Below are 72,089 nucleotides of genomic sequence, written 5' to 3' on the forward strand. Positions count from 1 at the left end.
TACAGTGCGGTCGTTGCAGCAATGCGAAAACGAAGCGACTTATCTGACGTCATGCCATGAGCATTGGCCTTCTGGCAAAGTGAGAAACATTTCCGAAATGGCCGCCGATGTGAAAATGTATCGTGCAAGGCAAAATGGCAGTATTCAAAACCGGCGTCGAGGCAACTGTTGTGCACCACAGGTTATAGATGGCAGCGGTGAACGACGGTTGCGCAAATGTGTATACGCGAATAGACGTACAACTGTTCAGCAGATGACGTCCACATGAACCAAGCAGCTACCAACACGGTCTCCTCAACGACCGTTCAGCGAATGTCGCTGGATATGGGTCTCCACAGCAGCCGCCTGCTTCATCCCCGTATGCTAACCACTGTTCATCGGCGACGAAGGCTGCAATTTGTAGTTTAAATCTGCAACTGAACGTCCACTTACTGGAGATAGGTAGTCGTTTCAGATGAATCACTCATTGTTCTCCATCAGACAAATGACCGTTGGCCTGCATGGCATGAAACATCTGGAAGCAAAATCCCTGCAGCAAGAACGGAGGGTTATGATATGGGGAATGTTTCCCTGGTGAACTCGTCATTCTGGAAGGCACAGTGGATCAACAAAAGAATGCATCTATCAATGGGGATCATGTTCACCATTACATGTAGATTAGATTTCCTCAGCACGAAGCTCTTCCAGCAGCAGTTTCCTCGCCAAAACAGCAACTGGACACCCACTGAGAAGCGACAGGTGGCCTTTTGAAATGAATCACGTTTTATGCTCCATCGGACATACGGAAAACTTCCTTCAACGATCGTTGGAGGGGTCCAGGCCACAGAAGGAAGCATTGGGGTCTGGAGAATATTTTCGTGGATTTCCCTGTGATAATGGAAAGCACAATGGAGCGACACAAGAATGTATCGATTCTTATTGTCCATGTCTACCATAAAATGCAGTGTGTCTCATTCTCGGGAAGATGGCATCTACCAGCAAGTCAATGCAAGGTATGACGCAGCTCGCAATGTATGTGTGTGCCTCGAGGAGCAGCAAGATTGGTTTACCACACTCTTCTGGCACGAAGCTCCCCGGATTTAAACCCAATAGACAAACTATAGAATCACCTCAACAGGGTTGTTCGCACGATGTATCCACAATCTAGAAACCCAGCGCAGTTGGGCATAGTACAAGAGTCGACATGGCTGACATCCCTGTTGGTACCTTCCAGAACCTCACTGACTCTTCCTGCAAGTCTAGCGCTTCAAAGGGTCGTAATTCAGGTTTTTGACAGGTGGTCACACTAATGGACACTGTAATTGTAGGACATTATTAAAACTATTACGAAATACAGTATCCTCAAAGCAATAAATTTAGTCTCTCTGTTAAGTATTGGACACATATTTTTGTTGCTCCTTTTCTCGTCTTGTCCGAAACGCTTCTGTGTACACTCCATGACACACACAGTGGTTACTGCTACCACAAGCCACACCACAAGTTGGGAAACGGGGCCAAATTTTTAGTAGTTTACTGTCGAATTGAGATTTTCACACACAAATGTTTTATTCATATCTTAGAGAAACTAGCAGTACGACAATAAACAGCCTTTTAAACACGCTGCTAACAGCAATCAAGTAATTTACAGCAATGCAACAGTTTAAAAATTTCTTTTAAAATCGGCAGTCAAGTCATTTATAGCAATACAACAGTTTAAAATTAAAAAAAAAAAGCTAACAGTACGACAATAACAGCCCTTCAAAACACGCCGTTAACGGCAATCAAGTAATTTATATCAATACCACAATTTAATTTTTTTTCAAAAAACACACAAGCTAGCAGTACGGCAATGACAGCCTTTCAAAACACGCCGCTAACGGCAATCAAGTAACTTATAGCAATACAACAGTTAAAAAAATTTAAAAAACATTAGTAAACAGACTACTAAAGTAAATACACAACTTCGTTGATAAGATACGGTGAGGCAGTGAAGCTACCAACACCGACATTAAAAAAAAATCAAAGGTCTCAGCAAACACACGATTAATGGTAATTAAGGAATGGAGGAATTTAAATGTTTTAAAAAAAAGTGTCCTGGAATAATATTAGAACATAACAGATATGACGGACCCGTGTATGCCGGCCACAAACCACCCACTCAGGGATGCTCAGGCTACGCAGAATATTGACCAATTTAAATACGCCCGTAAACACAATTGCCACTCTCAGGCTAGTCACTGTACCGACTTTTAGCCAGTGAAAACTTGTAATAAGATGGCTTAACTTGCTGACAGAATTAGAGCTAACCTCGTGCAAGGAAACATTACACCAAACAGTCCTGAATGAGCGACCACATGATCATCCAACAAGAAGCATGAATTTACTCATAACACACGACAGAATAGGGAAACAAACTGCCAAAACTACACCTCCCATCGGGCAGTAACGAGAGGAGGAGGGAAGATCACTGTCTTCAATTACATCGGTCCCGGGGACAGGAAAACCGATCGCCGGAGGCCACAAGGCAGAAGAGACACTGGTTACGCAAACTTATTACTTAACGATTAAACCTTCCACTAACTTAACTTGCAATTATGCTCGAACAGGCAGTACACGATCTCCGATGGCAAGGATCCACACATCCGACCGCGCACGCATCTCCAGTGTACCCAACACGCCACGGTCACGCGACAACACGCTCTGTCACCGGAGTTCACGTCTTCTCTGCAACGTTGACTGGTAGTGACCGCTCCTTCATGTTAGGTGTCTTCTTTTTAAACTCCATTGTTGAAACGGAGGACTTAAAGAAGCTTGTTAACGTCCCACCAAGGTGAAATGAACAGCAACTACTCGTGGGGCGATTCTGTATGCAACCAATCCGCGGGGAGCTCTTGCGTCAACTCGAACCGCTCGTTACACACAACCGACATACATCACGTGGTGACTCGGTACAACCGACCACGCCTGGTCCGCGCTGGCGAGCCACACTGCCCTCCCGTGTCCACCACACCAGACTCTCTCCGCGCACCCCCCCTCCCCCCCCCCCCCCCTACTCCGCGCCACCACACGAAGTTACCACCGGTCAAACATCCCACTTCCTCCATAGCAGTTTCCCGGAAGCAAAACGCAGATATCGATAGCAGAGGGAAAAAGACAAGCAAGCAGCCACTTAATGACAGACAACATATCAAACAAACATGTCAGGGGAAGAAAAGGAAAATCAGTGCAATCTAAAAACACAAGGTGTAGCACGAGTCGATACACGGCTCACTCCACTCATGGTTACACTCCAGATAAATGCTTTCATAAAAGACTTCCTGATACCTAAATTTATACTAGATGTTAAAAAATACCTCGTTTTCAGAAATGTTTATCTTGTTATACACAGATTGCATTTTATACCCTCTCTCCTTCTGCCATCATCAGTTAATTTGCTGCTCATATGTTACCTTTAGTGCTTCATTTCATAATCTAATTCACTGAGGATCGTCTGGTTTAATGCGACTACATTCTATCATCCTTGTTTTACTTTCTGTATTTACCGAAACCTTTTATCAAGACAATATCAGTTCCACTCGACTGCTCTTGCGACGTCCTTTGCCGTCTGTGACAGAATAAAACATCGTCGACAAAACTCAAACTTTATTTCTTCTCCCTGGACTTCAATTCAGCTTCCATACCTCTCCTTGGTTTCTCTCACAGCTGGCTCAATGTACAGGTAGAATAACATAGGGAAAAGGCTATAACCCTTGTGAGGCTCTTCCTATTTTAAAGTGTATTTACATTTCCTAAATTTTACATTTACTGGCATTTACTGGAACTCACTCATCATCAGATGTCGGTTAGCTACCTCAAACAGGGCCGCAGAAAGAAACAGTAGAGTGTAGCAAGCTCCTTCCCACGGTGGGAGTAGTAATAACTGGACTGTATGATGGGGTAGTGAATCACGAGGGTGGATAGAGGAACACAGACCTTGAGAAGGGATCTCGCTCGGCAGTCAACACCTAAGCCCTAGGGGAAACGAGTGTTCTAAGGAGAAACGCCAATTGTTCTTCACCAAAGATCAATGATTTACGTCCACCTTTGGCGTAACTGGTACTAGAAGGTGGCTTCGGGTCATCAGAGTTTCACTCGAATAATAATACTGCGCAATAAAACAGTGAACACAGTAGACAAATGAATTTCAACTTACCGAAGATGTACAAAAGGCCATGAAGTCTTACAATCTAAGGAAGAGATTTCGGCTGCGCACCAGTCTCGCTCGTCAGCGATGGGACACACTCAGAGCTTGTACTTATGCGATAGTGAGTTTTTCCACGGTCTCCTGTTTTATTAACTTCTTAAGTGGAATCATTTCATTCTATTCCTGAACCACGTGGCTGCTACGGTCGCAGGTTCGAATCATGCCTCGGGCATGGATGTGTGTGATTTTCTTATGTTAGTTAGGTTTAAGTAGTTCTAAGTGTAGGGGACTGATGAGCTAGATGTTAAGTCCCATAGTACTTTGAGCCATTTGAACCATCTGAATCATTTCGCCTACTAACCAGTCACTACTTTAAGATGTTTGCAAATAAACTCATCGTAACGGCATCCCGGGTCTTATTTATCTACATGTGCCACCAACAGTGGTCAAGGGGCCAAGTCTAGCTTTAGCGGTCGCCCGGAGTAGACGTGCCGTACTTCGACCTGCGGAGCGTGTGATCTCTTGTTTGTTTACGTTGCGACTTAGCCTGCTTGCGGGCTTCCCCACTAAGATCACGGTGAATAAGTCCAGGAAATGGACATTACCTTTCAACTTTTCGCCGGAATTTGTACGATTAAAAGCCTTAAATGTGGAACGTTTTCTCCTCGAGGAGGCGAAGATCCCACCATCGGAACTTCTGAGTATCCATCTCTCGATTCTCAGCAGCATCGTTTACATTAAAAAGATCAATGATGCTGCGTGCGAGCGCGTTTTGAATGCGACCAAACAAGGACTCCGTTTCGTCACGATAATGGTAAGGTCGGCGTGGTCAAAGTCAAACGCGCGGGATTAGGCATTAGAACTATTCGCGTGTTCGAACTACAATTCGAGGTACCTGCAGAGGACATAATAGCTGTTTTCCGGCCATACGGTGCAGTTTATTATCATAAGGCAGAACGCTGTATCCATTGCCGCTCATACATTGTTCTTAACGGGGTGGGTCGGAACACATCTGCACAGCCATATTCCGTCTTATCTGACCATCAGCGGACGTAGGGCCGTAATCATGTACGACGGACAGCCGTGTACTTGTTCGGGGTGTGGAAAAGAAGCCACATCAGTTCTGAATGTCTGCAGCTACCTACTGCAGGAGTGGTATTTCCCTCATCGTCTACGTTTCTTCCGATCGCATACGCGACGCCGCTAAGTCGCCGCCTGCCGCCCGGCCGTTCTCGGATTCATGTGAACAGCTGATGGATCGTGTTACGCCGGCCGCTGTGGCCGAGCGGTTCTAGGAGCTTCAGTCCGGAGCCACGCTGCTCCTAGGGTCGCCGGTTCGAATCCTGCCTCGGGCATGGCTGTTTGTGATGTCTTTAGGCTAGTTAGGTTTAAGTAGTTCTAAGTCTAGGGGGCTGATGACCTCAGATGTTAAGTCCCACAGTGGTCAGAGCTATTTGGAACATTTTGATAGTGTTAAGCTCCTTCCCGAACCGGTTGTGCACCAGGTGACTGACGATGTGACTTCAGCTATGTCCTCAGTACCGGTTATTGCTCCGGCTGCGCCTGTGACGGACACTGATGTCGAACGTGACTCCTTGGTCAACTTTCTGACTGTCCCGACGGCGGCCTTTCTGCCTGACCGGAACGACTCCCTCCCGTCTTCGGACACGAAAGGAAGACATGTCATCGGAATGGGACTCTTCATCCTGTCCAAATGGTCCACTACTTATTGAGGAAATCGACGTTTCAGCTTCTGAGACCGTGGACGAGGGCGTCGTCAGTGTGTTTGTGGAACGGTGGCCCTCAATGGCTCTCACATCGATGGAACGGAATGTTCCTGCTTCTGAAGCCTCTGCCGAAGAAGGAACGATAACAGCCGATCTGTCAATCTCGGCAGCCGTTGAACATATGGATACCACGGCAACAGAGTCACCGCGGGCATGGAGCGAGGATTTTGAAGAAACATTACTTTTAATAATCAACAGCGATCCTATCGCCGTGGACGTTCCGCGCACCCTCACGCTTGAGCAGGGAGTTGCGTTAAAGGAACTTTTCTCAACCGAGGATGTCGCTATAGCTCTATCTTCAGGGGTGTACTGTGCAAATCACCAGGCATCGACGGACTCCCTACTGAATTTTATCGTAGGTTTTGTGGTCTAATGTCAATACGATGGACGGAGATGTGCAATGAACGGATCACACCTTCACCTGCGATTCCGCCATGTTTTGTCGAGGGCACTATACTTCCCGTTCGTAAACAGACACCTGGAATTACTACAGGTCAATACTGATTACAAGATTTTTGCGCGGTTACTGGCGGCGAGCTGCAGATCCCCCTTACAACGTCTCCTCTCCATTGTGCAAACTACGCCAGCGCTCGCAGTGAACGTCCAACAGCAACCGTCGTGACGTGATAGCGCTGGCAGAGGCTTGGTGCGACGATTGTTGCCGTAGATTATGTGAGCGCATTTGACAGATTGCGCCATGTCTTCCTATACTCTGTCTCAGAACGGATGGGCTTCCCTGCCCGGTCTATCAGTGTCCTTCGGCAACTCTTCAGCAGCGCACCTTCGTTTTCCCAGGTCAGTGGGCGTGTGGCGGGTCCGATATCAATTCAACGGTCGGTCCGACAAGGCTGCCCCTGTCCATGTTCCCTTATGCAGCGGTGCTGGAGCCGCTCATAAGCCTGCTGACGACGCAGTTGTCTGGACTCTCCTTACGTGATTACACCTGCCGATGTAGTGCATACGCGGATGATATCCTACAGCTGGTTCGTTCTAGGGAGGAGGTCGCACGGATCCTCGACACCACCAAGGCTCGTGAGAGAGCGGCTGGAAGTGTGTCTATTGGTCGCGGGATAGCCTCGGAAGATCTGGCGCCCCTGTCCTGTGTCTAACATCTTTGCTATCTTGGGATCACCTTTACATCGTCAACGCACCGTACTTCAGTCAAGTTTTGATAATTACTCTCGTGATGATCAGTCACAAGTTCCTTACGCCGCCTCCACCCGTTGCAGAGTGTTGCATACCTGAATGTTTACGTAGCATCCAGATTGGTTTATATTGCGCAGATTCTACCGCTGACGATTACGGTGGGACGTTGTATTCTGGCGCCATTCTGATATTTTCTGACGGCCGGCTCCATCTTCAAAGTAAGCTGCGACACACTCACTCGTCCCCCCACGTGCAGGAGGGCTTGGCCTTACAAACGTCTGCTATCGTGCTGCAGCACTTTACATGGTGACGACGCACAAACAATGGTACACTGTCGAGGCCTGCATTTCGCACCATTTACTCGCAGTCCTTGTTCCTCTCTCCGCCGGTGCCGGTCGGTAACATTTGGACAGCGTTCGCACACAACGACTTTCATTGCGGAACTCAGTTATGCTCTCACCGAACTCCAAAGAGAGCGCCTGCCGTGGGCGAAGGATTTCTACGTCCTTTTCTTGCTTGGTGACTACAAAATGGTTCAAATGGCTCTGAGCACTATGGGACTCAACTGCTGAGGTCATTAGTCCCCTAGAACTTAGAACTAGTTAAACCTAACTAACCTAAGGACATCACACACATCCATGCCCGACGCAGGATTCGAACCTGCGACCGTAGCAGTCTTGCGGTTCCAGACTGCAGCGCCTTTAACCGCACGGCCACTTCGGCCGGCTTGGTGACTACACCTACATCTACATGATTACTCTGCTATTCATAGTAAAATGCCTGGCAAAGCGCTCAATGAGCCACCTTCAAGCAGTCTTTCTACCATTCCACTCTCGAAGGGCGCGCGGGATAACGAGCACTTAAATTTTTCTGTGCGAGACCTGATTTCTCTTATTTTATCGTGACGATCATTTCTCTCTATGTAGGTGGGCGCCAACAGAACGTTTTCACAATGCGAAGGAGAAAAATGGTGATTGAAATTTCATGAGAAGATCCCGTCGCAACGAAAAACGCCTTTGTTTTAATGATTGCCACTCCAATTCACATATCATATCTGTGGCAATATCCCCCCTATTTCGCGATAATACAAAACAAACTGCCCGTCTCTGTAGTTTTTCGATGTCATCCGTCAGTCCCACTTGATGCGGATCCCACACCGCACAACAATACTTCAGAATAGGGCGGACAAGCGTGGTGTAAGCAGTCGTACCTGTAACTTCGTAACACGCAAGATGCCATTGTTGCCGTGGACTGCGACTTAGCGGCACATTCATCACAGCTTCTTTCCATCGCACATCAGATCGACTTGGTATTATGCGACCTGTGGGAAGTATCCAAGTAATCAGCGGCTCCATGCGATAGGACTGGTGGACTCTCCACTATGCGATATCTGTCGTAATGTCGACGATGTTCGTTCACCTGTGTAGCCGTTGCGGATGTCTGGTTGTTGGGGCGAAAAATGGTCACGCGTTTCCTACCGCACGTTATTGACCCCGAGTCCTTTCTTTACCCAGCGGTGGAACATTTTCCATCAACGAAGACTCGGACAGTTCTATGGATAAAGGGCTGGATTTTGGCATATCTGTATGGAGATGCTCCTCACTCGCGCCTTCATTTTTTGCAGCACTTGCAGACTGCACTTGCAGCGGTTAATCGCAGTTCCCGTTATCGCGCGTGTTTTGCCAATTATCTTAACAGCGGTTTTACAACGCCTCTACTGAGTTGGCATGTTCCTGGCGTGGCAGGTGCCCGCCCGATTCGGAATGAAACATGACGCGACTACACCTCGGACTCGGCCCGCCCGTCATCCTGTATCACCATGCGTGATTTCCAAAAATCCGGAGGGGTAGAATAGATTTAATTTGTTTTTCTATTGTAACCTCCCCACAAAAAAATTAAAAATAAATAAATATTATTTGATGAATGATTCTGATTTTAGTGTAACCTCCCTACAGAAATTCATTCACATTTAACCTCCACACAAAATTTGTTTCTCATTTAATCTACACACAAAATTCTTTTCTCATTTAATGTAAGCTCGAAACTGAAAAATTCCTAAACCTCGTAATAAAAATAAAAATAAATTCAGTAGCCTGGTAAATTTTGAACGACAGCAGTGCTGCGTCATGGCCCTGTAAGATCATTCTGAATAAAAAGCAAAAATTCTTACCTCAATAAAGTCGCCAACTATCTTCTCTTACAACAGCTTTTTCCGGCACAGCTCTGTGCAATGCTGGCCTAGAGATTTGTCATTTATGAAAGGAAGCAACTGATTTTTCTTTTGCAACAATGGGAATGATCATGGATTGGAGAAATTAGTAAATTCTTTAAATTGAAATGAATGCTTGTTACAAATTACTTTATATGACAAAGATTATTATTAGGACATTTTTTAAAAGATTTACATGAGAGTTCACATAACATTACTAGATATGCGCGAGGCTGCTTTTACCTTATACTATAACGCTGAGGCTCCGCCATCGCTGCACCACGACTGGCCCAGCCAACACGATAGTACCAGACTGCTCGCTAGCAACAACTTACTGCTACACAGTTCCTACTGCTACAACACTGCTCTTTGGTCTCAGATTCTCTTATAGCTTACATATCGCAGGCAGCGCATACCTCTTACACTATGTATGTATGTGCACAAAAAATAAAATAGATAAGTAAAATTAATACGAGCAGTGTGAGGGTGCAGTACGGTGGCGGGAAGGGGGAGGCATCATGGACATATCTCAGGATTCAACCTCTGCCTACCCTTTCTCCTCCAACCTCTAGCTGACTGTAACCCTGATATATGAAGAAAAAACAGAAAAGGAAGGGGTAGCGTCTTTGATTGGTAATCAAAACGCCCTTGGTCCCGAGTACGAAACTCACCACCGCTTAAATTTTGATTAATAATCAGCATTGGCGCCCATAGACATCTGGTATAGAAAGTTACCCTCATTCTGCCAGCGGCCTTGTCAAAGAGAGCGGAGGATCTGACAGAAGATGAAAAGGTCCTGTAGCCACCTTTCATTAGTCCGGTAGCCCATTTCCACTAGCATTTCTCTTTCTTTTCCTTGATTCTCTTTCCTCATATCTCTCATAGTGGTGTGATTGAATTAATGTGGTTGTGTGTGACGTTGCTAGACGGTGGCGTAGTCTGGTGCAAAAAGTCTGCGATAGTCATACAGATTCAGCAACAGTTGTACAGAATAGCCAACTCTCGTAGTGGTCAAGTAGGCAAAGAGGTTTGCGCTACTTGTGAGAAATCCACCTGCGTTATGTTGGTGGCGGAAATGGCATCTTTGTGTTTTCCGGGCCACGAGGAGCGTGGAAGAGGCTGGAGAAGAAAGCGGGAGGCAGTCTGCCGCCGGTACAGGAAGCGTCCACAGCTGTGCTCCAGTCGAAGAAGGGTTATACTGACCGTGTGGCGCGTCGTTACTTGGCGAGAGGAGAGCTGTTAGCTTTTGGTCCCACTTTTCAGCTCTGAAAGATTGCTTTGCATTGTCGCAGCAAGGAATGAAAAACTTTGGCAGATTTTTCTTTTAGGAAATTTCTATAGCAGACTTGGATCTGCCGGAAGAGCGCCACACGAAGGTGGCGATAAGAAGTGAGCACTCGCTCCTGTATGAATGTCTATTTGCCTTCAGCTGTGCCTGTATAAGCTCTTATTTTCCTAAATATCAATAGCTTTGCCTTCTCGTAAATTTTTCTTGCTTTATGTATCTTTCGTCCGTGGGGAGCCAACCACGTGTATGAACATTAGAGTTTGTTGGGCTACCGTCATCACTAACTGTCCGATCTCATGTTTGTTTTAAAGAATGTTAACTGTTCATGATTTTGTGATGTGATATTGTTGCAACTTGGCCACGATACCTAGAAATTGCGTCTCCACAAACCACGTGGTCACGTGGGTTCAAATATCTCTGAGCACTATGGGACTTAACATCTATGGTCATCAGTCCCCTAGAACTTAGAACTAATTAAACCTAACTAACCTAAGGACAGCACACAACACCCAGCCATCACGAGGCAGAGAAAATCCCTGACCCCGCCGGGAATCGAACCCGGGAACCCGAGCGTGGGAAGCGAGAACGCTACCGCACGACCACGAGATGCGGGCGTGGTCACGTGGGTGTACTGCGCAACGTGTACCGTTTCACGAGTTATTGCGATCAGTTATCAGGCAACAGCAGTTGTATGAATGATTCACACCCATTATTTCAGGTATAGATTATAACGGTGAATGTATCGATGCTTTTCCTTAATGTTTTAGGAATTAATGTTTTCAGGAATTGTGTACATGTCTTAGGAATAAATGATTTTATCTACAATGTTCTCTTGTGTTCCGAGGTTACATTTTTGCACCTAAGCCACTCACCTCGTAGCTTTCCCGTTAGCACACGCAACGCGTTGTCTTACACACAGGTTCAGTGATTAGTTTCCCCTTTTATTTTAAAACAAATACTTTACATTGAGTCTTATTTTCAGGTGTGTTGCTGGGAGCTGATCTTATGCACAGTGTTGATGCATTTTCTATTTTATTTTAAATGTTTGATTTTCGTCAACAGTGCATGGGCAATACTATTAATTACGTCGCATCCCCCACGAGCGATATCACTACGTATACATTTTTATGAGTTTTTCGACTGTGATCAAATTAATTTATTTTCCGACTCGGCCTAACCTTTGATTAGTTGTATGGATATGTAACGCCCCACCCGTCACTTATCTGGTTTTGGCGTGTGTTCACCCCAGGTAATTGACTAACAGGTCAACAGAGAGTGCAAAACTGCCACAATGTCAGATAACACAAAGAAAGTAATAAGGCCCTGTGACTCCTGATTGAACTGTGGTGGCAGTGTTGACATTAATTGATTCAGAATTGATCCCTTTTAATTAAAAAGGGGTGCACATTGATGTTATATTCAGCTATTGAAAACCAGATGCAAATGTTGAACATAAAATTAATTAAGAAAGTGACTTGGGATTTCAACTATTTGATGGAAAACAGATGCAGTCGATTAGCACAGATTTATTTTAACTCACGACCTTCAATCATCACATTACATGGCTCTCCTAACAGGCAGTGGTAATGAATTGCGTTTGCGTGGAGTAAAGTGCGATAAATCCAAAGTAATTCCTATCGACTGACCCAGGCATAATGCGAAGTGCGAGAAGAATTCTACAATACATGGCCCATGAAACCCTCGTGGAAACTTTGCCGACGTGATCCAACAAATTAATCAGTGGTCGGAGCGGGCGCAATATCACCGAATTCAGCGTGGCGGCGCGTCATCGTTATGCGGACATCGGCCAACCTCGTGGTGCTGCAAGGCTGCACTCGTCTATTCACTTCTAGCTATCTTGCTCAGTACATAGCTGAACGAAAACTTTCTATCTCCAAGCTCAATCGTTCTGTTTGCTGAATCCTAAACTGCAGAGATGCTCACTCTCTCTCAGGCAACCTGAGTAAAGAATGCCACATCTGCAATCTAGGCAAGCTGGGAACAGAAGGCCACTACCGAGACTTCTCCCAATCCACTCTTTGCCTCGGTTTCCCCTCCAGAAAAATCACTTACGCCAATTGCAGCGCAACTCGCGTTAACTATGAATTGCTTCCCAGTGCTGACCAATGCCTGCTCTGGGAAGTGAACAAATTCCCACAAAACTTCTCTTCCTCTCAACTTCTGCTATTTATCTCCTCTCAGGCCACCCATCAAGCTTAGCATCTGCACAAAACACCAATTTTTTCGGAATTCTGACTCCCAGGAGAGTACTTAAAATTACTTGGTCCTATGTTCCCATCGGAGGCTGGCGTATTTCATTCTGTCGCTCTTCACCTGATTTACTTCAGACTCTGCAGACCGTGAATTCAGCGTGAAGTTGCTATAGTCACGAACACGCATATTTTGGCCTCTGGTGACTGCTCCACCTTAGCTTTGAGCAACTTACTCGCATGTTTCACAGAAAACGGGACGACAGACATTTATCAACAGGCGTACAAGTTCTCCGTCTGCTTCCTGGTACACCAGCGCGGGGTCAACCACCGACTCACTCATCTTAAGGCAGCTGGAGGCCACACCCCGTTACCGCTTTCTCAGAGCTTGAGCTGCCCTAAGCTGCCTATTGTCGCTTCCCTTCGCCACTCCACAGCCGGCCACGGTCAACTCGAATACTTCCCTGGGATAAACTAGCCTCCAGTAAATTGACGCATTTCCACAAAGTTTTCATGTCGTGTGAGTTACTTTAAAACCATCACCCGACATTAATTATTCCAATACGTCCACACTATACCCTCTACAAGATGCATTGTGCCTTGTCAGTCATTTTTGTTCAGCCATACTGTTTGCTCAATGTGAGTTAGGTGATCTTTAATGACTACATGTAAGGGGCATAGTTCTTGCCATCTTACAGTTAGAGTCGGTGGCGACCCTAATCTTAAAGTTAACCTGTAGAAACAGGTTAGTTACACATGGCGACCCTGCACTCTCTTGTCCTTGGAGTGGGAAACTGACCGCAAAGGCTGAAGAATCAGCTATGATCAATAGCATGAGGATCCAGACGGCAATGGAAACCACTGCATTGAAGACACGTAAAGTGTATCCACAGAACTGGTAAGGCCTGGGATTGGTAAGCAGGTGTCATGGGCCGCTGGAGTGGAATGCTGACCCCACTTGAGGATACAAAAATTTATTTTCACCACGTTAATTAAAACAGAGGACTGGTATCAACACAATGTTTAATTAGTATTTACAAATGGCGTTAATCTACACTGATTATTCAGTTACACAAAAGCATTGAGAATAATTTAAAAAAAAGTTTAAAAGAAAAACAGCCTTATGGCCCCAACTTTAAATTAATAAAAAAATTACTTTACACAAATATAACTTTAATGTAACTACAGATCTGAGCTCACTAGTCAATTACCAGCCATTTTGAGTATGAAAAATAACAGTCTGTAAAAGGTATTAGGTTTCAAAAAATACTCAAAGAACAAGATCTCATAAATACGTGAATCAACTATTACGGAAAACATTCGGCAATATGATGTTATGATAGCCTGAAAGATCTACACAGCAATCAGTACATTCTCGACATTTGGAGTTCACATCGGCTGTGAATCTGAATTCCGTGCTCGAGAGCTCAAGTGACAACAATAGTCAGGAGGGCCTTCGCACACCAGTAACAGCTTCTAGAAAACACAAACCCATTATTAACACACAGTTCACTAAAATACTAAAACCAACAGCCGAGCACTGGGTAGCGCCAAATGTAGGAAGAGATGTTAAGTGTTATAATGTGGCAACCGCAGTTACTATTAAAGCAATAGTTCCTTACAAAATTTCCCATGATGCGAAATTTCACTTGATAAATCTATAAAGCACAACTATTTCAAGGCGATAATGACCAGACAATCCGCACACAATCTTGAAGCCCAAAGCACCGTTTGATGGCGCAAACTTGTTACTGTTATAGTCGTCAACCAAAAGGAAGAAGGCAATTCCAGTTTAAATTGGCGGCTGAACTTTTGTGCAGAGAATAAACTTTGATTCATAAAATTAACCCCTTAACATACTAACAATAATAATAAAAAATGGAATCGCTGAAAATCGGCCACATTTGTAATGCAACAGAATCAGGCCACAGCGCAGTTACATGGACTTTCAATACCAAGTATTACAGACCCACGTACAATTGGTTTAAGGAATGACTACAGAAAACCAAAGTGGCTACACGGAGCAATGACATTCATAAGTTCCATCACGAAATGGCTCATCATTTAAAGTTAGTTCAGGAGTTCGCCATTAACATGCACTTCCGTTCCCTCCTCAGGATTCGATACAGACACGACTCTTAAACAGAGCCTGTGTTGACCAGTGACTGCTTCCGCACTCCAGTTCCGCTCGCCACCGGACCCAGGGGCCGGGATGTCAACACCGTGCCTCATCGCAGTACACCAAGCGCCGACTGACTACTCGCGATGCTCCGTGCGCTGTCTTCCCTCTGTCACTGCCCCGATCGAGTCTCACCTCGTGAGCCGCGGCAGTCCTAGATAGAGGGCGCTAGCCAACCAGGACGCCGAAAAGCGCGTAACTTCGACAGGGAGCTATCGTGCCCAGAGCATCGCAGGACATCACGGCTCAAGAACATGTATACTGTAATTGGAAAAGTGTCATGATGATCTCTCCATTTTCAAAAGAATCCGGAATACTCTCCCATTCGTATAATGGGAAGGTGACCATGAAAAAAAAATTGAATGTCCAATGAAAGGATAACGTTCTACGAGTCGTTGAGTGGGATGTCAGAAGCTTTAACGTTGTAGGGAAGCTAGAATATCTGAAAATGGAAGGCTCAATGTAATCATAGCTGGGGTCAGTGAAATGAAAAAGAAAGATTTCTGGTCAGATGAGAGTAGGGTAATATCAACAGCAGCAGGGAATGGTATAACCGGAGTAAGATTCGTTATGAATAGGAAGTAGAGCAGAGAGGGTGTTACTGTGAACAGTTTAGTGATAGGGTTGTCCTCATCAGAATCGACAGTAAATCAACACCGAGAATGATAGCTCAGATATATATTCCGGCGTCGCAAACTGAGGATGAAGAAGAAGGGAAGTATATGAAGATATTGTAAGTATGATACAGTACAGAAAGGGAGATGAGATCTAATAGTCATGGGGGGATGGTATGCAGTTGTGGGAGAATGAGTAGAACAAAAGGAAGGGTTGCAGCAGAATATGATCTTGGGACAAGGAATGAGAGAGGAGAAATACTAATTGAGTTCTGTAATAAATTTCAGCAAGTAGTACTGAATACTCTGTTCAAGAATTACAAGAGGAGGAGCGATTCTTGGAAAAGGCCGGGTGATTCGGAAAGATTTCAATTAAATTACGTCATAATCAGGCAGAGATTCCGAAATCCGATACTGGATTGTAAGGCGTACCCAGGAGCAAATACTGACTCAGATCACAATATAGCAGTGATGAAGAGTAGGCTAAAGTTTACGAGATTAGTCAGGAAAAATCAATACACAGAGAAGTGGGATACGGAAGAACTAGGGAATGACGAGATACGCTTGAAGTTCTCCAAGGCTATAGATACAGCAATAAGGAATAGCGCAGTGGGCAGTACAGTTCAAGAGGAGTGGACGTCTCTAAAAAGGGAAATTTCAGGAGTTGGAAAGGAAAACATAGGTACAAAGAAACTAATTTTGAAAAAAATACTTCAGTTGATCGATGAAAGAAGAAAGTACAAAAATGTTCAGGAAAATTCAGGAGTGCAGAAATACAGGTGGCTGAGGAACTAAATAAATAGGAGATGCCGGGAAGCTAAGAAATTATGGCCGCACGAAAAATGTGAAGAAATCGAAAAGAAATGGTTGCCGGAAGGACTGACTCAGCATATAGGAAAGTCAAAACAACATCCGGTGAAATTGAAAGCAAGAGTGGTAACATTAAGAGTGAAACGGAAATTCCACTGTTAAATGCAGAGGAGATACCGGATAGGTGGAAAGTGTACATTGAAGCTCTCTAAGAGGCGAACGGTTAGTCTAATGCGATAGGAGAAGAAACAGGAATCTATTTAGAAGAGATAGGGGATCCACCTTTAAAATCAGAATTTCAGATAGCTTTTGAGGATTTATGATCAAATAAGGCAGAAGGGATAGATAACATCCCATCAGAGTTTCTAAAATTATTGAGGAAGTGACAACAAAACGATTATTCGTGGTGGTGTCCGGCGACATGTCAATTGTCTTTAGGAAAAATGTCATTCACATAATGTCGATGACTGTAAGGGCTGAAAGTGCGCGAATTATCGTACAATAAACTTAACAGCTCATGCATTCAAGTTGCTTACAAAAATGATATGCAGAAGAATGGAAAAGAAAATTGGGCCTGTGTTAGATGACGACCAGCTTGGCTTTAGGGAAGGTAAGGGCACCAGAAAGACAATTCTGACGGTGCGGTTGATAATGGAAGCAAGGCTAAAGAAAACACAAGACACGTTCATAGGATTTGTTGACCTGGAAAAAAAAACGTTCGACAATGTAAAATGGTGCAAAATGTTCGAAATTCTGAGGAAAATAGTGGTAATTTGTAGGGAGAGACGGGTAATATAAAATATGTACAAGAACCAAGAGGGATAATAAGAGTAGACGACCAAGAACGAACTGCTCGGATTAAAAACGGTGTAATACAGGAATGTAGTCTTTCGCACCTACTGTTCAATCTGTACAACGAAGAAACAATGATGGAAATAAAAGGAAGGTTCAGGAACAGAATTAAAATTCAGTGTGGAAGGATATCAGTGATACGATTCGCTGATGTCTTTGCTATCCAGAGTGAAAGTGAAGAAGAATTACATGATCTGCTGAACAGAATGAACAGTCTAATGAGTATAGAATATGGACTGAAAGTAAATCGAAGAAAGATGAAAGTAATGAGAAGTAGTAGAAATGAGAACAGCGAGAAACTTAACATCAGGATAGGTGGTCACGAAGAAGTTAAGGAACTCTGCAACCTAGGCAGCAAAATAACCAATAATGGATGGAGCAAGAAGGACATCAAAAGCGGACTAGGACTGGCAAGAAGGGCATTCCTGGCCAAGAGAAGTCTACTAGTATCAAATTTCTGCAGATGTACGTTTGGAGCACAGCATTGTACGGCAGTGAAACATGGACTGTGGGAAAACTGGAACAGAGGAGAATCGAAGCATCTGAGATGTGGAGCATCTGAGATGTGGTGTTGAAAATTAGGTGGAGTGATAAGGTAAGGAATGAGGAGGTTCTGTGCAGAATCGGAGAGGAAAGGAATATGTGGGAAACACTGATAAGAAGAAGGGACAGGATGATAAGACATCATTTAAGGCATCAGGGAATGACGTCCATGGTACTAGAGGGAGCTGTAGAGGGCAAAACTGTAGAGGAAGAGAGATTGGAATACATGCAGCAAATATTTCAGGACTTAGGTTGCATTCTGAGATGAAGAGGTTGGCACACGTGAGGTATTCATGGCGGGCCGCATCAGACCCGTCAAAAGACTGTTGACAACTCCCCCCCTCCCCCTAAAAAAACCCTTTGAACAAGGAAGTTACGAGGCTGTAACGTGCGAACGAGAGGATAAAGTCGCCAAATACTTCATATTTACACTGTAACTAAGCAAAGAGGTTGCAAATAATATTACAGATAGCCTGCTTTCAGCTTTTGAAGAATCCAGAGCGTTACAACAGCTGCTTCAAGGAATAATATTTATGGGGGCTGCACAGAAAATTTGTAGGTCGATATCCTACGCGCCGATTCACTAAGGTAATCCTTTAAACGGTTATCTTAACTAGCGCAGTTTGGTGGGAAGGCTTTACCAGTATACAGTATGTCACCTATACCTCTTTTTACGGAATTACAACTGATATGGGAAACTCATACGAAGGAATTGTAGAAAGAGATTTTGCACCCTGTCTCACTCACTTTTACTTTTTCTCTTTTGTATCCTTCAACTAGAGTCTGGTTTCTGCACAAGTTATAGATAGCCTTTTGGTTTTATCCCTGCTGCTTTCAACGTTTCATACAGTGTAGTCCACTCAAAACAGTGAAAAATTTCTCTAAATCTATCTACAAATGCTATAAACGTATGTTTTCCTATCGTCAGTGCACCTACTAAGATAAGCCGAAGGGACAGTGTGGCTCCGCCTGTTCTTGCATTTCTAAGGAACTCAAACTGATCAGCTCCGATTCCCTTCAGTTTTACTACTCTTCTGCGAATAATTCATGTCAGTATTTTATAGCGCTATTCATGATAAAATTCTGCAGGTTCTGCCCGCTGCTCGGAAGAATGCGCCATGAGAATGCTGTATTGAGTCGGACATTCACTGTTACGCGCTGCAGAGCAGAAGAATACGTGTCGCCCTAAAAAACTCCACAAATGATATTACGTCGACATCGTAACAATGAATGCTTTGATTAAAGTTCGACCGACATAAATGCACGAAACTGTCTCACCTCTTCAGTGTGTAGATAGTTCAGGAGTGACATCGGTCAATTTCTTCCTTTGTAGATAGTATCAGTGGCAGCTGTAGAAATGCTTTTTTAATACTGAAGCTGTTACGCAAGTAATAAAAAGCATTTTTCGTCATGATGGATACTTTGTTATTTGTTCTGTTTAAAAGATCGTGAATTTTAGCATCATAGCACCGGCGTAGTGCTTACAATAGGAATGAATCTGAATGCACATTTCACTAGAATTTCCCCCTTTGTTATTAATGATATACGTAATAACTAAAAGAAAACGGTACTCCGTGGTAGACCATGGTAGACCATAACACAGCAAGAACAGCTATAAATTCTACTGCTATGGTTTTATTTTTCGGATGATCAATTGTACCGACTATTTTTGGTAGTGGGTGGAAGGGAGCAAAAGCGTGACTGTTTCCCAACTCCCCATTCTGCTGTCTTGCCTATGTTCATTTTTCTTCATGATCATCAGTGTTATTAATATGGCCTGCTATGAATTCCTCTCCTACTCCAATCACTTTATCCCGTAATCAAACTAGCACTTGCATCCAACGAACTCATTTATTTGTTGGACATATTCCAATCTAGTTCTCCCCTACTGTTTTTACCGTCTCCAGCTACCTCTAGTACCATGAAAATTAACCCCTTATGTCTTAAACACATATCATGTAATCTTCTACTGTCTTCTTGTAAGTTTTCCGTATGTTCCTTTCCTCTCTGATCCTGCAGAGAACCTAATCAACATAATTTTCAACATCCGTCCATAGCGTCTCATATAAAACGCTTTGAAGCTCTTCTCTTCTGGTTTTCACACAGCCCATGTCTCACTTCGATACAGCGCTGTGCTTCATATGTAGATCATCACAGATATCGTTCTCAAAGTACGGCCACTATTTTATAACTGTAGACTTCTTTTCACCGGAATATCAACTTCGTCTGCGCTGATCTGCTTTTTTGTCATCCTTCCTTCATCCCTCACGTATTATTTTGTTTCGAAGGTAGTGGAATTCCTTCACTTTGTCTACTTCTTGGATCTCAGTTTTGATGTTAAGTTCATCTATAATCACATTTCTCCTGTTACTCATTAGCTTTTCTTCGATTTACTCTCAAGCCATAGTGTGTGGTCAGTAGGTTATTCGTTCCTTTCAAAAGGTCCTGCAGTTCTTCCTCGCTTTCACTGAGGATAGCAGCATCATCAGCGTATCTTATTTATATCCTACAACCTGAATATTCAGCGCCGTCCTAACCTTTCTTTTCTTTTCATCATTCATTTTTTGATGTGTAGCCTGAAGAATTGGTGCAAAAGACCACATCTCTACCTTAAATCCTCCGAAATCTACCGACTCCGTTCTCGGTTTTTTATCCTTATAGCTTCCTCTCCTGGTTTTCTCAGAATTCCGAACGTTTTCCCAGGTTGGAAAATCGTATGAACGTGTCTTCACTTTTCTTCAACTTAGATTCCATTGTCAAGTGCAAGGTCACCCAGCCTCTCTGCTTTCCTAAACCACAACTAATAGTAATCTAACTGATTCTAAATTTTCTTTTCAACCCATCTCCATATTATTCCCGTCAATAATTTGGGTGCATGACAAGTTAAAATGATTGCGTGAAACTTTTAGCACTTATCCGCCCTTGATATTTGTGGGATTTGATTGATTATATTTTTCTGAAAGCCTGATGGAAGGAATCCAGTTTCATACATTCTGCATGCCCACAGTTGTTTGGTTGCACATTCTTCCGTCATCACTAGTTTGGCTACCTTTGTTTCAGCAGAGCGGTGGCAAACTTCGATTCAGCACGGTCTGCATTGTTGCCAAATGTATTAAAAATGGAGGAGCCATGATGTCAGCTATATATGTGCCAATGTCGGATGGATATTGCTGTGGGAAATTCAAATATTGGCGGCAAGATAAGGCAATTTGACTACTTCCACTAACCTGACTCTCATCACCTCTTCCCCCACTCCATGACATCACCCACTCACCTCAGTACCACCACCTCTCCCCTGGAAATGGAGGTCTCTTTCCAGCTGCCAGAGAAGAAGGTTCGGTTAGCCTACTTTATTTGTTTTTCATAGCAAACTGAAGTAAAGAAGGTTCAAAGAGGTTCAAATGGCTCTGAGCACTATGGGACTTAACTTCTGAGGTCATCAGTCCCCTAGAACGTAGAACTACTTGGACCTAACTAACCTAAGGACATCACACCCACCCATGCTTGAGGCAGGATTCGAACCTGCGACTGTGGCGGTCGCGCTGTTCCAGACTGTAGCGCCTAGAATCGCTCGGCCACCTCGGCCTGCGAAGTAAAGATGGCTACTAATTACACATCTATATGCATTGTGCTACACAATGAATGCCTAAAATTGCAATATAGCTCAAAAGCGACGACATCGCTCAATTGGTGCTATCCTGCTGAAAAAAAGGACTAGCAGCACTGTAAACTGATAGAAAGCGCACTCAAAATACATAGTAACTCTACATAGGAGGCTCCCATCACGTACAAGGCGAAATAAGTCTCTCTGCTCCGCTTGTGAATTGGCAGGGAAAAAAGACTCAGTCTAAAACGATAACTGGAACAATCCTCTAAACTGGTATACACATAGAAATCGCGGAAAAACGAGAGCTGCAGTGATGTTAAATATCAGACTATATATACCTGCTGTTGTGGTGTTCATCATTTTTTTGAAACGCTGAGTGGGCTTAGTTTATATTTGCTGCTGGAATCAGGGATGTTAAGGCACTTTTTTTTTTCCAACACACGTAAGCACAATTCTGCAGTGGGAAACTCACACTGGTGTCTAAGCACAGATCGGAAAATCACAACAATTACATATTTAAAAGTTCGTGACATAATTAGAAACCCACAACAGATCGCGAAAACAAAAGACAGATACACAGCGCATCGGATGTTTAAAAGATTCTCTTAAAATTCGGAACACTGTCTAACAGACAAGAAAAATAGGTAGAATTTTCGGTAAATTTTCGCTGTCCTACAGTTGCTGGTCTGGAGCCACAATGGTGAGTGGGGAACAGTAGCCCACCTCTCCGAACCAGAGAAGGCTGGTCGGCTTGGATGTATCTCTGACCACTCGAACAAAGAAGACATAACGAGACTCTCTGACACCTCAGAACTTTCCGTAGATTCCTTGTTCTGCCCCTGTCTTGTTCGAAACAGTCTGTAGAGACTCCTATGCCTCCCCACATAGGATATTTCGTGCCTCTCTCACGTCATCTAACTTTCTGTGAATGGAACATCCTGTTTGGTCTTACTGAATTTACCCACCAAAACGCTGCTGCTAGTGCGGGAACACAGTCTGCCATTTTCTACAGACGGACAAATTACGAGAATCAGAGGAAAACTATTTCTTTATCGATTGAAAAAAAAAAAAAAACATACAGCAGTAATATTGTACTGACAAGTTAAATCCTGGGAAAGAAACTTAGTCAGTTACGCTTCTCTGCTACTGTCGAAGAAAGCACGAATTTTTCCGTTGTGAAATCGATCTCCAATCAGGCTACATCGCCACAAACGATTGTACCACTATGCCATATCACTACTTTGCTACAGTAAACACAATCCATATCCTAAACCATACAAAATCATCAATTCTGCATACAGCTATCGACTGCCAGGAAGTCCTATACCTTAAGACATGTAGGTCCCGACACAGAAGCACTTGCGCCGTATACAGGGTGAGTCACCTAACGTTACCGCTGGATATATTTCGTAAACCACATCAAATACTGACGAATCGATTCCACAGACCGAACGTGAGGAGAGGGGCTAGTGTAATTGGTTAATACAAACCATTAAAAAAATGTACGGAAGTATGTTTTTTTAACACAAACCTACGTTTTTTTAAATGGAACCCCGTTAGTTTTGTTAGCACATCTGAACATATAAACAAATACGTAATCAGTGCCGTTTGTTGCATTGTAAAATGTTAATTACATCCGGAGATATTGTAACCTAAAGTTGACGCTTGAGTACCACTCCTCCGCTGTTCACCACCGAGCGAGGTGGCGCGGTGGTTAGCACACTGGACTCGCATTCGGAAGGACGACGGTTCAATCCCATCTCCAGCCATCCTGATTTAGGTTTTCCGTGATTTCCCTAAATCGCTTCAGGCAAATGCCGGGATGGTTCCTTTGAAAGGGCACGGCCGATTTCCTTCCCAATCCTTCCCTAACCCGAGCATGAGCTCCGTCTCTAATGACCTCGTTGTCGACGGGACGTTAAACACTAACCACCACCACCACCTCCGCTGTTCGATCGTGTGTATCGGAGAGCACCGAATTACGTAGGGATACAAAGGGAACGGTGATGGACCTTAGGTACAGAAGAGACTGGAACAGCACATTACGTCCACATACTAACACCTTTTTATTGGTCTTTTTCACTGACGCACATGTACATTACCATGAGGGGTGAGGTACACGTACACACGTGGTTTCCGTTTTCAATTACGGAGTGGAATAGAGTGTGTCCCGACATGTCAGGCCAATAGATGTTCGATGTGGTGGCCATCATTTGCTGCACACAATTGCAATCTCTGGCGTAATGAATGTCGTACACGCCGCAGTACATCTGGTGTAATGTCGCCACAGGCTGCCACAATACGTTGTTTCATATCCTCTGGGGTTGTAGGCGCATCACGGTACACATTGTCCTTTAACGTACCCCACAGAAAGAAGTCCAGAGGCGTAAGATCAGGAAAACGGGCTGGCCAATTTATGCGTCCTCCACGTCCTATGAAACGCCCGTCGAACGTGTACCACACCCCTCATGGTAATGTACATGTGCGCCAGTGAAAAAGACCAATAAAAAGGTGTTACCATGTGGACGTAATGTGCTGTTCCAGTCTCTTCTGTACCTAAGGTCCATCACCGTTCCCTTTGGATCCCTACGTAATTCGGTGCTCTCCGATACACATGATCGAACAGCGGAGGAGTGGTACTCAAGCGTCAACTTTAGGCTACAATATCTCCGGATGTAATTAACATTTTACAGTGCAACAAACGGCACTGATTACGTATTTGTTTATATGTTCAGATGTGCTAACAAAACTAACGGGGTTCCATTTTTAAAAAAACGTAGGTTTGTGTTAAAAAACATACTTCCGTGCATTTTTTTATGGTTTGTATTAACCAATTACACTAGCCCCTCTCCTCACGTTCGGTCTGTGGAATCGATTAGCCAGTATTTGATGTGGTTTACGAAATATATCCAGCGGTAATGTTAGGTGAGTCACCCTGTATAGTCACACTGCTAGATATCCCCAGCGAGGCCGATCGGTCATCCAACACAGTGAATGGTCTCGAAGCAACTGCTCCGTTCACGTCCTGGCTTGATGCGTGATCGGGGCGTGCTCCACGGACAGCAGTCACTGACCGAACTGGTGTGCAAAGCTGGGCTGGTTCCTGCGGCACGAAGGCGTCTGCTAACACTACTGTTTCCCGTCCGGCCTGGTTGCTGCCGTTGTTCTGCAACGAGTTGCGACAGTCTCCAAACGCTGGGATTACAACAACATTTATTATCTGAACCTGTCTATAAGAAATGCTTCGTCAGTCGCGAATTAATTTACAGATATCAGCTGCAATATCTGATTTTACACGCCGAAAAACAATTATATTTGCGATACTTTTATGCTGAAATCTTCAAGTAGCATATGAAAATCCCCAGAATTTGGTGTATTTTTACTTGGTTCGCTCGAATATAATACCATCCACACGACTGTTCTCGATATCAACCGCATATCAATATGCTACCGATCACCTACAAAGTACAATTGCGAAGATAGAGTGGAAATTATATCTTTATAGAGCCGAAACTTTAGTGTGGTACGTGTTACAAACCACTGAATAACTAGTAACTTATCACGTGTGCGAGGAATTTTATGTGAATACTCGAATATGAAGGAAATTGTTAGTTCCACTCCTTTATTTCAATTTATTTTATTTTTAAGGAATACCGATGTCAAGTATATAACAGATTCCTTATCATTCTTGTACTTTATAAGGTCAACTAAGGGTTCAGTTCTCATAATAATATGTGTTTCTCATTTCTAGAGAACCAGCGCTGTACCCCAACATGGTTTACGAACGGCTAGTATAGCGCACTAGCTGCCACTAGGCTATAGCACTGTGCTGGACAAGGTTTCGCGTGGAGGGGTACAGTGCATTAGCTGGCCGGTAGTCAATAGCGCTCTACTTGGTTTCGCACAGAGGGACGCAGCACTATAGTCTGACGGCGGCTGGCGCACTGTACCAATCCATCCAAAACCACGTTCGAGTGCAGACCTAATCACTACCATCCACTTAATGCGTTGTACCACACGTATATAAGGTTGAGTCTCATGAGGGGCAGTCCCTCCCCCCCCCCCCCCCCACACTCTCCCTCCCTTCCTCCCTACCTTAGACACCATATGTTGTGTGTGTGCGTGTGTGTGTGTGTGTGTGTGTGTGTGTGTTCACGTGTCTGGTGTATATACATGTCTGTGATTCGTCGTGTCTGTTTCCTCCGCTCTAAAGTGTCTAGTTGCCTTCAACTTTCTGGCAGAACAAAGAGTCTGACTGACGAACACTTTCAAACATGCATGGTAGCTTTAGCAGCTATCTACGTGGTAAATTTCTCAAGTTCTGATTCTAATTACAATAGAGTCCACATGCATGTGTATGACACCGAAGGCTCTAGTTTTAAAGGAACTTTTGTTAATGACGGGAGGGAATACCACACAAGTATCTCTGTACTTAAATAGTCCAGAAAGACTTTTGGAGAGCAAGTTGCACGCGTCTCGTTTCATTGCATCCTGGATTACTGGGTATTTTTTTCTTCTGGTTTCTCAAAAAATATTACATGCATCATGCAGTTAAAATCTCATGGCAGTTTGTGATAAAAAATTGATTAAAAACATTAACGTCAAGCTAAAAGAAAACAATGCTCTTGTGACGAAGTCTGACAGAGGGAATGCTGTAATCGTTGCTAGTCGGAATGAGTGTGTGTCTAAGACACTGCAATTTTTTAAAGAGATCTATGTTTTGGAGCTAGATGAAGATCCGACCACCATGATACAAAAAGAAATTAGACTCGCCATTAACAGCGCTACACATCTGCTTAAACCTTATTATAAGCAACAGCTTATTAACATGAAACTACAGGGCCCTACATTGCGTTCCCAGGTTAAAGTGCATAAAACTCACCATCCTTTACGTCCGAATGTAAACAGAATGAACAGTGCTTATCATGAGTTAGCAAGGTTTCTTCAGGTTAAAGGAAAAAAGAGTACTTCGTGTTACGAAATAATTATTCTGTCGTCTATAGTCAAAACCCAGTCAGTGTAATCAAAGATTTGCTGTGTGATCAGGATTCTAAATTATTTTCACTAGATATTGTGAACCTATATGCTAATGCACATGTTCAAACAACTATTGACATTGTTGAAAAAATCTATGTACTTTAATCTAAAGAGAAAATCATTGATCTAATTCGTTTGCTACGAACAGTAGTGAAATACAACTATTTTGCTTTCAGTGGCAAACTATACCATTAGCTTTGCGGCCTGACAATCCACTGGCAGGCATCTTGGTCGATATTTTCATTAATTCCGTGGAAGAAAAATTCTTCACAAATCTTTCAGCTCCTGACCTGGGTGCGTTGCCATATTCTCGGTACGCAGAAAAAATTTTGATCATATACAGTGGTTCTGGGGAAGGTACTGAGCATTTATTAGGAGTTTTTAATAGTATTCATGAAAAAAATCAGCTTCACTTGTGAATTAACAAATAATGATTGTCAGCTACATTACGTGGACCTTAGTATCGCCATAGACAACGCCAGACTTTCCTTCGATATTTTCCGAAAAGCCTCTAATACAGATCAGTTGTGCCCACTAGTTTAGTGAATCCCCATTCCCATAAAAGAGTATTTTTTCATTCATCCATTCATCGTGCAGTTTCTGTACATATGTCACCAGAAAAGTTTAATGATGAGATGAATCTAACAAAAACTGTTGCAGTCAATAACGATTATGATCCCTCGTTAGCTGAAAACATCTTCAGAGTGAAAACTGATGCTAAAGTGACTACTTCAGGCATCAGTGATGTTCCTGACGGTAACAGGTATACAGCCCATGTTTTATACACTGTCACAGTGTGTTGAGGAACTTCTCTGCTCCTGCATGTTACGGCATAAAGAAATTAGCACAGCTCCCAACCTCTTCAGAAAGTGGACATCATTCAGAAACTTTGGGACGCATTGTGGATAATTTTTGTGATGACCAAGCTTATCAGTCACAAGATCGTACAACATTGTCTGTGATATGTGAAGGAAAACTGGTAATTCTGCAATCGTCAACCAAAGTTTTCTCTCTGATTCTATCTTTAACAAGTTCATTTTTCACAAAGGATGATCGTCCCCACCTTTCTTCATTGTAAACGATCATCTGATCTTCCCGAAACAAACGGCACCATTTTCTCGCGGAACTATCACTTATAATATTCTCTCCGTATAGCACACAAAATTTGCTACGAATATCTATAACTTTCTTGTCTTTAGCGCACAGGAAACGGATTACAGCTCATATTTCACAGGTGGTGGGATTTGCGATGAGAGAGGCAATTTTGATTTACTGTTACGACGCGAACAATAGTTCAATAACCTCTGCGCGCCACTGCCAAACTTGTTTATGCAGGACGACAATGCTGTCCTGAAATCAGTCCGTTATTCCAAGTCCTCCGCGCACTTCACTTTACGACCATATTTTGTGAAAATATGTGTAATTTTACATGGGGTTCACAACACCTCATCTGGATGCTGAGGAAAAAAGAGCTTTCCACACAAAAACGTTAGTAAAAACGAATATAGGCACGAAATATCACGACAAACTAAATTACATCTAGAGCATAAAGTGATAGGTTAACTCCCAACAAAATTTCTCATCACCATCGTTTTGTTGCGGATGACAAGCTACCTGTAATAAATCATACACAAGTGGTCCTGAAAACGATGCAAACCGAGTGTATAGGTACTAACTAAAAGAAACAAATTGTTGTTTGATCTAAATATTCCAGCCATTTTGTAATCATCTAGTAAAAATGTTCACATTACAGATTAAATAAAACAGAAACCCACTGATGTTGGCACAGGGTGCTGAAACATGTTTAGAAACTTGGAAAAACGGTGTTTTGCGTAACTAGCGGACCTTACATCCAACAATTGCTAGCCCAGTTCTCCTGATTTGCAGGACGTTTATATTTTCTGCTGTAAAACGAAGAATTCTGTGGCTGAGGTTCTTAATATGCTGGATAAGACGCATGGCGAGGCACCCGTTAGACAAAGAACTTGCAGAGAATGTTTTCAACGCCTCAAGAATGGGAATTCTGACGTCGAAGACCGGCATGGTGGTGGGAGAGAGAAGATTTTCGAAGCTACTGAAAAGGACGGAAACAATCGTAGCAAATCGTTGTCGCAAGCAGTCACTGCGTTTGAGCCGAACACTATAAGGCAAAAGGCCACAATATAGCGTTAGGCATGAAAAGGTGAGTTTGCAGAATGACAATGTTTGAGGCCACGTCGCAAAGCCCATCAAAATATACTTGAAAATATTGGCGTGAGCAGTCTTACACCACCCACCCTATTCTCCAGACGTTGATCCCTTTGACTAACTTTCTCTATTAATGGCACACGTCCTGGTCGAACAGCACCTCCAGTAATACACTGACTGAAAAAAAACCGCAACACTAAAAAAATTAATACATTTGTCTAGGTGATTATAAAGAATCCGCCTCGATTGGAAATAGAAACCGGATGTTGACCTAGGTTTCGTCTCAGATAACCACGCGTTCTTCAGAACACACTAAAACTAGAAACTGCCTAAAGAGGCATGATACAACATTAATACAGAACGCCCAAAAGGGCAAAAGACTCGCATAAAATGTGAAATAAGAGGTACGTGTGTGCCATGTCAATAGCTGTACAGTAGTGTCGCTGAATAGTAAAGAGTTGGAAATGTGGAATATTGTCGAAGTTTCGTTGCCTTTGCCGAGAGCCAGAGGCAGTAAGTTAGCCAAGAAGTAAGAGGATTGCGCATGTATAGAATGTGTCGTCACGCAGGGGCAATGGCCTGGCTACACACAACTGGCGAGAGAGAATTGCTTAGCACGCGGGTTTGTGTTAGACGGAGACTTTCGTAGAGTGCAAGACAGAGGTATAGCATCAGCTGTATTGCATTTCACAACTTCGCGTAAGTCTGCCGCAACACGTAACTCTGTCACAAGAACACCTAAGGGACGAGTACGACAGATGAATTAGCAGTATAAGTGGAACGAATGCAGTCATTACAAACGAGCATGACGTCAGGACGTCGCTCGTTCTTCCCTTAAATACGCCAGCTTCGATAGCAACAAGACACTCACACTCGCAGTTAGATGTGTAATGGGTCGCTGCGTAGCGCTCAGCTCGGTGATCGACATGTTAATCTTTATTAAGGAGATGTTGCAGTAAGGGCGGCCCATCCAGCAGCAGACGTGAGGGGACAGTACCAGCTCTGGTCCTCTCTGCTGCCGCTGTCAATCATCAACCCAGGATTAGCAGACATCGCGGCAGACTCGCTCGCCGCCAATGCTGACCACATCAGTGAGCCGTCGTCGAGATCGTGCGGGGCCTAGGCCCTGTGCATCCGCCGTCACGACCGGGTGAGCCGACGACGCTGGGGGACTGCAGCCCGTTCCGCCCGCCCACCGCGGACGAGCCACCAGGAGGAGCAGGGAAGAAGACGGGGTGGGGTAGAGTACACTCCGCACTACGAGAACGCCTCTCGTGGCGACAGCGCCGGGACTCCAACCCGGAGCCTCTACACGCAGCAGTCTGCTGTCCAGCGACCGGCCAGCCGGACGCCGCCAGCCACGCGCGGTCGAAGTAAGGGAATTCCTCCGCTACGTCACAGCACGCGGCGCTGCGCTAGCAAGACTGCGCGGCCCGGATCTGGTGTCATCGCTACGAGTCAGCGAGGACTCGGAGAAGGTCGTTGATATCACCAAGCCACATTGTACTCGGCAGGAATAAAATTGTTATGAATTTATAGTGTTTCTTTGGCGTTTCTGACGCTTCTACAGCCATTTCCTAGCATCCTGACAACTGGAGAGGTCACCGCTGGGCCATCCAGTGCACCATAGGCGACCGGGACCACCTACAGTACTTAGCTCAAACATCAGAAGCGTGCTTCCTCACTGCAGGCAACGTTCGGTGGGCCGCAGGCTCTCAGTTTACGTTTTATGCGACTCTTTTGCCCTTTTGGACGTCCTGTATTAATGTTAGACCATGCCTCTTCAGGCAGTTTGTAGTTTTAGTGTGTTCCGAAGAAGGCGTCGTTATCCGCGCCGAAACCTAGTTCAACATCCGGTTTCTATTTGCAATCGAGGTGGGTTCTTTATAATCATTAAATTATTCATGATTGCTGACGCGCTGCAATGTTAAACGTTCTCATTTGTCTAGATGACATATTTAAGTGACTGACAACGCAAGATTACAAGTTAATGCAAGCGCGAGATAAGCCATTGCAAATGTGAAATGCTGGTACATAAACAGCCGGTGTAAATGCTAGAATTTTGAACGCAAGCATGCAAACGTGCATGTATTGTGTTGTACAGGTGCCGGGTGTCAGTTTGTTGGATGGAGGTCTGTGCTTGTTGCAATTGGTCAGTCAGTACATGGTCGGTTAATGCCCGAATGTCCTCGATTGGAGACAGATCTGGCGATCGAACAGGACAAGACACCATGTCGACACTCTATAGAGCGTATTGGGTTACTAAAGAGGTATACGAGCCAGCGTTATTCTATGAGAAAATACTCCCTGAATGAATGGTGGCACAACACGTCGAATCACGAGACTGGCGTAAAAATTGGCAGTCAGAGTGTGTGGGATAACCACGAGAGTGCTCCTGCTGTAATACGACCTCGCGCCCCATCCCATAACTCCAGGTATAGATCCAGTTCGTCTAGCACGCAGACAGGTTAGTTGCAGCTTCTTTCTAACCAACACACGGCTATCACTGCATCTGAGGCAGTACCAGCTTTCTTCAGAACACACAATAGGCCTCCAACCTGCCTTCTAACGAGCTCTCAGTTGACACCTCTGAAAACGCAAATGGCGGCGGTTTGAGGTCAGCGGAATGCACCTACAGGTATGGGGCCTCTGGCTCGGAGATGTCCTTGAAGTAACCAATTTGGAACACATAGTTATGCCACTTTAGTGCCAACTGCTGCTCAAATTACTGCCGCCAATACAGTACGAAGCGCCAGAGCTACACGCCGAGCGCAATGGTCTTCTCACTTGGTAGCGTCACGTGGTCGACCGCAGACCGGTCATCCTGCTATCGCACGTTTCTGTGACCACCACTTCCAGTAAACATACACAGACACTACATTCCTGCAAAGTCATTCTGCAATATCACAGAAAGTACATCCGGCTTCTCGTATCCTGTTACACGACCTCGCTGAAACTCAGTGAGATTTTTATAATCGTGTCTTTGTCACCTTAAAGGCATCCATGAGAAAGATTAATTCGCCACGTCCATTCTCAAAGGTAACTAAAGCTGATCACCGTTACAGCGTGTATTTACAGCAAACTTGACGTATATCCTCATAGTGGCGCCACTAGCGCCACTCTATGGTGGCGCAAAATTGGAATAGACAACATCTTGCAGATGCAGAAACAGGCCTACCAATTCCTGAACGAGATTTTCACTCTGCAGCGGAGTGTGCGCTGATATGAAACTTCCTGACAGATTAAAACTGTGTACCGGATCGAGACTCGAACTCGGGACCTTTGCCATTCGAGGGCAAGTGCTCTACCATCTTCTTCTTTTTTTATTTAATTTTTTATTTTTAAGGAACCGCTGCAGGAGAAGGACGACGGGTAGGGCACGGATCGACACCCGAAGCCTGGCCATCCCGCCGCCACGCCCAAGCAACGTGTTCGAGTTCGAGGATCGAAGGATCAGGAAGAGGATGTAGTTGGTTTGTCGATGTTATTTTATTTATTTATTTCTTTAATTTTGAGAACATTTTTAATTTTTTTAAAATTTTTGTATTTTGTATTGTATTTATAGATTTATTTTTGTTTCATTACAAAGAAAGATCCTACAACTGCCGTAGCCGAGCGTCCGAGTCGTCTTCTCGTCTGTTGGGAGGGGTTCCCCCCTATTCCGTCCGTAGAGGATCGATATGCTCCAGGATTCTTCTTCATTTTCAGCGTCTCATACCCGGAACGCCCCAGTGAGCAGGAGGATCCGCAAATATTGAACCGAAATAATTTGCGAAACGAGTTCTGTACTTGGGGTGGCGGCTGAAAGCTGCATGTGTCGTCATCAATAGGGACCAAAAGTCGAGTGTGCCTTTGGGAGCATCGCAAAATATGTAGTAATGGGCCATGCCTTTTAGTCTGTTAACGGCGTTCGTCCTGGTTGATGGAAAGTATACTCCGTCGGGGCGCAATATATCATCAGGGGAGATAGACTCCGGCAATCGCCGCAAGAGTAACGATTGCAAGAGTAATGCCAGCATGTGCTGCGTCGATAGCCAGCACTCGCTGGTCGCGGCACACGTCAGACGGTGTGCATTCGAGTCAGCGACTGAGCATGTCGGACACAATGGGTCGTCCGTCAGATGTATGGAATGTAGCCTCTGACGAGTAGCGAACTTCCCATTCACAACCACGTACCACAATGAACGCACCGTCGTAGGTAGAAAAGGCGTGTGTACCGCTCGCCACACCGTGTTCCAGGCAACTTCAGGATGTCTGTGGGCGACCGTATTTACGGGTTGCTGCTGTTGATAGAGGCGATAGTAGTCTTTCGTGCTGGGCTTCCGTGTCGTCGGAAGTTCTGACCGTAAGTAGCTGAAGTGAATCAAGAACTCTCTGATGTGGGTGAGTGCCGGTGAAATGTGTCCTACAGAGACCGGGGGATGCAGAGAGTGTGGTGCCACTTCCGCTATCAGGGTGCCAGTCAGAGTGGCGTGGGCAGAGGTCCATGTGCGACGCATAGTGTTGAGATAAAGCGATCGCGCTCGGTTATATACATGAATTAAACCGATACCGCCAGCCCGCTGCGGCAGTGTCAGGGTGACGTATCGGATTTTAAAAACCAGAAATGTCCATATGCTGCTTGAAAGCTGTCGGCCACCGTAGCCGTCAAGGGAAAGATATGCGCAAAATAGTTCAATTTTGAGACAAGATAGGTGTTGACATAACGTGTTCTGAGGAGCATATCCAAGCGACGCAATTTGTTGTCCTGCAGCAGAGCACGTGTCTGGTGTAGGAGCCGGCGGTACGTAGCCGCCGCCGTGCGGCGGACATTGCTGTAGACTTGCACTTCTAATTACTTGAGTACGGGCACCTCGTCAAAGGGCACCGCCGCTGTGTGGGAAAGCTCCCCTCCGACATCCATGTATTTTGTCTACCATCTGAGCTACCCAAGCACGACTCTTGCCCCTTCTCACAGCTTCACTTCTGCCAGAACCTCGTCTTTTGCGAGGAGGAGAGCTTCTGTAAAGTTTGGAAGGCGGGAGACGAGGTACTGGCAGAATGAAGCTGTGAGGACGGGGCGAGAGTCGTACTTGGGTAGCTCAGCTGGTAGAGCACTTGCCCGCGAAAAGCAAAGGTCCCGAGTTCAAGTCTTGGTCCGGCACTCAGTTTTAATCTGCCAGGAAGTTTCAGGCCTACCAATTTTCGTTTCGCACAATTCCATCTTAGTGTGCTGTTATTTATTTATTTATTTTTCCCTCAGTCTATCAACAAGTGCAAAATTCGATCGATACGCCGCGGTATTCGTATGCTGCCTGCAAGATGGGGGAAAGTAGTGGGCAGCGATGGTTGATGCACTGAATCGTAAATGTTTTGTAAGTTTTTCACGATAAAGGGTCGAACGTCGAGGAAAAACGGCGGAAGCAAAGCTGTAGACCGCCGGCCGGAGTGGCCGTGCGGTTCTGGGCGCTACAGTCTGGAACCGCTGCGGTTGCAGGTTCGAATCCTGCCTCGGGCATGGATGTGTGTGATGTCCTTAGGTTAGTTAGGTTTAATTAGTTCTAAGTTCTAGGTGACTGATGACCTCAGAAGTTAAGTCGCATAGTGCTCAGAGCCATTTGAACCAAAGCTGTAAACCTAATCAACAAATAAATTTCTTGGTTGCGTTTTACCGTTCAATAAACAAGGAAACAAATTCAGGAAATGAAATATTCATACAACAGTCCAGTCATGCGTGAGTGTGTGTGTGTGTGTGTGTGTGTGTGTGAGAGAGAGAGAGAGAGAGAGAGAGAGAGAGAGAGAAAGACTGTTGCGTTCGCTTCATTATCCGCTCACCGAAGCACCGTCTTCGATTGACTCCGGTGCGCAGTGACGCAGTTGTACTGACCGCTGGCGTAGAGCTGTCTGAGTTTCGGGCGTCGCAGACATTTTGCCCGCATGCCTCCTTCTCATACTGCTCACCCGCTCCCTCCAGATTTTCATAATTTAAATACATTTAACGACTCCACTCGCCGTGCTGCCGCGTCGCGACGCGGCGTGGTGGGGGGAGGAATTATGCAGCGACCGTAATGGAATGGAGAGCGGCGCGTTTGAAGTGGGCCGTTTATCAGGCCGGTATTTCTGGAAGCCTGCTTCTTCTCACCGCCGCAGACGCGGCCGCGGGACGCCGTCCAGACGCCTTGCCCGCCTCCTGCCGCCTCCGCCGCCCCCGCCGCCAGCGCCTCCGGCGTGAACTCTTAGAGATAGCAGCGCGCCTTATCCTCGAGTGAATTAGAGAGGCGCCCCTTAAAATAATTGCTTCCGACGATAAACGCCACGGCGCGACGCGACGGAGTGTCGCCTTCACGCCGGCGCTCTTTCGCCTCAGGCTGGATGGCGTGGGCGGCGGAGGGGGAAGGGGGAGGGGTAGGTGACGGGGGGGGGGGGGAGGGATGTGTCCGCACAGTGCGAAGGAGGCGTGGCGCGGCCCAGGCGTGGGCAGTGCTGCCAGCCTGGCGTGCTGCTTGCGAATGCATAATCAGCTTGTAAACTTATGCGGTCATTATTTCAGCGCAGTTACACTCTAGTTATCGGCGCATTAATATGTATGTTGTTAAATGTAGGCAGTTTAACAACCGTAATGTCTTCTGTTGAGCTAATGTTGCGCAAACACGTTACTTTTACATACTCATCTGTTTCGTAATCTCTCAGGCCGCGCTGTGCTGGATGTACCAGATTTGTTTGGTGTTTTCTATTCTAATCGCTGCAGCTGAGCCTCGTAAGATGCGCCCCATTTTCTCTTGATTATATCCGTTTTTGGAAGACGAAATGCAACAATGAATTTAATTGGCTGTTTCTAGTAGCAGTTATGGTAGCGGTATTGATAATAATGGGAGTAATCTTATTCATCCCTAGATGGACATCTTGTGTTGTTACAATCTCAACACAACGAAAATAATATAATTCACAAACAAGTGATTCAGCTGCCCCTATCTGTGGGGCTTATGCAATCCCCAATGCCTTCAAAGACGACTTTGAAGGCAAATGGGTATGATAGTTACTCTACCGACAGGGCCTTTAGGCGGAATATTTATACCGCTAATAAGAACGACGAGGAGCCGCCTTCTCACTCCGTCGGGTTATCGTTCGTTTCTGGGGCCACTGACCGCATAAGCAGAATTTTAATGAATAATGGTATCCAGGCATCTTTCTCAAGTCAAAACAAAGTAAAAAACTTTTTCCGACGGAAAACGGATGCACCTGATTACCTCCACAGTGCAGGCGTATATCAAGTGTCATGTGGCTGCGGAAAAGTGTATATAGGCGAAACGGGAAGAACTGTTAAAGAACGCATTAAGGGACACGAACTGCACATGCGGCTAAATCAAAGTGCAAAATCGGCAGTAGCGGAACATTACGAGAACTGTGGCTCTGACATCGATTTTAATAACGTACGTGTACTGGCTAATGAAACAAACATTTATAGAAGAAAGGTCATATAAGCAGTTGAAATTTCTAAGAATGCAACTAATTTCAATAAAGAGGACGGCTATAGGCTTCCGGCATCATGGCTCCCCGCCATCAAGGAAGTAAATACGCGTCCGCGATGTGTGAGCGGCATAAACAACGCGCTGCCAGTCATCTCGGCGGACAATAATATTTTGGGTAAACATTCCCCCTCTCTGGCTCTGTACGTTTCCAATCTAGCCACTGATGATGACCAACCATTAGCGGTAGCAGGCATTTCAACCAATAACCCTTCTCCAGCATCAATTTGGAATAGTGTCCCTCTATCAAAAAATGTTCAAACGTGTGTCAAATCTTATGGGACTTAAGTGCTAAGGTTATCAGTCCCTAAGCTTACACACTACTTAACCTAAATTATTCTAAGGACAAAGACACACACCCATGCCCGAGAGAGGACTCAAACCTCCACCGGGACCAGCCGCACAGTCCATGACTGCAGCGCGGCGCCTTTCTATCCAATGACGATGGACCGCCAATGGTATCCACAGGAGACGAGCTACCAACGCCCCTTCTTCTGCATCAGAGCGGAAATATTAGCCTATGACTTTGGCCCACCAATGGTACCCATATAAATTTTAACTAATACTACCACTTCTCCAGCACGAACGCCAGAAAACTCCCCCTGAGCCGTGGCGCGGCTGTCGCCAGTGATCTCGCACTTAGAATGGCATCGCTTCCATCGATTATAGGGTAACCATATTTGCCTTCCGCGACTCAGGCCGGTGGTCGGGTGGTTAACGGAGAGAGAAGAGAGACAGCGGAGTGGATATTCGCAGGGTCGAAGGTGGCTTGTTGACGTTTACCGTGAGGCCTGTGGTAAGACGCCTGTACGCTATGGACAGGGTCAGCGAGAGATCCCGGCAGTGACTTGATGGGACCTCGGGTTTGGTATCGCAGTGGTGCACAGTTGTGTTTTGGGATTTTTCTGCTGTGAGGGCATGTACAGGTTCTTGTTACTGGCCATTGAAATTGAGATGTGTCTATGGCGTGAAGGAGGAAATGTTTGATGCTCGCCGCTGTTGCATGTGAAAACGCTTCGTCTGCCTTGTATCTGTGCACGAAATTATGTGAAGCTGATACGACGGCGACGTCTTGCTCTCAGTGTTGTTGAATATATTTCGGAATTACTGAATGGTGAAGATATACCACGTGTAAAGCAAATGAAGCCATTTGCGCTGTAATAAGGTAGTGTTTTATTCTGCTTAAATCTGTGTCAGTTATATGTGCATTTATATGCCCTTCTTTAGTTGCAGAAGTTATAGAAGTGCGTAAACAGAGAGCTATGTGGAAAGGGATGTAAAGTTGAAACCCTTCCAATGGGTGAATACACTCGAACTCTGTATTACTAAATGTGCCTTTCGATACCAGCACCTACCTTGGGTAATAAGTGTTATCCGGAGGCTGTCATGGTACTGTAAGTAATTATTATACACAAAATTGTTTATTCTGATTATACTAAATTGGAGATGTAAGGTCGGTTGTGTGCTGCTGTAAATTACTACTGTCTCCCCTGTGTGGCAGCCTGGCATTGTCAGTGGCTTCAATCATTATTCCTGTCATATTTCGAGCTTTGTATTCGCAGGTTTGCTTAAGCTGACACCGTTGAGTTGGAAGACCTATAAACAGGCAAGTCAAACTGAGTATTCTATGAGTTCAAGACGATATTGTATTACGTGGTACCTTAGTTTGTTATAGATTAGAAGTATTTTACGTGTTATTAATATTCCGCAGTTTGCTTTGTCTAAAGAGGAGCTAGTTCTGTGAAGTAGTGGTTTATATTTCATTAGTGTGTTAGACGTTGTGCCTTTTCATGTTTATTTTTTTTAAGAAGTTACAATTGACTCTGTGTATGTTGCAGTTTGCTGAAACTGACGTGTTCACGGGGGTCGCGTCCAGATGGGGTTGACAGTGGCCCTTTTTACTACGGCACATCCGTCTATCCTCCTTCAGTACATATGTCTCGCTTCTATCGTTACTACGTTTGTCGAGAGGAATTAGGCCTTACTGTAATCACCTTATATGTTGAAGTTAAGTATCTCCCTTGCCAGGGCGCGAACCTTCGTGGATATAGTCGTATTCTCATCTGTAAAGATTGATAGTATTATTCATTTGTTCTCGTCACATGTATGATCATCTTGTTATATTTAATGTCAGTAAAATGTACGTGTTAGCGAGGTTCGATTTGGGACGTTGTATTCACCTCTTGTGGAAACAAATTTAAGTGATTTTATTCCTTTTTTAAGTAGCCTTCAGATGCGTACATTTTGCCTCCATGTTTGGTGTTTTTATGGCTTCCACGTTAATTAAAATTACATAAAGGTAAATTTGGCAACGGAGGGTTTCTTGTATTTATTAGTTGCTAAGTGGATCCTAAGTTAAGTGCAGGAACCCTACCACCCCCTTTATAACTGGACGCGACACTCGTCTCTGACAGTGTTCTAGCAGTAGTGGACACCTAAAAAGATCCTGAGGAAGATGCCTGCAGAGGGGTCGAAACGTCGAACATTTTAGAAGAAACATGACGCTACCTAATAACCCAATAATAATCAAATTTCAGGTATTTACAGACTTACAAGTCTAGTTTGAGAAGGACGGTACAAGTACTCGGCTGTGACTTTATAGCATGAACTGTCCGATATTTGGCAGAATCAATATAGATGAAACATAGATCAAGATGGTCAGACGATGAGAGATGCAAGCTGTCGCTTACCGTAATCATAATTATGTGTCTGAGCGAAGCTAAATATTATTATTTTACACAGAGAAACGTATCATCTTCTCAGTAAGCTTCAACCCGTGAGCTACACCCTTAAAATGGCTCAAATGGCTCTGAGAACTTAGAACTACTTAAACCTAACTAACTTAAGGACGCCACACACATCCATGCCCGAGGCAGGATTCGAATCTGCGACCGTAGCGGTCACGCGGTTACATACTGAAGCGCCACACCGGCCGGCAGGTACACCCTTACTTTTATTTATGAAATTAGTGGATTTACTCATGGCACTTCTGTTGGCTATGCCTATAATCAATTTCAGAACTCAAATTAATAATCAAATTGAAAATTCCTACCACATTAAAACTGTGAGCCGGACTGAGCCTCGAACTAAGGACCTTTGCCTTTCACGGACAAGTGCTCTACCGTCTGAACCTTGAATCTTAAATGGCTCTTAAATTGATGACGAACCTATGTATCACCACAATAAAATAAAAACCGTGAATAGCTGAGGGCCTGTAAGTGAGAACAGTGGCAAATTTAAGTTTACAAAATAATGACAAGTTTTATTAATCCTTTTGTAACTACAACTAGCTGATAAATCTTACACAAAAATGGCAGACACAAATCTGAAAAGGAATAGTGTTTGACTGGCAAAGAATACATTGGGGTGGAAGCTACGGAAATCCGCCCCTGAATTAGTCCCTTTTACAACGCAGTCTGTCTTTGTTTACATGAATCCACTGTGAGGTCCAACTTAAGAATCAGCTGCAAGCAAATATACCACAAACTATGGTTCACCTGAGAACAGGGAGCCGTGGACATCATTTAACAACCCTGTGCTAGTGCAGCAGTACTTTATCCTTTCACCTTGATTCAGGCGACAGCCGCGTTGTGGAACAGAAGCGGTGCGCTGCGGTAGCTGTAATGTTCTTACGAGTCAGCGAAAATTTGCAAACTACGCGCGCTGGCGTTATTATTATCAGAACACCGGAAACTTCCCTATCAGAGACGTAAAATTCCGGCAGATTTCAGTGTGAGATGCACCCGTTCGCCGGCCTGGCCAACCATTTTGACTCACGCGCATGATGGCGCGTGCTGGAACTGTCAAACGTCAGACAGCTGACTCAGGACGAATAAGTTCACCCTCGTGACACACGATGTGTCCCAGGTGATATGCAGTTCCACTGTCGGTACAGTTGGAAACTGCCACTGGGTCTTAGTCAACCACAAGATACAGACCACAAGCCTCACCCACCAGGAAAAGACCTAAAGTTCTCCACCAGGGGGAGGACCAGAAGACCAAGAAGCAAAGAATCACAACAACTCTCCACCATGCCTCAGTATAAGAGCCGAATTAGCGAAAACGAAACCGCCCTCACATTGCACAAACCTATCGAACTATCCGCTACTCATTGAATCTCTCCTCTTGATTATTCTATTGACCTGGTAGCCAATCCAGACAAAGCACAGGGGTGCGACGTTGGGGGATCCACTCTGCATATCCTGAAAGAGCATTCTCACGGCAAGCATGGCCATGTTTTGGCAAAATACACCTTTCTAGAAGGAACATAGTCCCTCATTTACAGAGAGGTCTAATCTTTCCGGGCTGGCCGTTTCCAATTTCTGAAAGAAGACTGTGAAGCTTCATAGACAGTTGTTCCCATGAAATATAACGGGTGATCAAAAAGTCAGTATAAATATGAAAACTTAATAAGCCACGGATTAATGTAGATAGAGAGGTAAAAATTGACACACATGCTTGGAATGACATGAGGTTTTATTAGAACAAAAAAAAAAAAAAAAGTTCACAAAATGTCCAACAGATGGCACCGGACAGCAAACCGTCAGTGACTGCGCATGACAATCGTGCATAAAAGGAGCTATAGTGAGAGAGAGAATCAGATGCGCCAGGAGTCGCAGCATGTTGACGTTACCCGACAAGGCGCTTATAGTGAAGCTGTATTATCAGAATGAGGAATGTGCTAGTTCAGTGTTACGATCCTATCGCCATGGGAAGGGGGATTCGAACGGGTAAAGGTCTGTTGACAAATGCAGCTGTGGCGAGAATGATTTCGAAGTTCGAAGTCACGGGTTGTTTAGACGATAGACCCCGTAGTGGCCGACCGAGCACAAGCGTAATGCTGCTGAGACAGTTCAGGAAAAAAATGGAGACTGTAGCGGGTTCGTCTATGCCCGGGGAAGTCAGTGCTTGTGCAGTCGGACGTCGCACCGGCATTCCGTACACTACTGTTTGGTTGGCACTTGGGCGTACCCTCCGATGCTATCCGTACAAAATCCATCGGCATCATGAACTGTTACCTGGCGATTAAGTGAAGAGGAGGGCATTTGCGATGTGTGCGTTTCAAAAGATGGCGGAAGATGACGATTGGTTGAGTAACGTGTTGTGGACTGACGAAGCTCATTTCACGCTCCGAGGGTCTGTCAACGCCCACAACTGCAGAATTTGGGCTACCGAAAATCCTAGAACTGTCGTGGAAACACCATTGCACGACGAGAAAGTCACGGTATGGGTTGGATTTACCATACCTGCCGTTATCGGGCCTTTTTTCTTCGAGGAAATGCGTGATTCTGGTTTTATAACTGCTATCGTGACGGGTGAGAGGTACGCCGATATGTTACAGAATCGCATCATCCCCAGCCTGGCTGATAAATACCTGCTGGAACGTACGATGTTTATGCAGGATGGCGCTCCATCCCATATTGCTAGACGCGTGAAAGATCTCTTGCGTGCGTCGTTTGGTGATGATCGTGTGCTCAGCCGCCACTTTCGTCATGCTTGGCCTCCCAGGTCCCCAGACCTCAGTCTGTGCGATTATTGGCTTTGGGGTTACCTGAAGCCGCAAGTGTATAGTGATCGACCGACATCTCTAGGGATGGTGAAAGACAACATCCGACGCCAATGCCTCTCCATAACTCCGGACATGCTTTACAGTGCTGTTCACAACATGATTCCTCGACTACAGCTATTGTTGAGGAATGATGGTGGACATATTGAGCATTTCCTGTAAAGAACATCAGTTTTGCTTTGTCTTACTTTGTTATGCTAATTATTTCTATTCTGATCAGATGAAGCGCCATCTTCGGACATTTCTTGAACTTCTGTATTTTTTTAGTTCTAATAAAACCCCATGTCATTCCAGGCATGTGTGTCAATTTGTACTTCCCTAGCTACATTATTCCGTGAATTATTCAGTTTTCAAATTTATACCGACTTTTTGATCACCCGGTATTTGTTTTTGCCGCTCACTAAAAGAACCTGGCGTCAGAGATGGGGGCTACAATCTTGCCTCCACTAAACACGTACACCATCTACTCTGTCCGCATCATCTCATACTCTAACATGAACTTCCCACCATTCGCACAAAAGCTCATTTTATAACAGTCTCTCTTAAATAGCTTCCTCAACCCAGTTTTTGCCAACTGGCCGCTCTTGCAGTGGACTGCTGGCTGGCCCAGGTAAAATGTTTTGCGAACCTGCGCCCTCCTGCTTCGACCCTAAGTGGGTAGAGGGGAGTGCCACAGCCCGAAGACCCTCTGCAGGTACAATTCAGAGTGCTGCTTCCCCAATCACTCGTACAGTCAGGTCGCTGCCCTCAGCATTTATGCCCCTCCCCCCTCCCCGACCCTTCCATAATTCATCTCTATCCCTGTTATCCGACACCACCACTACGGGCCCTTGGGTACCTCTACAGGTTACATCTGCAGTTATGAGATCATACTGCCCACAATTTCCTCATATAAAAAAGTCATAAACCTCACATAGCACATATAGTACTGGGGAACACTGAGATCATGATCTAAATATGAACGTTAATCTGTCTGACAATGTTAAAGTGAGAGGTTGGCGTGCCGCCTTTCAGAGGAACCTTCATGCTGTTGAATATAAGGCCACTCTGTTTGAATCAGTGGCACCTCATTCTATTTGTCACTATTGCACAATACTGTTTATCCATAAAGTTTTTTATTATTGTAGAAAGTTAGTAGCATACTGTTTATTCATTTCTCACTGTCAATCAACTACACACGTTACACACATTACACACAAATCATTTCATAATGTAACATTACATACACTATTAACTGACAGTCTAAGGCGCTGCATTAATGGACTGTGCGGCTGGTCCCGGTGGAGGTTCGAGTCCTCCTTCGGGCATGGGTGTGTGTGTTTGTCCTTAGGTTAATTCAGGTTAAGTAGTGCGTAAGCTTATGGACTGATGACCTTAGCAGTTAAGTCCGATAAGATTTCACACACATTTGAACATTTTATTAACTGACATTTGGACCATAGCATCGCTGTTTGGTTTCCACTCTGTGAACTGCAACTTCCGATTTGATGTCCTGAAAAGTTAGAATCCATCTACAATCAGTAGGACGATGAGCTTGGAATGAAGCTAATATGTTAATATTGTACATTATATACCCTTATGTAGAAAGATTTTCCAGGAAGAAAAAATATACAACCAGTCGCTTTTTGGGTTTGATAGTATTCAATGTAGCAATAACTAATTTGCGAAAAATTGTAGGCTCATTATCAGAAATATTATTTTCTGTATCACGTGCAGCTAGCACTAGCTTCATAGTTCTGGCCACAACAACGGAAATATCGGCCAGAAGGTACGTATGTAACTGTGTCACTCTTACGTTCATGTAACAATGGCTTCACTTTCTTAGATTTTTCTAGAACTGTTCTGTTCTTTATTATTTTATATTGACATGTTTCCACACACGAAACCTCAATACATGTACACACCTTCTGTTTTCCATTTTCGTGTACTCTGCCTCCATATGACTAATTCGTTCTTTTATTTATGTAACTAACTGAGTCCATGGCTTTGGACAGATTTGCATTTATTCCATTCTTCTATGAGTCCGTTTACTCCTGCTCGATCTGCCCCATCTGCGCCTCACCTTCTCTGTGCCCATCTGCTCCTCTTCCTACCTCTGTCTACCTTTTTCTTCCCTCTCTTCCATCTCCTCCTCCTCATCTCCTCCTTCCCCACTCTGTCCATATCCTCCTCACCTGTCTCTCTGTCTGTGTACCTCTCCCCCCCCCCCCCACTCTTTGTCCTCCTACTACTGCATCTGTTCATCTGCTCCTCGCTTCTTTCTCTGTCCATCTGCTCCTCTCCCTCTCTGTGTTCATCTGCTCCTCATCCCCTCTCCCATATGCTGCTTCCTTCTCTTGCATTTTCTCCTCACCATCAATCTCCTCCTCGCTCTCTCTCTGTTGATCTCCTGGTCGCCCATCTGTCTCACCATCTGCTCCTCCCCACTGTCTCGGTCCATCTCCTTCTCTTCGACTGTCACTTAGAATCTATGATCGAAAATCTAAATTAAATCTAATCACAACTTCCTCTTTGTGAAGAGTCTCGACATCTTGGAATCATGGGTTCTCCTGGCCCCTTGTATGTCAGAGAAAAGCCCCGACTTCAAGGTAATCAAAGTAATGTCAAACACAACCTCAAATATTTTTAAACTCATCAATATACCTTTAAGGAGACTCAGTATAATTGGAACATCAGTCGTGATAAATTGAAATGATTTTGAATTCTGAATAAGTACACTACTAGCCATTAAAATTGCTACACCAAGAAGAAATGCAGATGATAAACGGGTATTCATTGGACGAATATACTATACTAGATCTGACATGTGATTAAATTTTCACGCAGTTTGGGTCCATAGATCCTGAGAAATCAGTATAAAGAACAACCACCTCTGGCAGTAATAGCGGCCTTGATACGCGTGGGCATTGAGTCAAACAGAGCTTGGGTGGCGTATACAGGTACAGCTGCCCATGCAGCTTCAACAAGATACCACAGTTCATCAAAAGCAATGACTGGCGTATTGTGACGAGCCAGTTGCTCAGCCACCATTGACAAGACGTTTCCAATTGGCGAGGGATCTGGAGAATGTGCTGGCCAGGGCAGCGGTCGAACATTTTCTGTATACAGAAAGGCCCATACAGGACCTGCATCATGCGGTCGTGCATTATCCTGCTGAAATGTAGGGCTTCGAAGGGATCGAATGAAGGGTAGAGCCACGGGTCGTAACACATCTGAAATGTAACGTCCACTGTTCAAAGTGCCGTCAATGCGAACAAGAGGTGACCGAGACGTGTAACCAATGGCACCCCATACCATCACGCCGGGTGATACGCCAGTATGGCGATGACGAATTCTCGCTTCCAATGTGCCTTCACCTCGATGTCGCCAAACACAGATGCGACCATCATGATGCTGTAAACAGAACCTGGATTCATCCGAAAAAATGACGATTTGCCATTCGTGCACCCAGGTTCGTCGTTGAGTACACCATCGCAGGCGCTCCTGTCTGTGATGCAGCGTCAAGGGTAACCGCAGTCATGGTCTCTGAGCTGATAGTCCATGCTGCTGCAAACGTCGTGGAACTGTTCGTGCAGATGGTTGTTGTCTTGCAAACGACCCCATCTGTTACTCAGGGATCGAGACGTGGCTGCACGATCCGTTACAGCCATGCGGATAAGATGCCTGTCATCTCGACTGCTAGTGATACGAGGCCGTTGGGATCCAGCACGGGGTTCCGTATTAGCCTCCTGAATCCACCGATTCCATATTCTGCTAACAGTCATTGGATCTCGACCAACGCGAACAGCAATGTCGCGTTACGATAAACCGCAATCGCGATATGCTACAATCCGACCTTTATCAAAATCGGAAACGTGATGGTACACATTTCTCCTCCTTACACGAGGCATCACAACAACGTTTCACCAGGCAACGCCTGTCAACTGCTGTTTGTGTATGAGAAATCGGTTGGAAACTTTCCTCATGTCAGCACGTTGTAGGTGTCACCACCGGCGCCAATCTTGTGTGAATGCTCTGAGAAGCAAAACATTTGCATATCACAGTGTGGTGTCACCGCCAGACACCACACTTGCTAGGTGGTAGCCTTTAAATCGGCCGCGGTCCGTTAGTATACGTCGGACCCGCGTGTCGCCACTATCAGTGATTGCAGACCGAGGGCCGCCACACGGCAGGTCTAGAGACACTTCCTAGCACTCGCCCCAGTTGTACAGCCGACTTTGCTAGCGATGGTTCACTGACAAATTACGCTCTCATTTGCCGAGACGATAGTTTGCATAGCCTTCAGCTACGTCATTTGCTACGACCTAGCAAGGCGCCATTATCAATTGCTATTTATCTTGTGATGCATGTACCGTCAGACCGATGTTTACCAATTATGGATTAAAGTTAAGTATTCCAGAAGCTACGTAATTTTTTTACTAGACTCAACTCCTTTAACTGTTCCAGACCTCACGCCAGCCTGCGTGAACTTAAACGCGTGCCTTTCGGCTACCTCTTAGTGGCTTGGCTGTCTTGCCAAGTCATAACACACAGCATCTTCTTTCTGTCGGTTAAATTTCGCGTCTGTAGCACGTCATCTTCGTGCTGTAGCAATTATAATGGCCAGTAGTGTAAAAAGATGTTATTGAGCCATAAGGAACTCTATGAAAGGCAACGTATCACCTGGTCTAAAAATAAGACTTCGTGCAACCGCTGCACGATGCCTATTTATTGCGTATATACCTTGATCACACGTAACAATGATGTGCACTATCTCCTTCCACACGAACAGAGTCATCTTTTCCTCTTTTATTGCAATTTAATAACGAGTGAACATACGCATTATTAAAACAGTGAACGGTATATTGGAGGACTGTGATTCAAAGCTGTTTGACGCAAATGCTGGTATGGTTCCTTTGAAAGGGCAAGGCTGAGTTCCTTTCTCATACTTTACCAGTTCTGTCTTGCATTCAGTTTCCAAAGAAATCGTCGGCTGGTCGTTGAACGCTTCCATTTCCGTTATTCCAGTTTAAAAGGCGGTTATAATTAAACTCTCAATATCCGACCCCGCGAAAACACGTCATCGTTGCAATGAAACTTTGTGAAAACATTTAGAGGATAACGTTTGTGATTTGCGTACCATGTTTTCGTTCCAGGTTTCAAACGTCGCTCAATGCTACGACTGACTGCAACCACGACAACCGCTCTAGAGATACCGCTTTTGGAATGGTATGGACCATGCAATTTTCAACTGTCGTTACACAGCTCGTGTGTTGGTTGAAGGTCGCACATAGCATCCAGCATTCTCAGGCATGGCAGCAGTAATTTGTAGCGCAAATTGGCCTTAGGCGTCTCCGAAGAGGAACTCCCAAATCGCTAGGTAATTCGAACCTGCGTATCATGTTCTTCAATCCCGGTGTGGAAAGAGGACCTCTCAGTGTTCCTTTAATGTTTCGATAGTATCGAGGAGCAGCAGCACTATCGCTGTTGTTCTGAAAAACAGTTTTACAAGTAAAGCCCTGCTCACCTTGTCCAGACTACTTACTGCAGCTGTAATGCATACTAACGTGTTTCGACACTTCGTCGCCCTAGCAGTTCCGGCGCCTAAGTGCAAGTCATGTCGTTGACACTACTAACAACGCAAAACCAAACCATGCGGTAAATTGTTTTGCATCTGCTCTGGCTTAAGCAGTGAAATTTTAATTATAACCACCCCGTATATTGGAAAAACAGGAAGAACGTTTTCAATCACATACAAGGAACATAGAGATGCGTTAAGATTAACTAACGATGACATACCATCTTTTGTGGACCGAGTGCAAAAACAAGTAATCCTCTTATGGGAACAGGACTTAGGAATCTTGCACATAAAAAAGAAAGCCAGAAATCTCGTCTTGGGGCAAGATTTTGAGATCGCCATTCATGAAAAGAAAAAAAAAAAATCACGTGATGGCAGTATTCTTAACATGCAAGTGAAAGACAACGGAATGAGATTTCCTAATAGCTTTGATGAAGTAACTTCTAGCTGGCGGTTGTGGACTTGGTCAATTAGAAAAAGAAGACATTCAGTAGAATAGCATTATGAGTGAGCCAACAGCTGCGTTTACACAGTATTACCTCAGACATGACAGTTCATAGCAACTCCCGGATCTATGGAGAAGCGCTAACTTAATACTCTTGGAACCCATGGCAGATCATCAGAACATGAAATGGTGCGGCGTCCAGAGTGAGATGGGGTGGCTGCTGACAGACGTCAACGATTTTAACGAAAGATAAGGACACACAGTTCAATGTGTTTTAATCCTATTTCATTTTATGACTTATCAGTGTTTTAACCTCGTGAGCCAAGTTCTACAACCTGATGACGAGGGCGTAGTCTTTCGAAACTCATTGTTGTGCTGTGTGCAGAACAGAAATTCGGTAGAATGCTACCAATTACTACTGTTAAAATATAACAACCATTGCTTCACAGCCTTCAGATACATAATATTAAATCTTTCTGAACTGACGCAGCGTATATTTCAGACAAGGCGTGAAAATTCTCAAGGTGACAACGAAAGAGTGTTCGTTTACATGCCAGAAAGAAAACAAGAGCGTGTTCATGCCCCTACTCATGTTGATGAAATCAATTACGAATGAATTTATAGTGTAACCATGCAAGATCTATTATGTGATGTTCATCTCCATAAAGTTTGATTAATACTGGTGATTCATTGCGTGACACTTCTATTTCCATCTGAGTAGTTGAGGTATTTCCTAAAATTATCTGGTTAGCAGTCTAACGTTTTGAAGTGACATGCTTAAAATTCGTTCTGCTGTGTCAGAAACAGTTTACTAGAATATTTTACGTGCATGTGTGAGGGTGGGTATATTTTACTTCTGTTCTGGCAGTACTGATGATGAAGATGATGATGATATCTGGTTTGTGGGCGCTCAACTAACTGCGCGGTTATCAGCGTCTGTACAAAATCCCAGTATTTTCAATGTCCAGTCTCACCACTTTCCCTAATGATGATGAAATGATGACGACAACACAAACACCCAGACCCCGTCTGGAGAAAGTTTCCGACCCAGCGGAAATTCAAACCCGGGACCCTATGATCGACAGGTACCTATTCTACCACTAGATCTGGCAGCACTGTTTTATTGCCTTAGATGTTACAACATATTACGTAATGTGTAAAAAACTATTTCACATAATTATCAAATACCTATTCTCCTCCTGTTTACACTGCGTCATAATCCTGTTTGCTTTATTCATAAAAATGGTTCAAATGGCTCTGAGCACTATGGGACAACATATGAGCTCGTCAGTCCCCTAGAACTTAGAGCTACTTAAACCTAACTAACCTAAAGGACATCACACACATCCATGCCCGAGGCAGGATTCGACCCTTCGACCGTAGGGTTTGCGCGGTTCCAGACTGAAGCCCCTAGAACCGCTCTATCGCAACGGCCGCCCTGTATTCATAACTTTAGCGTCTTACATTGGTATACTATTCTCCTCGCGCTCTGAAAACACAGTTGAATGTTTGTTGCCCATAAAATTTAAATAACAGTAATGAGAAGCGATACTCTGGCCTAACACCTACCAAAAACAAATTTGTCTTCCTTGTATGTCCAGTTTCATTCCTTTCAGTTGTCTCATTGCATATTGTTAATTATTTTCGTGTATTTTTACTGTATCCCTGCTTTTCTCTGTACTATGAATACTTGTCCATCTCATACTGCCGAAGATTTTTTCTTGGACCTTTACTTTGTTACAAAGTAAATAAATTAAAGCTATCGAATTGAATAACAAATTTTACGCATCCTTTGTGAAACGTGAAGCAAATTATTGAAAAATCCAAGACTGGCCGATATTGTCATCTTCAGAGAAGGTCAAAAGCGCAACAGAAGACGCTTGAGCAAGATGTTAGGCGCAGCTTTATACAACCTCAAGGTAATCAAAGCAATGACAAACACATCTTCAAAACTTCTTAAATTATTCAATAAAACTTTAGGCTTATTAGCGCAACTGAGGTATTTTTTAGATCTGAGTGATTAAAAAACAGGTTATGATTCATACAACGCGACATGCCACAATGTTTGCCGTTACACGAGGCCCTATGTACCCCATCAACACCTCGGTCACATCTAACAATAAAATTCGTTGTTTCTTTCCTTATGAGCAAGAGAATCATTTCCTCTTGTATTCAGATTTCATACTGAGAGTGCAGGTGTAGTAATAAAACAACTAGTTATGAATTCAGGAGAGCAGCGGCCAAATCTGGTTGGCCATTCAGATGGAGTGATTCTATGCTTTCCCGGAAACGCTCGAAGCAAATGCTGGAATGGTGCTTTTAAAAGAGCGAGGCCGATTTCCTTCTCCGTTCTTCATCAATCCGAGTTTGTGAACACTCTCCAGTAACGTCGTCAAGCAATGGAGGTTAAAAACCTTCCAGTTCCCTTTCCAAATTTAATATCATCAGTGATCGTCCAAGGCCCTGCTGTAGCAGAGTCTAAATTGGGTTGTCGGCTTCCTTACTTTTGACATTCTCCCCAGCCCGTTTTTTCGATTTCATCACACTGACCAACCTCTGTATTTTTGTTAGTAAATCGGGCGATTATAACTGAACTGCAGCTACTCACAGAGATCCATTGTGGGCTGTAATCACTGTATCACAGGGAAACTTGCTAGATATTCTAATGCGTTAATGTGGAACCGAACTGCACTGGAAAACAGTTCTGCTGTTGGCCACCAGGTGAACATCTGTAGCCATAAATGCGAGATAGACATTTAGAAATATTTCCCTATGTAATGGATTAGGACCGTGACATGGGCAGGAAAAGTCAAATTAGTGAGAAAGACGTAATGTTTATTTCGTTCAGTACGACCACCGGAGACGTTGACGAGATGCTGCATCCGTAAAACAATGTGATCAACAGTTGCTCACAGCGATTCCGGTGGAATTTGATCAACTTCTTTCTGTGTACTGGCCTTCAGAGCAGGTAGAAACTGAATGTGTCCCTGGTAAACGCATACTTTTAGATATCCAGAGAGGCAAATTCATATGGATTCAAATCAAGTGGTCGTGCAGGTCACGTATCTGGAAAACCTCGGGAGATAACACGTTCGTGGAAAGTTGCATTAAGCAGAATTTTCACCGTGCGACCGACATGAGGTATTGTCCAATCTTACATGAAAACGGGGGTTTCCACACACATGCGCTCTTCCAAACCAGGAACCATGTGTTGTACAAGGAGGACTTCATGTCATGCAGACGTCACGGTACACTTCTCAGGCCCTCTGGGTGTATTCCCTTCAAAGGGCAACGGGCCGAGTGTAAAAGTGCTTGTGAATCCACATCGCACAGAAATGAAATGGTTCTGAGCACTATGGGACTTAACAGCTATGGTCATCAGTCCCCTAGAACTTCTTAAACCTAACTAATCTAAGGACATCACACAACACCCAGGCATCACGAGGCAGAGAAAATCCCTGACCCCGCCGGGAATCGAACCCGGGAACCCGGGCGCGGGAAGCGAGAACGCTACCGCACGACCACGAGCTGCGGCCCACATCGCACAGACACACACGACGATTGTAATGGCTATTCGTACACAGCAGGGGGTTTAACAGTACAGCAAATTCGGCAGTCCTGTGCATTCACTGCCCCTTTAGTGTAAAATGCACCTCGTCACTCCATAGAATGTTGTCCGACCTCAAGTTATCAGCCCGCCCGGCTAGCCGCGCGATCTAACGCGCTGCTTCCGGAGCGGGAAGGCGTGCCGGTCCCCGCCACGAATTAGTGTCGAGGTCCAGTGTGCCGGCCAGCCTGTGGATGGTTTTTCAGGCGGTTTTCCATCTGCCTCGACGAATGCGGGCTCTTTCCCCTTATTCCGCCTCAGTTACACTATGTCAGCGATTACTGCGCAAACACTGTCTCCACGTATGCGTACGCCATAATTACTCTACCACGCAAATGTTTGGGGTTACACTCGTCTGGTATGGGACGTTCCCGGTGTGACGTATAAAAACGTTCGGTGCCTACAGTGTCACGTCTTTCGGTGTCACACATGTTTTTATTTTTAAAGGGGATCACTTAAGACTATTTCCATGGGTTCGCCCCTCAAATTCCTCCCTCATATCACAAATTTGTCGTCTGATGTGGTACAAACTGAAAAAATCAATTCCCTTTAAAGCACAGTTTCGTATATAATTTATATTCAAAACCTTACACCTGTGTCACAGAACAAATTCTTCATCGAGAATACTTTACACAAGTTAAAGGGAAGAAATGGTTCGGATATTTATTACAGTATTTAAAGAACATCAAAATATGAACAGGCTGAAATGAACGAACAGTACATGAAACTTTGTTAATCAATTTAACTTTAAAAAGCTAAGGAGCATATTATTAACAAGATCAGAAATATGCAAAAGTGAAATGCCAAAATGAGCACTTCTCAATTGGAAGTAAATCAAAACAATCACAATGGCGGAAAGAGATCACAATAACATGAGCCATAAACGACTAAGAGCTAAGCAACTAAGCAAATAAGAGAATAGGCAAGAATGAGATGCCAACAAAATGAGAGCTGGCCGAACTCCGTCGGCACTTATATACGGTTGCGCTCGTGGCGGCACCTCGCGGCCCGTACGAAACACGCGCTCCTGCGACCGCAATGCACTCTTAGAGCTCGCGGCGGCGTCTAGCGGCCCGTACGCAAGTTGTGCGATTGCTGTCGCAGGTCGACCCTTAATCTATTATGTCACACCGGGGGGGGGGGGAGGGGGGGGGACTGCAGTGGGGGCCGAACCGCACAATAACCCTGGGTTCGGTTTGGGGCGGCGGTGGGGTTGGTGGACTGCTGAGGCATGTTGTGGGGTTGTGAACCACCGTGAGCTATGACTCCGTCGTTTCTAGGTCCCCGGTTCAATATACAACACACAGATTATCAACTTTGATTCATGTCAGAAAGTGAAGAGCAATTTCAGAATGTTGCTGCGAATCATGAGGTTCCAGTTGCTGTACCGTCTGGACCTTGTATGGGAAACAGTGTAAAACAGACCCCAAAACTTTCCGTACTATTGCCCATGGGATGGACAACTTTGCCGATACTGTACGGAAAGTAGCACTATCCGGACCACGTGCTGCATGGTCAGTTACGACAGTAGCAATCTCGTCAGTAACTTCCACTAGGACAGGACGCCATCTTCTTACAGGTTCCACACCAAGCTCACACAATTTTCGAATTTCGTTATCCTCCTTTAAATCATTTAATGATATCGAGCCTCTCCTCAGATTTTTCAGTCGGCGATACGCTCTAAATGCAGCAACGTAATTCCTGCCTTTCACATAAAACAGTTTCACTAACAGCGCACGGTCTCTCTTCTCGATATCCACGCTGTTCGCTCACGTTATGGTTTGTCAAATAACAGCATGAATGTCATGACGTTATACAAGAAATGTACAGCGTCAGATTTGCACCTGGCGGTCACAATTAGAACCAATTTGTATTCCTGAGTAAATTGGTTCCTCGTTAACGCATTAGCACATCTACTAAGATTCACTGCCATACGATAATTACAGGCGACATTGGACCTCTGTAAGTAGCTGGACTTCAGTTACAAACACCGGGAACCTTATTAGTGCGTACCAGTACTTATTTGGTGAACTGTTTTGCCCTTTATATTAATATATGTTTAATTTTTAATAAGTCAATTGGTACGCACATTGTTTGGTCGTGTTTCAATATGCTTATGACAGCTTATCAGGATATGTAAAGTTTAGGGACTTTACATAAAATATGTGCATTTGTGTAGAGAAACATGAACAGATCAGCTAAACACAGGATTTAGGGATTTATGCTCATTTATAGAGCCCTAGACATTCAGTAAATCATTATATATTATTTATTGTTTGAACCCAAGTCAGGTTGAACAATTGCAATGTTTGTGTTTTTCCTGCACATGTACAACATTTAAAAATCACATGTCTTCGGAAGTAGTAGTCTATATACAGCTAGAGGCTCTTGATAATGTTGTACAGACTGCCTGTTCAGTCTTAAGTTCTCTGATGATAGTTTAGAAAGCCAAAAGCCTGTTCACAACATAATATAAAAGAAATATTATGTTAAACATTAATAAGTATACTGTAGTTTTTAAAATCTCCGTTATCCCGCCATTTTGTTGAAAATAATTATAGCTCTCTAAGCAATTAAAGACCACAAGTAACACCGGATACTATGCAACAGGTTCCAGTATATTAAGGATAAGTATGTGGTCGTGAAAATTGTGTTGACAGTATTTTAGAAAGCAGTGTTTTAACAGGTATGAGGGTATCAACACACTCTCTACAGAGTATTGTTACAGATCTGCACGACACTGGTGGAAATATATTTCTAGAAATAATTATGACAAGGGCACACACATGCAGTGGGAAAATAATAATAAGCAGTCAGTATTCTTTCTTTCTCCAAATTTTCAATGAAAACGAATTCGCCCTTTACAGATGAAAGGGTATTGCTGCAGCTGCTTCTGATGTAGATGACCAAACGCTTGTGAACGTAATGCTATAGGGAATTACCATAAATTCTGATGCATACGTAGAAACCCTAGAGAAATACGACGCTCTCTTCTGAACTGTGTTAGATTACCTCTGCAGAATCGGACGTTTCTATTCTGTACACAGAGGTTCTCAGCCAAGGGAGCGAAGGACATGATCAAAAAACATGGAAAATGAATGCTGCGGCGTGCTTCTTGCACATGTAAAGCAATGTGGTGCGATTAGCCTCACATCGATAAACTTAAAGAATCTCTTTACGTAATGGAGTGTAACATATGCCATATTTACCGTGTTAATAAGAAGAAAAACACAGAGAAGAATGTTTATTGCAATGGTCTTTTTCTTTCGAAAAGTGCGAGTCAGGAGTTTCAGTGTAGGGATTAAAAGACAACGAAATGAGCACGTGGTCAAGAACTGGATAATGTGGTAGCCATGGATTTCGTAATTGCTCTACTGAAAGCGGGTAGATCATATATGATGTAGCACGTCCACTCGTTGCCCTTGTCCAATGCGCATACAGCTGCTCGTATTTCATTCTGTTGTATATTAATCACTTTATTGAAACACCAAATTTGAGCTTGTTGGAAGAATATCGGAGAAACATATTACTAGACTGACACATCTGTAATGGAAAATACTATATGACTGCAAGTATGAACACTCATTCTTTCAAGCAAATATTTAGCTTATTACCAAACATCTCCTCTTAATCCGCCGGTCATAACTGCCTGTTACATTGTAATGTTTCTCGAGCGAATTGCGACTGTATAGCCATTAGATTCGTTAGCATTCAAACATTTATTACTCAGTTGTTTAGCTTAACAACGAAATGATCTTGCATGGTGGTAGAAAAGACATATATCTCGATTGTAATATGTTTTAAGGTCTACGATTCGAAACTGTTACTACGTTTCACCAGGGGTAGGGCAGCTTTCCTCCTTCTGCAGGAGGTTGAAAGACAGGTTTGCAGCACATCATTCGAAAAAAAAAAAAAACACGACATCTAAATTTTCTCGGAAATGGACTGTCGGAAGTGTAAACGAAAATTGGCAAGAAAACGGACGTACAATGGTGTACAAAAAGAAGAACGAGCCCAAGATGGAGTAACCCCAGCAGTTAAAAACATATATAGAAAATGTAGAAAATCCTGGAACCCAATCAATCACAGACTTTTCGAAATGGTTATCGATGTAAAAGTTTTTTGGTAATAACAGCAGCATATGCCCCAACGGACGATGCCGTAATTACTGAGGGCAATTTTCTTTTTGTCTTTGGAATACATTTGAAATTTGAACGACGTGTTTATAATTAGCCGATTACGAAAACCATCCTGCTAACTTAACATAAAATGAACAACAAACACGAGTAGACTCAGCAGATGTAAGTAAACCTCTCTACCAAATGAAGAATGGGCAAGTTACAGGCCTGGGAAATGTACCTGTGTACTTTATAAAGGCAGCCCTTCAACAGTTTTAGAAATTCTGATAGGAGTGTTAATAGATGTTTAAATAGCGAGAAATGGCCAAATGAATGGAAAAAGGAGTTACTTCTACAATATTTAAGAAAAGAAGCAGACGCAGTTACGCTAATTATGGAGGAATTAACATTATTTCTACGGTAAAGTAAAAAAGCATAAAGCAGAGACACAAATAACGGAGTAGGATGAGCAAAATGGGTTTCTGAGCGGCATTGATGTGCAGACGGCATATTCGCTCTTAAATATCTTACTGAAAATGGGCTGGAAGGGTAATGATGGCTCACGTAACACAGTCTCATTAAGTAAGTTATGGGTGACAATAAAAAACTTTGGTATTGATATAGGCATTTTCGGGCAAAAAATAAATTAAATGAGGTTTGCAACAGTATAGTTTATGTAGGTAACAAAATTTACCAAGAACTCACCGCAACTGAGGGTGCTCATACGGACCGAGTTTATTTAAAGCATACCTACAAGTTTTCCAGAATTGGAGGAGGAAATGTCGTGAATTGGAAATATCTCTAGGACCAGAAACACTGGTGACCAGGTCTTGACAGTGGGAGACAAAGACGGATCCACTTACATGTTCGGGGATCTGTAAGAAGAATGCTCACGATGAACGAGAAGATATGGATTTAGGTTTCTGCAAAATTAAAAATATCTGTGTGTCTAAATTCTTGGGCATCACTTTTACAACAAAAGGAAGGATGACACGATACATCACAAAAAGAAAATGGGCAAGGAAAAAGAGTAATTGGACAATTCCTTGCTACGAAGATTAAAAAACACAAATGAAAAGGAAGTTCTTACTCTACAAGTCAATGGCAGTATCATTACACATGACGCTGAAATATGTGGGCTAGACAAAAAGTAAAAATAAATAAATAAACAAATAAATAAATTTCACTTGAGATGGATTTTTGACATAGAAGTTGTCGCACCTCCAGACTCGAACACATCGGAAGTGAAAGATTATGGGAAATTACAGGAGAAAAAGACACCATTCTCGATGACATAGAAAGGAGAATGCTAACTTAGTACAGCCATCTCTAACGAATGAAGAGTAATCGCCAGCCGAAACAGAATAGACACCCGATGAGTGAATAATACGTGGAAGACCACCTAGATAATGGATTTAGTATATTAAAAATGCGATGGATTTATGGGGCCTTCTGGAAGAAACTCGCTAAGATATGAAACTATGGAACTTGAGAAACGAAGGAGGTTGGCTGTCCTAAAAGAGCCGTATGCTCGAATGTACACTACTGGTCAAAAGTTTTCGATCACCAATGATGGAAACTACATACTTCCGTTGAATGTAAAACATATCGTACAAACGAAATAGACCAAAAAAATAAATATTTTCTCTCTCTACAATTAAGCAGAATAAAATATGTTTTAGATTTTCAACTGTTCAACGTATCCACTCCTTATCCTCAGAACAGCAGCACGAACTCTTGAGAGTCTGGAGATAAGATTTTGTAGTGTTTTTGCAGATACTGCAGTCCAAAACGTCTTTAAATCATTCCATAGCTCTTCAACATTAGATGACTTAAGTTTTCTAACGTCACTGCCAATTTAATCCCATAAGACTTCAATGGGATTTAAGTAAGGCTACTAACTTGGCCAAATGACATTCTTCAGTTGCCCACATTTCTCTTTTGACTGTTGTGACGTAACAAGATTGTTACGCCACACTGAAGTAGCCAAAAGGAAGGCACGTGTACACACACACACACCGGCTGGCGTCAAGTCTGGAACAAGATACGTTATGACTGCTATCAAGAAAATACGTAGCTTTGGAATATACTTAACTTTATTTATTCCTTGTGATACATCTCTCTTGGCTATACAAATGAGACTCGTAAGATACATGCACTGTTACAATTGGCGCCTTGCTAGGTCGTAGCCATGGACTTAGCAGAAGGCTATTCTAACTGTCTCTCGGCAAATGAAAGGAAGGCTTCGTCCGTATTGTCGCTAGCAATGTCGTCGTACAACTGGGGCGAGTGCTCTCCCGTATCTCGAGACTTGCCTTGTGGTGGCGCTAGGTCTGCGATCACACAGTGGCGACACGCGGGTCCGACATGTACTAAATGGACCGCGGCCGATTTAAGCTACCACCTAGCAAGTGTGGTGTCTGGCGGTGACACCACATTCCTCCCCCGCAAATCGGCGAACGGTCGTGAGATAAGGCTTCCGCCCGCCGTGGGGAGGACCCCATGTTGACGTATTCGATGAGGTGGGGAGCCTAACAACAGGCGAGGCTGTGCCACCCGCACCCGGCCATTCGGTCCGAGGGGAGCTAGGAAACGCCTGAAAACCTAGTCCAGGGTGCACGTCAACATGCGGTGTATGCGCCCGTAATGAGACAGGAGGGGCCGAAGGGTCGACCTCCATTGCGTCGGGGTACCCGACGTGCGATGACGTCATGTGGTCCGGAGCGGGCAAGAGGTCCATGGCGGAGGACGGCTGGTCACAGGAAGCGATCGGCGGCGCGTGACCCAGGGAGGCGCTTGGCGGCTGCAGCGAAGCGTCGAATGCGGGCGGCGCCGGCGGGAGAACAGGCGGCGGCGGCGGCGGCGGCTGCCGCGTCGCCGCGTCGCCATGGGGCAAAATGGAAGGCATCGTCCGTAACACCTGGGGATGAGGCGAGCCAGTAGATGGGTCCCCAGGGCGCTGACCGGACGGCACCGTCGCTGAAAGCAGACGGGGAGCGGCAGAACCCGTGCGACGACAGAGGCGCAGCTGATTGAGATGCCGACGCACCTCACCAGAGGCCCCCAAAACCAAATACATCGCGCGGCCGAGGCAGCGAAGAATGCGCCCTGCGAGCCAACGCCGTGAACCTCGATAGTTGCGATAAAATACAACGTCGCCTGGAGCAAAAGCTGGAGTCTGCCGCTGCACAGGAACCTGATGCGGCGGGTGCAGCAAAGACATCAAGGTTCGATGAGGACGACCGTGGAGCAACTCAGCCGGCGAGCGACCATATCGGGGCTGAGAGCGATATGACGACAAAAAGAGCAACAACGCGTCCTCCCGCGAATGCGACTCTTTCAACTTCAACATCTGTGACTTGAAAGTCCGGACCAATCGTTCAGTGGCACCATTTGACTGAGGCGAAAACGGCGCGGATGTCAGATGTTGAATACCATTGGCCTGGCAGAATGACTGAAATTCTGTGGACATGAATTGTGGGCCATTGTCGGAAACAATAGTCTGCGGAAGACCTTCAATGCAAAAGATAGCAGACAACGCTTGGATGGTGGCGGAGGACGTCGTGGAAGACATCCGGACAACAAAAGGAAAATTACTGAAGGCATCGACCAGAACCAAAAATCGAGCATTCCAGAATGGACCAGCAAAATCAATGTGCAAGCGTTGCCAAGGGGAAGTGGCTTTCGGCCATGCAAAGACATTCCGCGGCGGTGCGGATTGTTGTTCGGCACACGCCATGCAAGAAGAACACATATTCGTAATCGCAGCATCTATTCCGAACCAAGTACAGTGCTGACGAGCAAGTTGTTTCGTTCGCACTATACCCCAATGTCCTTGGTGAAGAAGCCGTAAGACAGAGGACTGTAATGAACGTGGGACCACGACTCGGGACTGATCATTATCAGAACGCAACAACAAAACACGACGTCGAACAAAAAGTCTCTCCTTGTGAGCAAAAAATCGGCGAACCATCGGATCCTCGATCCGAGACTTTGACAAAGGCCATTGCGTAGCAACAAAACGCAAAACGGTAGCAAGGACAGGGTCAGCAGCTGTGGCTGTAGCTACACGACGAAAATCAATCGGAAACGATTCGACCACTTCATCGGTTTCCGAATCAATGAACATGCAAGCAAGTTCGGAAGAATCGAATGCTTTATCCTCAGCAACAGGCAAACGGGACAACCCATTGGCGTTTCCGTGCTTAGCAGTGGACCGATACAAGATATCGTAGCGGTACTGCGAGAGGAAAATAGACCAGCGAATGAATTTCTGCACTGTACGTGGAGGTACAGGCTTGGTCGGATGAAAAAGCGATGTCAAAGGTTTGTGGTCCGTGATGATGGTGAAGTGACGACCATACAAGAAATCATGGAACTTAGTAACACCAAACACGAGAGCCAAAGCTTCTTTCTCTATCTGCGAGTAATTTCTTTGCACAGACGAGAGCAATTTGGACGCAAAGGCAATAGGGCGATCATGCGAGCCAACTTTGTGCGCAAGCACAGCACCGATCCCGAAATCCGATGCATCTACCATCAACAAAAGGGGTTTCTGGGGATCGAATGGCGTAAGGCAAGTATTAGAAAGCAACGCCGATTTCAACTGGCGAAAGGCGCGTTCGCATTCCGTCGTCCAGAGAAACGGAACACCTGTACGGCGCAAGCGATGAAGCGGAGCTGAAATCGAAAAGGCATTGCGCACATTCACTCACACCTTGTGATGCTAAATCGTGTAATGTTCTGGCGACCTCATCACGCAATGCGTGGGGAACATTGAACGCTCTGAAAAATTTCGGTTGCGCGTTGACTTTCAGTTCCAAGTGTGCGTCATAGTTTTGAGCGCATCCTAAGCCCGGTGCAAAAATGTCTGCAAATTCGTCACATACACTAGAAACACTGTCTGTAGGCACAGTCTGATTCACTGATAGGACCTGATTTACTATAGACATGTTAAACAACTGAAATAAATCTAAACCAAACAAGTTCACTGCAGAAGAAGAACGAAGAACGTAAAATGACACAAGTTTTGTTTGTCCCTTGTACGTGGCAAGAAGGCTGCACTGTCCTAACACAGGAATTTTCTGTCCTGAATAACTTTTTAACTGAACATTTGTGGGACGCAACGGAGGTTGGCCCAGTTGTTTGTACGTGTCGTGGTTGAGCAATGAAACTGCAGCTCCGGTATCGAGCTGGAATGGTATGACCTTGCCATTAAAGTCCAAATCTACAAAAAGTTTACTGTCCTGCTGACGACAAGAGCGACTGTTTTGTGCAATTTGAACAGACACTTGTACAGAATCACTTGCTAATTGACGTGATTTCCGGCGACGTCGACGCACAGTTTTTGTGGGACGAACACAGTCACTATTAGAGAAAGTGGCACTGGACGAAGTGGAAGTAACGACATGAATGTCCATGGGCGAAGGTCCACGAGCCTGAGTGTCCTTGGGTCGATTCCGGCGCTAAGCAAAGGGCCTGGAATGGTTGTGATCGTCTGATCGGAGCTTTTTCTGGCAAACACTTTGAACATGTCCTTTCCTATTGCAGAAAAAGCAAATAGCTTGGCGTGACGGGCAATGTTCACGCGAATGTCTAGTAGCACACCGCGGGCATGATTTCACTGCATTTGTGTGCTGACGCGGCACAAGTGGCTTAGAGAGCGGCGGCAGCTACTTCGACGTGCGCGAGGGCAATTTACCGGGCCGCGTAGCGCGAGTGCGCCCGGCGGGCCGGTTAATGTTACACACAGCTGGCGAAGTGTCAAAAGATTCCTGAGCACAGTCTAGTGTGTCTTGTCTATCCAATATGTTTATCACTTGTTGAAGGGAGGGATTTACTAGTTTCAAAATTTGCTCCCGTATGCGAACATCAGAAATGTTCTGTGCAATTGCATCACGCACCATTGTATCTGAATAAGAAAGGCCACAGTCACAGTCAAAAGAACACTCCCTAGTAAGTCCTTGCAATGTTGCTACCCACTCCCTATTAGTTTGACCGGCCGTACGTTTTGTACGAAAAAACGTATACCGCTTTGCAACCACATTAACTGTTTCTTTGAAATAGGCATCTAAAGCAGACAAAATTTCTTCGTAGGACAGACTTTCTATGTCGCGTCGGGGAAACAATTTCACTATCACACGGTAGGTGGACACACCAACACAAGATAGCAAAAACGGCTGCCGCTCATTACCTTGAATTCTGTAGGCGGCTAGGTGAAAGCCGAACTGTCGGGACCATTCTGGCCACGATTCGTGCGCCGCGTTAAAACTGTGAAACGGCGGTGCAACGGCATGGTGTGGCTGCGGGAGCGGTGAAGCGGCGGCTGCCGCATCGGTTTGAATGGCACGTTGGCCCTGGACGAGCTGTCCAAGGGCATCCAATAACGCCTGCGTCTGCTGATTCTGCAAGCGATAAAATTCGGACAGTACATCTGGCAAAGCCATGACACAAGTAAATGTAAGCAATTAGAAAGAACTCTTTACTCGTCGCCAATCTGTTGTGACGTAACAAGACTGTTACGCCACACTGAAGTAGCCAAAAGGAAGGCACGTGTACACACACACACCGGCTGGCGTCAAGTCTGGAACAAGATACGTTATGACTGCTATCAAGAAAATACGTAGCTTTGGAATATACTTAACTTTATTTATTCCTTGTGATACATCTCTCTTGGCTATACAAATGAGACTCGTAAGAAACATGCACTGTTACAATTGGCGCCTTGCTAGGTCGTAGCCATGGACTTAGCAGAAGGCTATTCTAACTGTCTCTCGGCAAATGAGAGGAAGGCTTCGTCCGTATTGTCGCTAGCAATGTCGCCGTACAACTGGGGCGAGTGCTCTCCCGTATCTCGTGACCTGCCTTGTGGTGGCGCTAGGTCTGCGATCACACAGTGGCGACACGCGGGTCCGACATGTACTAAATGGACAGCGGCCGATTTAAGCTACCACCTAGCAAGTGTGGTGTCCGGCGGTGACACCATATTGACATAACCTCTGCAAGGTGTGAAATCGTTGTCCACCTGCAGAACAAACCCATAACAAATACGTCTTTTACCAGACTGAATTGCAGAGTTGATTAGTATCCAGTAATAAGATCCCTTCTTTAATGTTCCATTAATTCTTAGCATTTCACCGACTTCACTACCCGCAAAAAATCCCCATTAACATAACCGACCTGCCACCATGTTTCACCCTTAACGTCACAGACTGCTCTTCATACATTTTTCATGAGGTCGGCGAACAAACATTCAACGATGGCGTCCTTGAATAACACCTTGGGACATTGCTGCACGCTCGAGTTTTTATGTAACTGTACCAACTAAAGTTATCTCACCTTGTTTGCGTAATAAAGTTTTTCAGGCCGCTACGCGTTCACGAAGTGGTGTTGCACTGTTGAGAGAGAGATTGGAGCTGTTCGCACACTATTTACTTCCTTGCGAATTTCACGTACAGTACGAGTCCTCTAACATTTAGCCTGTACAAATATGAATTGATCTGGCCTATTTGGTATTATTTGTGGACTACCAGATGGCAAAACACTTGCGTTTACATTAGTTTGCCTGAAGCTCTGCAGTGTGTACACTGAAGATTGGGCTATCGTTCCGCTAGAATAGCCATCTTGATCGAGACGTCCAGTTGCAGCCCATTTTTCATCTCCTGCTTCCCTCGCATTAGGAGATAATATGAATCTGATCAGATACACAAGCACACTGCTATATGCACAGAACGTACTGTACACTAATGCGAAGTGATTGCTACACAGACAACTGAAGGTTCAAATGGTTCAAATGGCTCTGAGCACTATGGGACTTAACATCTGAGGTCATCAGTCCCCTAGAACTTAGAACTACTTAAACCTAACTAACCTAAGGACATCACACACATCCATGCCCGAGGCAAGATTGAAACCTGCTACCGTAGCGGTTCCAGACTAAAGCACCTAGAACCGCTCGGCCACAGCGGCCGGCACAACTGAAGGAATGAAATCTATTCAAATGGAACCGACATACGTAAAGACACATCGGTGTTGTTGTGGGTACTAATCAGCGCCCCTCTATGTGAACAGAAAGACAAATAAACAACAGAGGCCCTTAGACTTTAAATAATTATATTTATTTTAATATCAGAACGGGGATATGATACAGTATTCAATAGGAAATCCCCGTTTTAACCGCAAGTCCACTGTTATGATAAGCATTCGAAAATTCTGACCGGTAGTGAATAAATACTAAAGAAAAGGCAACAGCCTCACGGAATGCTTTCACTGGTACCAGGGTGTAAGTGCATACTGAAGGGCTGTAGTTCAAAGTGTGCGCGTGCCTCAAAAGACACATACACTAGATTCTTAGGTATTGAGAAATAAGCTCTGATAGCGTGAAGACATGGAGAATGCAATGTATAACGCATAGGAGAATAAAGTTAGCAAAAAAAGAGATCTGATTCGAACGTTGTATAAAATAACCAGACTGCGTACACTGTAGTAAATTCGCTGTAGTAAATGAATAAATTATTTCATAAATGGCATTGAGTACTTTCAACATGTGTAACATTTCACTTGTAGAGTCCAGGTGTGTAATGGGCCCGTCTTCCCAATTGCGTGATCATAAATACGAAACGCAAAAAATTGCTAATTAACAGGACGATCATTTAACGAAACCGTAACTTCCAACCGAACCTTTTTTTATCGCATTTTGATGCGACAGTGTGGCCACATATCTCATAACTGTGTTCAGCGACACAGCATCTGTAATCTCACCCTAGTCAGCCCCTGTAACCTAACTAGCGGGCAAACAATTTCTGTTTACTACCAATGCGCGTCAGTCATGGCTCAGTACCTGTAGATTTTAAAATCAGAGTGGCTATCACTTCAGCAGTTACTTTATATCAGACCAAACAACGATATTGCTGTTACCCACAATGAATGGTGGGTTTCTACGTAAAACAAAATCGTGAGAACTGAGTGTAACCAACACTAAAGAATCAGTAGCATACGGAAGTAAATTTATAAACCCGGAAGGATTTCAAACTAAGAATCTACTGGGTTCACAAGCAGATGCAACATCATTCATTAAGTATGCAATTTGAATGGTTTGAGAAAATTAGTCTTCTGAAGAGGTAACAGCTTGAATTTATGATAGCGCAATATGAATTAAGTGATATGTATTTCACTGACCAGGTTTTAAACAGTCCTGTATTAGCCACCTATCTGATCCTATTTCACAGAGTGGAACGGCACGCTACTAGACCTATACACACATTTATACCCATAAGCATTTCTGAGCTATCCTCAAGCGCCAAACTGAAGTTCGTGGCAGGATATAAATAGAATTGCTCTTACCAGCTTCTTGTGCATGGGAATGTATGCTCAGCAGTATGTATCACCATTAGGCAAAGGAATATTCTTTCAGAAAAATTCGTAGAATCTAATATAACTTTGCAACACACATATAACTCTGCAACACACATCGAACATCAGATCAGACCAGCGTGGAGGAAATAGTAGGACATAAATGATTAACTCTCCTAGAACAAAGAAGTCATATGGCTGCAACATGCGAAGGAGAGGAAAAACACTCGCCAGATATTTCATATATACACAGTGACAAAAGAGTTTGCAAAATAGGTACACTCGACAGTGAAAAGAATCGATAGTGAAATTGACTACAGTCAAATAATTATCGTGATTCACAAAAAAGTTATGAGAAAACGAAAGTTCTGAGAAATGGCCACATTCCAGCTTTGGTGTAGCCTTTGAGATCTCGATCAAGAGGACTGACTGTTTGTGCGGCTTCTGTTTTGGCCTTGTAGGGAATAATTATGCTGTGTTTAGAGATGAACAGTATTACCAATATTCACTGTAAGGTACAACCAAGGTCCATCACTCACCTTCCTCCCTCCTTCCTCTACTCCTGCTGAACAATTTCATCCATTTGAACGAGGTCGCATTGTGGGCTTCATTCAGCTGGATGGACGTGCAGGAGGCACGCCCCACATATTTGGCACTGTTTATCGGTGGTTTCTTGTTGCTTTCAGGAGTGGTCTATAGGACATTTTCACACTCGTGAACCAGATTCTGGACATAGTACAGATGAACTTCAAGATCAATGCATTGTTTGAGCAGCGGTATCCGAGCGAACGTCATCCAGGGAAATAATCCAGGCACGTGTTCCACGTACTGTGTCGCACTGAGTACCGTGTGCTTCCAGCAGAACTAAGACCGAGTATGCCTCTGGCCAGGCTAACGCTGGTACCAGCTCTGTTACTGTCGTGTCTCCCACATTTAAAACAAGGTGCAGGTGGCGAGTGAGGACAGTGGGCACTAGGGCTCACGAAATTATATTGCATACATCTGACTGGGTGTATACCTGCTTACATATCTCTAGTGTTCCCCCTGAAATTGCTCAAATCTCTACCAATGTCACTTTTCACAAATTGCATCTTCAATTCAATTCACCAGATATATCGGCCCATTCGAACAACAAACTGACAAAACCTTCCGTCGCCAATTACCATGCCGTGGCACTGATGCCGTATGATGATCCCTGAAACTGCTCGTGGGCACTGGCTTTCTTGACAGCAGCTGTTACTGCTGCCACACTTCTGGTAGCAGTTATTATGGCAGCCTCATAAGCCTGTGGATGGTCCAAATGACACCGCTACATTTCAGGATGACGAACCAAGCTTGTCTTCGGGGTAATGGGTGCAAAGCAACAGTTCTCTAATGGCCTGCTAACTGCTGAACGCAACGACACTCCACTGATACAATGAGCCATGATATAAATACCATTACTTACGAAGAACTCGTACAGTAGCGGTTGGCGGAGCCTATTATGTGCATCGACCGCCCGCGGCATTCTCTATTTCGGCGTAACACGAGACTGTGTTGGCATCTTACGGATGCCAGGAGGCAACGAGATAGCCTTGGCAAAGAAACTGCACCTGCAAAGAAACGAGCGCGTTGCTATGCCAGGCTTTCCACCAAGAGCAAGCGCCAGACAGGGAACAACTCCCACCAGTGGATGGAGGATGTAGTCAGATGTGGGCTGAGAACCAGGTAACCCTCGGAGACGTTGATAACAGCCAGGAGGAGATCCCAGCCACCTGACACCCGCTCAGGAACTGGCCCATAAACCAACAGCTGTCAGATGTGGTTGCTCGTTGTAGATTGGGCTAGGTGACCCACATCGGTTCGAGGGGTATCGTGGAGTAGTTCTCGGTGTAGGCAGCGACCGACGACAGATACTGCTAGGCCGGAGCAGCTAGTGTTTATACTTGCTCGCCCCAATTTTATTATGACAAGGTACCGCTTTTGGGCATGTAAAGGCGCCGAGACAGCGCGTGGTGGGGGAAGTCGGCTCGCCGGTGCTGCTCTGGTTGAGTGTCTTAGACCATGTCGCCTCGGCAGCATTCCGGGCCTGGCAGTCGTAGTTTTCCAGGAAACATTCAGGTTCTGACGTCTGTTACGGTAGGTGTGTACACTACGCTAGTATTGACTCATTCTTGCTTCGTCCGTCAAACATAGCAAGGTAGCTGAATTCCTTCATTTCATCTACTTAGTGGTCATACCTTCCAAGTAACCTCATGTCAGCTACTCTTCATTTCTTTCATCTTCTTTGGGCTTACTCTCAGTCCATAGTGAGTGTTCCCTTCTATATGACCCGCAATTCTTCCTCACTTTTACTGAGGATACCGAAGTCATCAGCGAATATTATCGTTAATATTAGTTCATAATAAATTACAGTCCCACTCGTAAATCTATATTTTATTTGCATCATTCCTTCGTCGATGAACAGATTCCAATCTGTTAGAAAGACTTCATCGAAGAGCAGATGAGCGCTTCGTCCTCGGACTTACAATCTTATTGTTCCTTCTTGAGTCTTATACACATTGTATATTACTCTTCTTTTCCTATAGCCTACATCTTTTTCGTTTGAATTTCGAATACAATGCGTATTTCACATTATCTTGTGAAGCTTTGTTTTAATTATGTCTGCCTCCATTATCGAGCGCTACATGCCAGCTGCCTCCCTGGTGCATTTATCTTTCCAGAAGTCAAACTTGGTTGTATACCCTTCCGGCCAAATATCACAATAAGTGAATAACAATAGAGCCAAACGTTACCTAAGAGACTTTCAGTTTTATTTCCTATTCTTCTGTATATTTTTATTCTCAGCAGCTCGGTTGATGAACTCTTAGGCTGATTGTGCGATGATTCTCGCTTTCATCTACCCTTGCTTTCTTTTTTCTGAATTGTATGGGTGACATTTTTCCGAAAGTGTGATTGTATGTCTCCAGTCAAATATATTCTCCCTGCCAAGACGAAAAGTTGTTTGGTCGCTTTTTAACCCGACAATTTCAGAAATTCCGGGTGAAATTTATCGATGTGTTCCGTCTTATTTGATCGCAAGTCTTCTAATCTCTGACAGACTCTAATGCTGGATCCTTCATCTGTCACGTCAGAAGACTGTTCCTCCCCCTAGTAGAGAATTTCAGTGCATTCTTTTCACCTACCTGCTCTCTCTCTCTCTCTCTCTCTCACTCTCTCTCTCTCTTCTGTGGGCTTGGTGGCGGAATTTCTACTGTTCTCTTAATGTGGTCATACGTGATTTCGCTTTTAATTTCACAGAAGGATTTTTGACTTTTCTTAATGATGACTCTGTCGTTTCTACGACCTTTTATTTTTCGACATCTTCATAGTTTTCTTGTAGCTATTTCGCCTTAGCTACTGTACAGTTCCTACTTCTTTCATTACTGAGTAACTAATACTGTTGTATTACTATCTTTTATACTGTCTTTTTTCGTTGAGCAGCTGAAGTATTCCTTCGGTTGCCAAAGATTTCTTTGCAGTTACCTTCCTTCTAGCTACATTTGTCTATTTCCGTAATGACTATTCTACTGTGCCTTTATCCTCAGGCAAAGGATACCATTCATCCGTGATTTTTGTTTTGTAAAGGTACTCCGGTGAGAAATACCTCCCCTGGCAGTTACCTCCCCTGCGAATTACCTCCCCTGCATTCGTGAAAGTTAACTATGAATCGAAGATTCAAGAATGACTCAAATAATTAGGGATTCATTCTAGAATATCAGGTACTTCTTGGACATAAATCTGTCTCTAGGCAGCATGCAGTGCATTCGATCCGTATTAGTACTGGAAATTAAGGTAAACACGCGTATTTTTAACGAAGAGAGACACCATCTAGATTCCTTGGTATTTTCACATGGGCGAGCTTTGCTCTGTGATAAGTGGGTTGAATTACTTTTTTTTTTTATTCCGATTTTGGCCGTCTAGGGACCGCGTTAAACAACTATTTTTCAATGTACATTTCTCCTATTGCGCTCCTCCTCTTTTCTCTTCTGCCAATATGTCTTCATCCTCTCTCTGTGCTGCTCCCTTCGGTCTTCTGTCCACACTGTTCCTCCAGTTCTTCTCTTCTTCACTTCAAATCCTTCAAATTGTTGAATTTTGCCTCTCATTAAGTCTCTGTTGGTTATATCATCTTCTCCTATACCCATCTCCTCTAAGTCTGCTTTGACTTCTTTGAACCAGGTAATTTGGGTTCTGGGGTTCTTGTCAAAAAACATGAATATTTTCTTTGTCAGCCTTTCATCATTCATTCTTTTCAAATAGGCGTAAAAGCTTACTCTTCTCTTATAGTATCTCCCACTTTCTCAATTTTGTCATACACTTCTCTATTACTTCAAAGCTTCCAAAGCCCATTCTCAAACCTCGGCCCAAGTACTCTTCTAATCATTTTTCGCTCCTTTTTTGCCATAGCTTCCATTTCCTTGTTAGTGTTCATTGCTAAACATTCAGGTGCATACAGACACTCTGGCTTAATCACAGTGTTGTAGTGCCTTATTTTTGCGTTAATTGATACTGACTTCTTGTTGTACACATTCTTTGTTAGCTGGAATGCCATTTCCATTTTTCTTATTCTTGTTTTATTTCCTTCTTTATCTGAAGCACTGGGCTGGATGATTTCCCCTAAATATTTGAAATTAGAAACCTTCTTTATCTGGCTATACTTTGCAATCATATTGTTCGGTGCCTCTTTTACATTGGTTAGGTACTCTGTCTTTTCAAAGGAGATTTTCAGTCCTGCTTTTTCTGCTGTTTCATTCAGAATATTGATCTGTTTGACTGCTTCTTCCAAACTTCCTGCCAGAATCGCTAAGTCATCAGCAAAAGCGAGGCAATCTACTTCTAATCCATCCTTTATTCTTCCTAATCTGATTTTTTGTATTCCTTCTTCAGTCGTTTTCTTCCTCCACTCTCTAATAACTTTTTCTAACACACAGTTGAATAGGGTAGGTGACAACCCATCTCCTTGTCTTAATCCTGTTCTGATTTTGAATGGTCTGGATACCTCACCACGGAACTTTACTTTTGCATAGGTATCCGTAAGTGTTTCTTTGACGATTGCGACTGTTTTCTTGTCTGCTCCAAACTCCCTAAGGATGTTAACCAAGGTTGTTCTGTCAACGGAGTCGTACGCCTTCTTGAAGTCAACAAACGTGATAAAGATGTCTTTTCCTCTTAATCGTCTATATTTAATAATTAACTTCAAGTTTAAAATTTGCTCCACACAAGATCTTCCCTTCCTAAAGCCTGCTTGGTATTCACCAATTTCTTGATCAAGTTGTTTCTCCAATCTGTTTTGTAGGGCCTTTACCGGAAGTAAAGATATCCCTCTGTAGTTATTTGGATCGGTTTTATCCCCTTTCTTGAAGATGGGGTGGATTAATGCAGTTTTCCAATCTTCCGGTATACGTTCCGTTCTCCAAATCTCATTGATTATTCCCAGTAGTTTTTCTTGAGTTGTATTATCCACACTTTTCCACTTTTCTGCAATTATCATGTCTTCCCCTGGTGCTTTATTGTTCTTAAGGTTTCTAATGATTTCTCTGATTTCTATGAGGCATGGGGGTTCAGAATTATTGTTTACTGTGTTTGGGGTGTTGGTTGGTAATTTTTCAATAGGTTCCTGACAGTTGAGGAGTTGTTCAAAATATTTTGCTAATATTTCACAATTTTCTTCATTATTCATTGCCAGTTTTCCACTGGTATCTTTAAAACACAGATTTGGTGCTACATATTTTTGTAGTTTCTGTCTGAATATGCTGTAAAAGGATCTGTTATTGTTTCTCTTAAAATCTTTATCCATTTGTTGAATTACTTTATGATGCTTCATATTTTATTTGTGCACTGCCATTGTTTGCAGTTTTATTTTATATTATGAGCAGATTTGTGTTATTGTACATTTTTCCTTTTTATTATATGCGAGGATCTAAAGATGAAACTGTTTTCCCCAATAAACAGATTGAATGACGAATACGGTGTCATTCTTCCATATAATTACAAGTGCTCATGGCTTCCCGAAAAGTTATGTCCATAAATGTGACATCAATATTTATGAGTAGTTGGAAGTTTGTGCCTCATACTATGACACAAATCCGGTTCATACCTATGCATGGAGAGACTCAAAACTTTTACTTGTCCTTTATTTCTCTCCACGCCTCAAAAGTTACAAAGAGGCTGTCCTCCTATGCTGAAAGGTCAACACCTCAGAGAACTAATCACAATATCGAGGGTTTCCTGAGGTAACTCTATCGTTAGTGTAATTTGCGGTGAACATTAGTGCAATGTTAGGACCAAAACTTGTACCCCCATCGCTCCCTTAGACAGAGATTACGTTAGCCATTCTGTACCACTACAATACCCTGCAGAAGTTTACAGTTTGTCACAAATATTCGCCGCAGCATATAGGAAAGAGAAGAAATATACACGCCTTAAGTTAGTCATCCACATTCAGCCAAAAGCCTCATGAAACGAGGACGGAAGAATTAACTGAATTAAGAGCACCCTCTTGCTATTAGGGATGGGAAAATTCGCCTAAAATTGGAAGTATCATCAACGATTGACTGCATGAGAATTCAGAAGGTGATGTAGACCGCTGCATTAACGATACGTAAGTTTTACTCAAATATAATCTGACGATGAATACAGCCTCTGGGAAATATTCAAGAGGCAAACAAGTCCCCAGTTACAACCTCCGGATGGGGACAGTGAGAGGATTATCAGATGGACGAAGAATAGGGCAAAATTCTATCAATCGGAGCGTATTGCGTTAGACACCTGAAAATTGTAGAGAAACTGAATCTGGAAGGAGAGGTGATCACTATGATGTTAAAATTGCTAGGGATTAGTGAAATGAGGTAGAAAGAGTACAAAAATTTGTGATCATATATCATATAAGATATTAACGACAGCGTCAGTGAATGGTGAAACACTTGTCGGAATCGTAGCTAGGTAACAGGATGAGTTACTCCGGGGAATATAATGATTAAATTATTGATCAGATGATTGAAACTGAGCTAACACCAACAACCATTATAGAATTCTGCAGTCCCACATCACAACCTGACGATAAGAAAATAGATTATGTGAAGAAATAGAGGAACTGGTTAAATATGTGAAACGGCGAGGGGAATTTATGGTTCTTAGTGTGTGGAACTCTACTGTAGGAGAGGGAATGAAAGTTGGAGGCTACAGGAGCATATGAGCTGGAAAAAACGAACAAAAAGGTAAAGTCCTGCCGTAGATTTAAACTGTTTGTTTGTAAATACAATCAACCCAAATAATATTTTGAAAAGAT

The sequence above is a fragment of the Schistocerca piceifrons genome, chromosome 6 (assembly GCF_021461385.2).
Source record: "Schistocerca piceifrons isolate TAMUIC-IGC-003096 chromosome 6, iqSchPice1.1, whole genome shotgun sequence".
Taxonomy (NCBI): Eukaryota; Metazoa; Arthropoda; class Insecta; order Orthoptera; family Acrididae; genus Schistocerca; species Schistocerca piceifrons.